At 38.4% G+C, this 72,089-nt stretch overlaps 1 protein-coding gene across 2 annotated transcripts; it reads right to left on the bottom strand.

Moving 5' to 3' along the window:
• Positions 1 to 13,190: 13,190 nt before the first annotated feature.
• Positions 13,191 to 60,413, bottom strand: FMR1NB (FMR1 neighbor). 2 transcript variants are annotated; one of them, XM_005594768.3, is made up of 6 exons: positions 60,110 to 60,413; positions 38,323 to 38,442; positions 32,414 to 32,554; positions 30,517 to 30,613; positions 14,853 to 15,001; positions 13,191 to 13,360 (listed from the first exon to the last, which is right to left on the bottom strand). In XM_005594768.3, the coding sequence occupies exons 1-5, from the start codon at positions 60,372 to 60,374 to the stop codon at positions 14,866 to 14,868; spliced, it is 759 nt and encodes a 252-aa protein (XP_005594825.1). In that variant the 5' UTR covers positions 60,375 to 60,413; the 3' UTR covers positions 13,191 to 13,360; positions 14,853 to 14,865. The 2 variants fall into 2 exon arrangements, with proteins under 2 accessions (XP_005594825.1, XP_073885249.1); XM_074029148.1 differs by lacking the exons at positions 13,191 to 13,360; positions 30,517 to 30,613 and having other exon boundaries at positions 14,870 to 15,001.
• Between the last annotated feature and the right edge of the window lie 11,676 nt (positions 60,414 to 72,089).

The raw sequence follows: 72,089 nt of genomic DNA, 5'->3' as shown, positions 1-72,089 counted from the left end.
GGTGGGAACTGAACAATGAGATCACTTGGACTCAGGAAGGGGAACATCACACACCGGGGCCTATCATGGGGTGGGGGGCGGGGGGAGGGATTGCATTGGGAGTTATACCTGATGTAAACGATGAGTTGATGGGTGCAGCACACCAACATGGCACAAGTACACATATGTAACAAACCTGCACGTTATGCACATGTACCCTACAACTTAAAGTATAATAATAATAAATTTAAAAAAAAAAAAATAAAATAAAATAAAATACCAGAAGTGAGATTGCTGTGTCAAAAGATAAAAATATTGCAAAATTTCTCTCCAAAGGAGTCACTATAATTTCACACTAGCAATGTTTGAGTGACTATTTTCATAGAGTATTGCCCATAGAATGTGTTGCCAAGCTTGTCAAAACTTCTCCATCCTCACTCTCAGCTAATGACTTTGATTCCTACTTAACTGAGAAAATTGAAGCAATAAGAAACTCCACAGACTCCTATTGCCACCACCTTTGTGCCTATGCTCTCTGCCATCTTGCTTATCACCGTAAGTGAAGCTCTACTTGCTTCTATCCAATGTCACCTATGTATTTGATCCTTCCTCTCTTACCTATTGAAGTACATGACTCCAACATTTTTACACTCTCTCTCCTATATCACTAATGTTTTACTCTCTACTGGATCATTTCCACCAACATATAAATATGCCGTTATTTCTGAGTGGGGGAATGCAGGGGGGATTTTCCTTAGGATGGAGACACCTGAACAATACGTGGTTGGGCAAGGACAGAAAAAAATAAAAATACCTTCTGCTCTTAAAGAAAAAATAAAAATTCTTCATTCATTCATGTTAATGATTTGGAAGTAAACTCACCTGATAACAGTGTTCTACACCAGGAGCTCTCAAAATTTAATGTACATCAGAATCACCTGAAGGGCTTGTTGAGCCACAGAGTTTCTGACTCGGTAGGTTTGGGATGTGGCCTCCTAGAATTTACATTTCTCATGTACTCCCAGATGATACTGCTCTTGCTGTTATGGGGATCTTGCTTTGAAAATCACTGCTCTACACCCTCTTTTTACATTTGACACATCACATCTTAATTCAACACAATCTGCATCAATTGGGCATTTGTTGATAAACTTCGAAGGTGGAAATAATCTCCTTTTTAAATTATGAAATACATTACCTTAAAAAAAGCACATTTCCCTTGACCTCACTCCTCCCACCAATTATTGTTTGATTTGTTCATTCCTGTTTGAGGCAAAAATTCTCAAAAGAGTTCCTATCTTTGCTGTCTCCAATTCCTCTAGTCTTTTTTTCTTTCTTTTTTTTTTCTTTTGAGACAGAATCTCGCTCTTTAGCCCAGGTTAGAGTGCAGTGTCATGATCAACTTCTCAAACAGCCAGGACTACAGGCACATCCCACCATACATGGCTAATTTTTTTTTTTTTTAATTTTCGTAGAGATGAGGTCTCACTATGTTGCTCAGGCTGGTCTTAAAACTCCTGGCCTCAAGCAACCCTCCTGCCTTCACCTCCCAAAGCACTGGGATTACAACTGCGAACTATTATACCCAGGCATCCTCTAGTCTTTTTAAAATCACTACAATCAGGCTTTCACTACTACAATAACCTCTATATTGATAAATCTACCTTCAAGTCTTATCTCTCACCTGACTTATCAGGGGCATTTGAGCTTGTATTACACCCTTCCCCTTTCTTCCCTTGACTTCAAAAACACCCTACACTTTGTGTTTCCCTCCTACCTCATTCAACACTCTCAGTCTCATTTACTGACTTTCCTCTCTTTCCCTACATCAATTTTGGGATTCATCCTTGGTCCTCTTCTGTAACTATCTCATTTGCTCTACTACATAGCTTTAAATATCAGCTTTCTGCTGACGATCCCCAAATTTATATCTCTAGCTCTAAATTCCTGACTCATATATCCAGCAACTATTCAATATCTGCACTTCAGTGTCTAATACTCATCTCCAATTCAACATGGCCAATTCCTGGGTCCTCAAACCAGCTTCTACTATGGTCTGCCCCATATCAGTATTGATAACAACTCCATCCTTCTCATGCTTTCTGGATTACTTCCTTTCTCATACACCTCACATCCAATCTTCAGGAGATCCTATACACATCCTACACACACTTCCTTCAACTCATTCCCCAAAATCTGACCTTCTATCTGACCTTTTTTTGTTTGGTTGGCTTTGGTTTTGAGACAGGGTCTCACTGGGTCACCCAGGCTGGAGTGCAGTGGCATGATCATGGCTCACTGTAGCCTTGACCTCCCAGGCTCAAGCAATCCTCCCACCTCAGCCTCCCAAGTAGCTGGGACTACAGACATGCATCACCACGCCTGGCTAATTTTTGTATTTTTTTGTAAAGAGGACGTTTCACCATGTTGCCCAGGCTAGTCTCAAACTCCTGAGCTCAGGCAATCCACATACTTCGACTTCTCAAAGTGTTAGGATTACAGGTGTGAGCCACCACATCTGGCCAAATCTGACCTTCTTAACACCAGCTCTTATCTGCTAACACTCTGGTGTGAGCCCCTACATTGCTGCAACAGGCTCATCACTGGTATTCTGCTTATCTTCTTGCCATCCTACAGTCTATTCCCAGCACAGCAGCCAGAGTGATTGCATTCAAACACAAGCCAGGCCCTACCCCTCCTCTGCTCAAAACCCCAAACTGGCTCCCATCTCCTGCAGAGTCAAAGCCCAAGTCCTCGCCATGGCCTGCAAGGCCCTATATGTCATCTGGTGCAATCACCTTTCTAACTACTTACCCAATACTCTTTCCCTTGCCTCTCTCAATCAGTCACAGAGGCCTCTTTGCCATTCCACAAACCTGCAGGCACATGCCCACCTTGGGGCTTTTGCTCTGGCTGTCTCCTCTGCTGGAATGCACCTCCCTTAGATGTCAGCTCTGTTAACTCCTTTATGTCCTTCAAATCTTCTCTGCTTAATGAAGTCTATTCTGACTATTCAGCAGTACAGCCTCTACCTCTCCTCAGTGCCACTCTGAACCCCTCTCCTTCTGCATTTTTACTTTTTTCTGTAATACTTAAAACATTCAAGCGCATTATATAATTTATTTATTTATTATACCTGTTGTTTCTTCCTCTGTCGTACTCTCCCTACTCCCATCACTAGAATGTAAGCTTCCTGAGAGCACTGCTGTATCACAAGCACCCAGAACAGTGCCCAGAATATAGTAAGTCCTCAACAAACATTTATTAAATAAATAGACAAATTTTCTCTTTGCTTCCAGAAAAGTCATTGCCATTGCTACTGTTTATGAAACACTGCCTTCTTGTGCTCCCAATCTGCAGCTTCCATTCAGTCCTCACTGCATTTAACACATGCTATGTTCTGAGGAGAAATGGAAAGAATGCTCTTCTTTCCATAGGACTCAGGCCTAGTCTATGGAGCCAAAGGAATAGGTATTCTACTCACCCACTCATCACCAAGATTCTTCCCTCAAGGGCCAGAAAGTAAAACAAAGTCCTCCAAGGCCCCAGTCCCTATAATGAATCTGAGGAAATGGATGCCCAGATATGTCTGAAATTTAGTTTTCACTCAGATATAAACTTCTGCTACATATAAAATGAAGTGATTTGAGTAGATGAGTTCTGGTCTTTTTTATTGTTTAACTTTTATTTAAGGTTCAAGGGTACATGTGCAGGTTTGTCATGTCATAGGTGTTTGGTATACAGATTATTTCATCACCCAGGTACTAAGCATAGTACCCAATAGTTACTTTTCCTGCTCCACTACCTCCTGTTACACTTCTCCATCAAGTAGGCCCCAGTGTCTGTTGTTCCCCCTCTTGGTGCTCATTGGTTCTCATTATTTATCTCTCACTTACAAGGGAGAACATGAGGTATTAGAAAATGTGGTGAATATACACCACGGAATACTATGCAACCATAAAACTGAATGAGATCATGTCCTTTGCAGGAACATGGATGGAGTTGCAGGCCATTATCCTTAGCAAACTAACACAGGAACAGTTCTGGTCTTTTCCAGCTCTAAATGTTCTTGTGACATTTCAGCTTAGTTTTTACAGTTAAATTATCATATTTCCAAAGTGCTAATTATTTGTAATGCTTATTCCAAGTATGATTCTCTACTTTTAAAAACCCCAAGTTAAATTACCTAAAAGCTGTTCTCGGAGCTGTTTTATCATGAACATACATCCCATAACTGTCTGTACTGGATGAAGGAGTTGATATTCTGAGTGATAATTCAACTTGTTAGGTGATTTTTTTTTTCCCCTTCAGTGAATCAACTGGTCATTTGACTGGACTGTCCAAATAAACCAGTTGTAGAATAATGTTTTGGAAGGGAATTTCTCTAAAGTCAGCAAGACACTGTGGCCTATATAAGTGAAAGTAAGCAAAGCTATATTTAGCTTTCCCTTATCTATCACATTATTTGGCAAGAGACACAGGCATCAGTCAGCCCAAGTGTCTTCTCCCAGCTTTGGTTCCCAACAAAGACAGAGTAGGCAGGACATAAGAGGGTCATGTTGGCTTTTCCTGGGAGATTCTAGCTATTTGGCTTATTTTATTGTTGTTTCTACATTTTAAAAACCTTTTTATTTTGTAATGCAAAAGTTGTCAAAATCAAAATGCAGTTACTAATGTTAGGAACACCCTAACAAATAGAGTCAGGAAAGTCCATGAAGAGAGGGTTCTCATGCTTGTATGACCAATAACAAAATAACATTCAAAATACTACAAAAAACACAACCTTACACAAGGGCCATCACAACCCAATACATAAAAGTACTTCTGCAAGACTATCTGCCCAACGACTGCCTGTCCAACCTCGGACTGGTATCACCCTTGTTATTGATCTTTGTAGCCAAAGATAATTATTTCAAAATGAATATATAATTCGCCCCATTTTTTCCCTGAAAAAGCTTTGTCTTCCTTTACTTCCCTATATATGACATGAGTATTCCCAGTACAATACTCTATTTCCAAATAAACATCTTTGTTTCTTTCTGTTATTTAGGTTAACAGAAATAACGATAGATTAAGGAGAAGTTGCAAAAATGAAAAAGAGTGATCTGGTGTATTCTTCACCCAATTTCCCCCAATAGTTACATCTTACATAACTACAGTACAATATCAAAACTTGGAAATTGGCATTGGAACAATGTGTGTATATAGTTCTATTCCATTTGATCACATATGTAGATTTATTATAACCATCACTGAAATCCAAATGCAGAAATACAGTAAGTCCTCACTTAATGTTGTTGATAGTTATTGGAAACTGTGACTTTAAGTGAAATTACATATAATGAAGCCAATTTGACCATAGGCTAACTGATATAAACAAGAGTCAAGTTTCTATGGTATATTTCTGGTCACAAAAACATCACCAAACTTTTAAATAAAGGCCTCAAACACTTCTAATATTAAACATTGAAATGAATGCAAGCTATCCCTACATTTTAAAAAGATTAATGAAAACAAGATAATTATTTACCAAATTTTTGGTGAATCAGTGGATCACAGTGGTCATAGTGATAATGGATTAAATAAAGAAATAAATGTCTGCAAAGTGAACATTGTTAGGAGCACCTCCTCCCACCACTCAGTTCAGAAACAAGCAATAACAAATATGGCAGGCTCACTGATCACTTTACCGTTTCATGTATTGTCATGTATGTGTAAGATTACTGTAGGCTTTACAAATTTTTATTTTACCATAATTTGTACTTATTCATTCATTCATTCATTTTCCGTCCTACTTATTCCAGTTTGGGGTTCTGGAGGACCAGAGCCTATCTCTGCAGCTCAGGGTGCAAGGCAATAACCTACCCTGGCCAGGACAGCATTCCATCACGGGGTACACTCACGCACACCTCCACACTCACTCAGACAACGTAGACAGGCCAATGAGCCTAACGTGCACAGCTTTTGAATGTAGGAGGAAACTGGAGTATTTAGAGAAAACCCACGCAGATATGGGAGGAACATGGAAACTCCACACAGACAGTGGTCCTGGCAGAAAATCAATTTTTTCCTCATGGATGTCATGAGGAAACATTGTTGAATGAAACAATGTTATGCGAGGATCTACTGTATTCCATCACCACAAGGATCTCCCTAGTGCTAACCAATTACAGTTACATCCATCCTCCTCCTCTCTACTTAATCTATTTTCAGCTATTTAAGGAATGTGCTGCTGAAGATGGGATTTTCCTGTTGTGACCTATACCTAAAAACTCCGAGAACAGCTGTATCATTTTCATGGCAAAGAAATCTCTGACAACTTATCAAACTTCTGTTTTCAGCCAAAGCTCACAACTACCAGTTTGCTTTACTGCCGTAAAAAAATCTGGGCCTTTCTAGGAATATTTAATATTCAAATATATTTTAATTAACTTATTCTATTCTTCCAATCTGCATCATTTTTCTTCCTGTACCCCACCATCCTTCCCTTTTTCCAGCTACTCTTCCTGTAAGATTTCTTTTCCTACCTATCCACAATAACTTCTCCCCCACAAAGACATTGAAGTCAATTATACCTGCAGAAGTTTAGCTAGCTATCACAAAAAATTCAAGGACATGAATATGTGATACATTTTTCCAACAAAATTGAAATCCCACCATATATAGAGTTTTTGTAATCTGCTTTTTTCACTCTACGTATGAGCATTTTCCCATGCCATTAAACATTTCATTATTCTTAAAGGCTAAATAAGGAGAATTCTGGCAAAAGAGCAGATTGAGCTGATATGAATATATACTTTATGCTTAAAAACATCTAGGAATGCTGGATAAAATATAATACCTAAACCATCCAACTTTAATGCATAGCCTAGCTTGAAAGGAAAGTGAATTTCCAGGGGTCATAAGGAAAGAAAGAAATCAGAGCCAGAACTAGGATGACTATCTCAGGTTTCACATGAAATGTTCCACATTCAGGAAAAATCTTCCATCCTAGGTAAGCCGGGTAATTGGCCATCTTTGCCCAATGCAATAAGGGGAAGCAGATACGCAATGGACTTGTATGTGTTTCAGGCCACATATAGGCTCTAGGGGTTGGGTCTAGCACTTTTAATTCTCTTATTAGTCCCAATTATTTGTTGATTATCTTGGATTTCCATTATGTAAATGATAGAAATTGTATGCAGATGAGTGGTTGTCTGATTTGGAATTTAGAAGTCATTTCTTTCTCTTATATAATTTCTTTGGCTAGATCTTCGAGTATTATGTTAAATAGTAGCTTTGAGAACAAGCCTCACTGCCTTGCTCTTGACCTTAAAGGGAATGCTTCTAAATTTTCTCCATTAAATATTTTTATTTTGGCTTACTTTTATAAGGTCAGGGGAGTTCCCTTCCATTTCTAGTGTACCGAGTTCTTTAAATCTGAAATCGTCGTTGATATCTATCCATTGCTGTCTTCTATACCTTTTCAGAAAATCACGTAATTTTTCTCCTTTCTTTAATGTAATTATACTCCTGCACATTCCAGCAGCGAAACATCCTTGAACTCCTAGAATAAAGTCTACTTAGTACATTGTGAGATTATAGACAGGTAGATAGATAGAAAGACAGACTTGTAAGATTTTTATACCTATGTCTGTAAGTTAAATTGGCCTCTATCACTTTTTTCTTGCACTACCTTTGGCTGGTTGTGATATCTACAGCATATTAGTTTCATAAACATGATGAGCAGCTTTTTCTGTTCTTCTACTCTGTAGAACAACGTAAATAAGATTGAGATTATTTGTTCTGAAATTTCAGTAAAATTCACCTGAAAAAATTGGGGTCTAACCCTAAGAACAAGTAGGGGAAAGTAAAGATTGCAAAGAGAAACCTTTACTCTAACCACTCCACCATACATAGGCCCTATGTTGTACATTTCCCTTCATTTACTGGCCCTGCCCAAAGATCTTTGAAAAACCTTAAATTATTGGACTTCTAGACTTTTCGTTGCTGTTTGACACCAAGTTCCATTAACTTCCCTATCACTCTTTTGGCATTGGCAGAGGAGAATGTGGGAGAGGGAGCTATATATAATAACTTGATTTGCCAAATATGACAATTTCTGTTCAATATGACTCGGTTTGCTGCTTTAAAGGAACTTTGCAAGAGGAAACACAGGCCTTTAAAAATTTTGTCAATTGCCTTCCTTTGCTCTTACAGCACATTCAGACATTCTTTGCCTTTTCGATGTCATCTCTCTTTCCTGTATGCTCAAAATTCCTTAGAACTTTGGAAAATGTTTCCCTGCTCTACCCACTACAAAGAATGTTAGGCACCTCTCCTCTCTGTTCCCATAGCAGTGATCTGTTTCTAAGTCTAAGGCACTGTTGACGAATGTCTGCCTCATTAGATTGCAAGCTTCTTAAAAAGGACTGTGGTTATTTTTACCCCCTCCCAGTATTTAACACAGTGTCTAACATAGAGTAGGAGGCTGTTAAATTGTGTTGAATGATTAACGTAATTACAGAGAATGTTATGAACTAACAGTATCTCATAACAACCCAACATATACTGTCTTGATTATTTTCAGAGAACTTTAGGAGAAGACAGGCAACTATTTTTTTTTTTTCTTATCATTTGGGCCCACATCACTCAAGTAGTGTGTACAAGCTATGAGTAGAAGGATTTAGGAATCCTGACTACCAAGCAATAGACCTACCCATTAGAGCTCTACCCTTCATACTTCCCCTTACCTGTCAAGTCATAGTTTCAATGCATTTATAACACTATCCTCAACTTTTAAATTTCAAAGAGTCATTTCTGCCTATTTATTCGGCCTTCACCTACTGTGTATCCTGCCAGTAAGTGGGCAGTGACTTTGTGGTTCTGTCCTCATGATGCAAATAGCCAGGCTTGGCTATGCAAGAGATTATAATGCATCAAATTAAAATGAGCCTCAATTAGGCAGCAAGCACATAAGCAAAATGTAGAGCTCATGAGAGCAGGAATGTTTGTCCATTTTGCCCACTGCTTTATCCCTGGTACATAGAACAGTGACTGACAAAAAATAAGGGCTCTGTAAGTATTTCTTGAATGATGAATGAACGAATGAATGAATTGCTAAGTATAGTGTTCTGATAGTACTATAAACAGTGCATTCTGCTTTATATATGCACTCCTGCAAAATTGAAGCCAATGAAATATTTAAGTAGAGTTTATTATTCACGATACACCTTGATATCCCTTGTTAGGCATTGCATCAATCCTATGAGCTAACCTATTTCTTAAGGCTGGCTTCCTGAGTATGCAACTTATGCAATCACATAGCATCTAGTTCTTAGAAGGGTCCCATGCTTGGTTTAATGCTCTGCTGTTGCTATCTTAAAATACAGCCCCATATTTTCATTTGGTCTAGGTTCCACACATCAAACAGCCAGTCCTGCTAGTCCTGAATACCTTTCCATTTGAGTTTGGCACCCTTGAAGTTATAACTCATCTACAGGTAAATTCTCTTGGCAAGTCCCCTGCCTGAGATGTGGGGCAGGCAGCAGCTAACCTGGAGTGCCCACATATTACAGCTTGGGCTGGGGCTCTAAATTCAGGCTGGCAATCCCATAGTAGTAGTATCAGTTCTCCTAACCACACCCCCAAGGGAAATTTGTGTATCATTTAGACCATAAATAGACAAAAAGCATTCCTAAATGTCATAATGAATAAAATATTCCTTTATTACACTAAAGAGCCACTTATTTTATAGAGCTTCCATTGTCCACAATGCTGATGCTAATAGCCAAGAGAGCGCTTGTCCACATGTTCCAAGTGACTGAACTTTACATGTATCCAGATTCTCTACCGAAGTCTGGTTGTCCTAGGGCTGAGGTGAAAGATCTTTGTTTTTGACCACTTGGTGATCCTTGGTTTAAAGTCCCTGTGTCTGTGGAAGTAAGGAGATTGTCTAGCACCTCTGGCTTTAAAGCAGTCACCCTAGTCAAGTTCAGGCTCTTCATCAGAGACACTTCTCATTTAGCTAGTGTCTTTTCATTTGGAATAGATATGGTCATGGCTTGAGGGAAATGACTCTGTGACCATTAATGTTTGTACATTAGTTACACACTTATTATCTACCCATCTATGACTTGCAGGGCTTGAACATCCATGTCAGACATGATTTGGTACTGCATTAGGCACTGGTGTTGGAGACAGCATTCTGAACAACCTTATTTCCTTCCCACTCTTGTGAGTCCCTTTGGCATTTAATCTTTAATAACAACAACCTTTGATTGCCTCAATTTTCATCTCTGGTCCAGCATTTTTTCTGCAGCACTAATTGTTCCACTATCACTCTAAGCTCACACTCTTTGACCACTTAGTGATAATCTTTGTCTGTGTACCCTGAAACCTAACTTCTAATCTGTTAAAGAATAGTTGCAGATAATTCTTCTCTATTGCTTTCAAAGTGTTACTTCAGACTATACTTATCTTCTTTATAGATCACAAATGTTTTCAGTAAAATTTCAATCTTAGTTCTAAAGCAGGAGTGTCCAATCTTTTGGCTTCCCTGGGCCATACTGGAAGAATTGGACCACACATAAAATACACTAACACAAAGATAGCTGATGAGCCAAAAAAAAAAAAATTGCAAAATAACTCTTGTAACGTTTTAAGAAAGTTTACAAATTTGTGTTGGGTAGCATTCAAAGCCGTCCTGGGCCACATGCAGCCCATGAGCTGCAGGTTGGACAAGCTTGTTCTAAAGTAATTGTTTTCTTATGTAGCTATTTTATTACTTATTTCTACACAACAAACTTTTTTGCTGCTCTTTTTCATTTCGTTTCTGCTGAATACAGCTCTTAAAATTTAGAGCAGCAATATCAGATTCTTGGGAAATAACTTTCAAAGCAAACACTTGTTTACTGAACTCGTGATCATTTGGTATACATGACTCCTTTCTATGATTTCAGTTTGCCTTGGAAATGCCTGTTCATCATAGCAAAAGCGAAGAACTCCACAAGTCATTTTTGTTTCTAATTCAATTATACACACAGATATTTTATTTATTGAACATCAGACACTGTCCTAGGCACTTTAGCCTATGATGGTTAATTTTATGTGTCAACTTGACTGGGCCATGGGGTGACCAGAATTTGGTCAAACATTATTCTGGGTGTGTCAGTGAAGGTGTTTTGGGATATGATTAACACTTAAATTGGTAGACTAAGTAAAGCAGATTGTGCTTCCTCACATGAGTGGGCCTCATCCAATCAGTTGAAGCCCTGAGTAGAACAAAAAGGGTGACCCTCCTTTGAGTAAGAAAGAATTCCCCCTGCCAGAATACCTTCAAACTGAGACACTGGCTCTTCCTGAGTCTCAAGCCCGCCAGCTTTTGAATGGAAACTGTACCATTGGCTCTCTTGGTTCTCAGGCCTTTGAACTCAGCCTAGAACTAAACCCAGCTCTCTTGGATCTCCAGCTTGCTGACTCAGATCTTGGGACTTGTCCACCTACATAACCACATGAGCCAATTTCTTATAATACATTTATTTGTGCATATATGATATATTCATATATATGTGTGTGTGTGTATATACACACATATATATATAAAATATACATACATACATACCCTACTGATATCTGTACAGCTTGCTCCCTTACTTCCTGAGATTCTCACTCAAATATCATATTCTCAGTAAGGCCTACTCTGGCCACCTTATGTAAAACTACAAACTTCCCTCACACTCCCTAGTACTTTTTCCTGCTTTATTTTTTTCCTCCTTAGCACATGTTATCTAACATACTATGTATTTTACTGATTGATTTTGTTTCTTTTCTGGATACTTCACTAGAATGTAAACTCTATAAGGGCAGATATTTTTGTATTTTTTTTTTTTTTACTTCTGTCTCCCCAGCACTACAGTACCTAGCACATATTGTTGAATAAATGAATAAATGACCACATTATTTTCATTTGCATCCAAGCGAGTTGCACTAAATGTGCATTTCAGTTGCACTGAAAAATTTGGACTCTTGATTAAAAAGGGTATCTGCAACAGATCTCCTTCTGTCTGGTGTCTATCAAACATCTCAACAGCTTCTTCAGAAGATAATCATACTGCTGTCTTGATAAATCTTGCAATGCACACGTTGTGGATCTTACCTTCAGCAAGCATTTTCAATTGTGGGGCTTTGTGCTTTGTTGGCTCAAATGACACCTCCTACAACAGAGCAAATATGGAGATGTGTACATTTCCCAGGCGTGGTGCCTTTATGAACCTCCATTTGACAAGAACTCTTTTATTCTCATTATATCTGCAAGCTCTGGATCTATCCAAAATTTTTGTAATAAGAGCTTTTTCTTTTCTGATCACCAAAAACCAAGACTTCTTCCCTCAAAATTGCAATCTATTCATATCATAACTGAATCCTGAGAAACTTGAGTGTCCTCCCCTTTCAGTTCTTCTCATTCTCCAAGCGACTACTAGTCTGGGCAAGGTGCCCCTGTGAAGTGCTCCCATAGACTTGATACTCTTTTTATCATAGCCCTGCCATTACTTCTTTACCTGGCTTCCTCTCCAGCTGTACTGTGAGCTCCATCAAGGCAGGGCCAAGTCTGTCTTGCTCATGACTCTATCTCCAAGCACACAGAGTGCATGGCACATAACAGGAACTCAATGAATGTTTGCCAAATGAATGAGTAACAAGCCCAGGTAAACTTGAGTCTCACATATTTCCAAAGAAAAAAGTGAATCATAGAACATGATTTTAAAAAATAAGCATAATAAATTCATATATATCACAGAACGCAATTATTTAAAAAGAAAACACAAGATAACAGTATTTAGCACTAGTGAAATTATGATTTTTTCCTTTATCCTATATTTTCTTCTTTACCAAATTTCCTATAATAATTGTATTTTACTTTTATAGTGGGAAAAGTAACACTATAAATTATAAAATAAAAAACCCTACAAATTATCTTCACCTCTTTTCCTCAAAATAAATGAAGTCCCATACACTGCAACATATGATCATTGGGGTTTTTCTCTCTGCTTGCTGACAGGTGAATAACAATATGGAACATATGTCTTATTTAGTACCAACAGAAGTATACCTTGATACAATAACCCAAGTTGGAAAAATCATGTAACTTTTTAGGATCTGAAATGCCACCAGTGTTTTAGGCATGGTTTTAAAGATTCTGTAGGAACTGTTTTTAATAAAAAGAAATCAGATTCTGGTTTGATGCACGAAAACAGAACTCAATTTTATTTCACGTTTGAAAGTAAACATGACAAAAATAAGAACCAATTTTTAACTTTCCAAAATGCTCCATGAGGTTTAGATGGCTGAGACAGTCCCCTCTGCTCTGAATGGTTTGTGTTGTCTCAAGGGGAAAATAATGCTATGGGAGAAAAGTAAAGTGGGGTTAAACAACTTGAAAAGACTAGTATTCACATATCACACTTTGTCATAAAAGGAAGTCCCTGCAACAAAATTATCAAATTCTTTATAGTGAATGTTATGATTAACTTATGTATTTTCAGTTTGCCAGTACATCATCTTCTGTTCTGTGAGGCATACATATAAAATAGATTAGAGCAAATATCATTAGAGAGATAATTTCTGAATAACAAAGTTAACTTCCATGTCTCAGTGAATGGTCCACAGAAACCAAGTTTTGTTAGCCTAGTTATAATGTTATATATGTATATATGTGTGTGTACATGTGTACATATGCACACATGTATTGCATCAAACTGATACAAGGAAATATATTCATATGAATAATAATGCAAGGCATTATTATAGTAATATATACTTATGTGTTAGCTTAAGTAAATATGTATCAAATATACATATATGATACCTTATATAAAGATTTTCTTTTTTTTCTTCTGAGATAAATTGCTTTTCCTATTCATCAAATCAACCTTCTCATTCTGAAGATTGGTGAAATGAAGCCCAGGAAAGTTAAACGACTTGCTCAAGCATACACTGTAAATAATGGCAGAACTGGGACTAAAGCCAGAGTCTCCTGACACAGAATTCAGTGGTCTGTTATTCCATTCCTTTGCCTCTCTGTAACTTAACACCTTAATTTTGGGTAGTGCTTTGCAATTTTCAAAACATTTTCACATACATTATATTGTTTAAGTTACACAAAAAATCTAAGATGACGGTATCAAGGAACTGAAAGGTTAATTTCACTGCCTATGGAAACACTACTAGTTAATGACCTGGGTCTCCTTACTCCCAGTCCCTGAGATACAGCTTTGTTTCTCACCAACCATTTTATTCTTACTTGGTCCTTCACAGTTATTTTGGGAGGAGGAGACCCAAGTCAAGGCTAGGGGTCTATAAGCCTGTACAAGTGTAACTTGTACAAAGTAGTCCCTAGTATATGATTCTGGGATCCCTCTCTCAACCTCTTCTAACACTACATCATGCAGGTTTGAAGAACAGGTAGCTGAGACTAACAGGTAAGATCCAGGATTCAATCTCAGCTCTGTCAGACTCCTAAGGCCATGCTCCTTCCACTGGATATGTGATGTGGTCACATATGAGGACTGTGGCCTTCATTATTTACCAAGGGTGTCTATCAGGGAGCCATAGAGTCAGAGTGGGCAGGTTCAACTTCTTTTCTCCCTCTGAAAAGCTGACCTGTGTATACCATATAATGTGGCACTCAAAACAATTTGGCACATTTCTTATCCATTTTCCTACCATCTCAATATCTCTAGTGATAAATATTTGTTCAGAAGCTGCCCCTCCTGTGATCCAAACATTTGTGTGCTTAAAAAAATGTTTCAGTCAAACCAAGATGATGGTAGAAATATAAAGCTAACAAGAATCAGAGATTGAGCACTTCAACTTTAAATCCTATTGTCAATTACCTTTGGTCTCTTGCTACTCTTCACCATGTTCCTCATCTCCTCTTGCTGCTCTCTGTAACATTTTAGACTTCCTCTTTCGTTTCCTTCTTTGTTTCTTCAAACCCGTTACAACTCTGCTGACCTTCCTTCGTAAATAATTGGCCCACTTGCTGTAATATAAGAAGTTCAAGTGAAACCCTATTTCTCGTTAGTGACAGAATAATAATGGGAGGTTATAAGGAAAAAAATATTTGCCCAGATAACTATACTCTCTCACTTGATATTTTTAACTCACCAGATTTAATAAATCTGACAGAAATTATTCCACTTGGCTTGCTCATATTGATCATCATAACCATCACTATTATTCTCTATACAGTCATTTTGATTATGTGACCTTTTGTAACAGAAATGCTCTCCCACTTCCCTGTGCTGACATCAATGTTACCCACTCTTTAACAGTAAGCATAGATATTATCTTGTCTAGGAAGTCTTCTCTTCCACTCCTAGTTTAGAGGGATTCCTTCCTCCTATGAACTTCAAATCTACATAGTAATGGCTCACATTATATTAGCATTGACAATTTTCAAAGCACTTTCACTTACTCCTGTTGTCATTGGGTATACAATCTCGTACCTCCTTGTATTTGTGTGGACAGTTGGTAAAGGGGCACTTGAGAGGCTACCACATGCCAAGAACTTCACTAAGTGCTTTATATACTTTCTCATTAAATCCTCCAACAACCCTAGAATGTGTGTTTCCTATTTTGCAAATGATTAAACTGGGGCTTAAAGAGGTAAGATAATTCACCCAAGGTCACAGATAACTAGTAATGGAGACGCCAGGATTTAAAGGTAGGTCTGTTTGACTCTAAAGTACAAGCTTTTTCCATTAGACCACTTTGCAGTGTTCATGAATAATGGCTAGTAGCAGGTATGATAAACTTCCTATGTGCCAAGGCCTGTATATAAGCATGTCATGTGCATGATCTCATTTAATCTTCATAACGACTTGATGAGGCAGGTATTATTTCTATCATTCCCATTTTTCATATGGGGAAACTGAGGCACCAAGCGGGAAAGTAACTTGTCGAGGTCACCAAACTACTCAGTAGTAGAAGCAGGATTCAAATCCAGATCTACCTAAATCTAAAGTACAATCTCTCTCCTACTACACTAACCTGTCTCATTCTCTCCTCAAAGCTTGTAAATTCCTTCAGACTGGAACCTTACCTTATCACTTTTTATATCCCACAGAGGAAATGGAAATGTTTGTTGATTTTTATCAAGAAATGTTTGTTGATTTTTATGCTTATAGGGCTTTTACTTTCTAAAGAACTAAACATAAGCCAAGAAGAAAAAAAATAGTAATGTTCATGGCAGAGTTAAGCAAAGAGAAAAATCCAAAGATAGAAAAAAAGAGAGAAAGATTTGCACACAATATGATGAAGAGGTAATGACAGATAAATAATCCTATCCTCAGCTCAAGCTAGGTAGCATACAGAAGAAGATACAAGGACATTGTAAGTGCTACTTAGCTGTACAGAAAAACAAGGTTCTGAGCATGTGGGTCCCAGAGATACATAAGTCTGCCTTTGAAATTATGACTTTGAAGATAATACTAACTTTTCTACCCTAAAACTGTATTACTGGGTTGACACTGAGCTCCACTAGGTTAGACAAATGTGGAACAAAGAAATTCTTTCCCAATTTATCATAAAAATGTCTCCTGGCATAAACGAAATGGTAAGTGAAGGCAAAAAATATATTTATATGATTTATCTATGGCCTGTTTATGTTGCCATGTTGTTACCTGCAGTCTAAAAAAATAATAACTGAAAGAACTACACAGTTCTCAGTCCCTTGGGGCCAGATGTGTTTGAGAATGCAGATTATTTTGGATTTTAGAAAGGTAATATGACATCATATATTGAATATTACATGACATTCCCATGGGGTCTGGGGTAGCATCTCATAATCAAACACAGTAACATTTCTGCAACAAAATATATGAATATTCACTCTAAGAATTAAATAATGACTAGAAGGAATCTCAGTCCAGATTTGTCACAAAATGAATAAAACAAAATTTTTAGGTTTGCAGAAATTTTTGAATTTCAGGATTTTAGAGAAGAAACTGAGAACTTACGCTTTTTTCTAATGCTGTGATGTCAATATATCCTATTTTATATAATTAAAATGACTATGTCTTCTTTATCCACAGATTTATTTATTTTTTTATTTTTATTTTTTTTTTGAGACGGAGTCTCACGCTGTTGCCCAGGCTGGAGTGCAGTGGCGCGATCTCGGCTCACTGCAAGCTCCACCTCCCGGGTTCCCGCCATTCTCCTGCCTCAGCCTCCTGAGTAGCTGGGACTACAGGCGCCCGCCACCGCGCCCGGCTAATTTTTTGTATTTTTAGTAGAGATGGGGTTTCACTGTGGTCTCGATCTCCTGACCTTGTGATCCGCCCGCCTCGGCCTCCCAAAGTGCTGGGATTACAGGCTTGAGCCACCGCGCCCGGCCACAACTATCAACATAAAAGCAACACGGCCTTATTATTTCAAAACCGGCCTAGGTTTCAGAGGACTTGGTTTTTGTTCAGCCTCATCACTAACTGGCTATATGACTAACATTTACTACTGAGATCCAAGGTTAGCTATTCCACCTAACATCCAGTGAAAATGCCCAAGGGAGAGAGTAGGAGTGAAATGATTTTTCAGTGTACTAGAGGTGATTTTCTTCTTTTCATATGAAGTGTTATATATCATGGCCAGCATACTCACACTGAAAAGGTCAATTTCTTGCACACTCATTCACTCACTGATATATTTGCTCATTTATTAAATAAACATTATTCTAAGTACTAGAGACATAAACATGAATAAGATATGGTACCTGTCCTTGAGGAGCTTAAAATTTAGAAGGGAAAGTAGATATACAAACAATATTACATTGAGATAAGTTCAAGTAGAGGTAATCAGAGATTGGTAGAAGGCAGACAAGAAGAAGCTTGACCCAATGTGTGCAGGAGGTTTGGAGTAAGCTTCCTAGAAGAGGTGACATCTAAGATGAGACCTGCAGCCTGAGTAGAGAGAGCCAGATAAAGAAAAGTGGAGGTGGGGAGATGCATAAGAGCATTTCAGTCAGCAGATACACTTTATGAGAATCAGAGTGGCAAGATGGCATGTTGTTTGTAAACATCAAGTAGAGTAGCATGGCTGGAAATGTTAAGTGAGCTCACTGGAAATTTCTAATGACACAGATCCACATAGTTGTGGGACATTTTTTTCTTCTAAAAATTCCCAGAAGCCTAGATCTAAGAGCAGAGAAGTGGTATGGATTCAGTTTCAATGAAACAAGGAGACCGGAAACAAGAATGGATTAAAGTACTAGACTACGGGATCCAGGCTGGATTTTAAAAAAAAGCAGATGATGTTAGGAAGATGGCAGACCAGGAGAAAAAAGAGAGTTAAAGAGGCTGGAGGCCTCAATGAGTTAAATAACAGGTCCAGCAAAAAAAAAAAAAAGCAGAGAAAAAGCTAGAGGACAAGGAACCTATGGTCAAAGGGTAGGATTTTGAACTTTAAGATTTCAGAGACTCAGAGGTTCAATTTTTAGTGAATAACAATGTTCAAGATGTGGGCATGAAATTGGGTGGCCAATGATGAGTAAAGGGGCAATTCCTCAGAATTGAGTACATCAGGGAACTCTGAGGCTAGGGGCTCAAAGAAACAAAAACATACATCACTGAAGAAATTTGTTGGGTGTTTTGGAACCTCAAGAGTTTAACATAACTGATCAGAAAGAAAGAAATGGCCTGAGGACAGAGCAAGATGGCAGAATAGAAGACTCTAACAATTATCCCCATCCTACCCCACCATAGGAACACCAAATTTAACAACTATCTACACAGAAAGAAAAAAAAAAGCACCTTCATAAGAATCAAAAATCAGGGGAGCACTCAGAGTACTTGCTTTTACCTTCATATAGCTGAAAGAAGTACTAACGAAAGTACGAAAGACTGTCTTGAATTGCCAATGCCACCTCTCCCCTACCCCCAGCAGTGGCTGCATGGCACAGAAAAAGAATCTGTGCACTTGGGAGAGAAAGAGTGCAGCAATTGTGAGACAGGACATTGAACTCAGAGCTGCCCTGTCAAAGCAGAAAGCAAAACCAGGCTGAACTCAGCTGATGCCCACTCACAGGGGGACTATTTAAACCAGACCTAGCCAGAGGGGAACCACCCATCCCAGTGGTCAGGATTGAATCTGGCAAGCCTTGCCACTGTGGGCCAAAAGTTCACTGCGGCCCTCAATAATCTTGAAAGGCAGTCTAGGCCACAAGGACTGCAATTCTTAGGTGAGTCCTAGTGCTGAATTGGGCTAAGAATCAGTGGATTTAGGAGGCACACAACCTACTGATACACTAGCCAGGGTGCCTAAGGGAATGCTGGTGCCACCCCTCCCCTAACTCCAGGCTGCAAAACTCACAGCTCCAAAAGAGACTCCTTCCATCTGTTTCAGAAGAGGAAGGGGAAGAGTGAAGATGACTTTGTCTTACATCTTGGATATCAGCTCAGCCACAGTAGGAAAGGGCACCAGTCAGAGTCAAGAGGTCCCCTTTTCATGCCCTAGCTCACAGATGACAGTTCTAGATATACCCTGAACCAGGAGAGAATCTACTGCCTTAAAGGGAAGGATCCAGTCCTGGCAGGACCTGCTGACTGAAAAGCCCTCGGGCCCTGAATAACAAGCAGTGATACCTAGGTAATATGCTGTGAGCCTTGGGTGAGACTTTGAGACTTGCTGAATGCAGGTGTGACTCAGCACATCCTCAGCTGTTGTGGCTACAGGGAGAGACTCCTGCTTGAGAAAAGCAGTGGGAAAAGTAAAGGGAACTTTGTCTTGAACCTTAATTACCAGCTTAGTCACAGAGGAGTAGAGCACCAAGTGGGCTTTTAGGGTACCCAATCCTGGGCCTTGGCTGTTAGATGGCATTTCTGGACCTGCCCTGGGCCAGAGGGGAGCCCACTGCCCTGAAGGGTGGTGAGTTCCAGGCCAGGTAACATTCACCACAAGCAGACAGAAGAGTCCTTGGGCTTTAAGAGAACATTGGCAGTACTCTCAGTGGGCCTGCAGTGGTGGTTGCCACAAGGTAGGGCTTTTCCACCTGTAGAAAGGGGAAGAAACAGTGGGAAGAACTGCATCTTGTGGTGAGTGCCAGATCACCTGCAGTACAACAGAATACTAGGTATATTTCTAAGATTTTGACTCTAGTTCTTGGCTCCTGGAAAGTACCGTTGGACATGCCTGGGGCCTGCAAGAACTCACCACCCTGAAGGAAAGGATACAAGGCTGGCTGGCTTTGCCACCTGCTGTTTACAAACAGCAGTCCCAGTGCCTTGAGCGAACATAGCCAGGTAGTGATTACAGTGAGCCTTGGACAAGACCTAGTGCTGTGCTGGCTTAAGGTCTGACCTAGTGCTGTCCCAGTGGTGGTGGCCTCAGTGGCGTTTGGGTCACCTCACCCCAAAGCTCCAGGCAGCTCAGCCCAGAAAGAGAGAGATTCCATTTGATTGGGGAAAAGGAAAGGATGAGAACTAGAGCCTCTGATGGTAATCCAGGGAATTATTCTGTTTTTTATCCAAGACCATTAAGGCAATACCTCTACAAGTCTGCAAGAGCCACAGTGTCACTGAATTTGGTATGCCTCCTAATGCAAATACAGCTTAGATAACAACACTCAAGTCCCTTAGAACACCTGGAAATCTGTCCGAAGAAAGATAGGTACAAACAAGCCCAGATAGTGAACAGTACAATGAATACCTAACTCTTCAATGCCCAGACACAGACGAACATTCACAAGCATCAAGACCATCCAGGAAAATGTGAAATCACCAAATGAACTAAATAAGGCACCAGAGACTAATCCTGGAGAAACAGAGACATAGTACCTTTCAGACAAAGAATTCAAAATAGCTGTTTTGAGGAGAAACAAAGAAATTCAACAGAACCCAGAAAAGGAATGCAGAATTACATCAGATAAATTGAACAAAGAGGTTGAAATAATTAAAAATAATCAGGCAGAAATTCTGGAGTTAAAAATGCAACTGACATACTGAAGAATGCATCAGAGTTTTTTAATAGCAGATTGATCAAGTAGAATAAACAATTAGTGACCTTGAAGATAGGCTATTTTAAAATACATTAATAGCATTTAAAATGGTCAGAGGAGACAAAAGAAAAAAGAATAAAGAAAACAATGAAACATGCCTACAACATCTAGAAAATAGTCTCAAAAGGGCAAATCTAAGAGTTAGTGGCCTTATAAAGGAGGTAGAGAAGGTGATAGAGGTAAAAGTTTGTTCAAAGTAATAATAACAGAGGATGTCCCAAATCTAGACAAAGATATCAATATACAAGTACAAGAAGGTTATAGAATACCAGGCAGATTTAACCAAAAGAAGATGACCTCAAGGCATTTAATAATCAAACTCCCAAAGGTCAAGGATGAACAACGGATCCTAAAAGCACTAAGAGATAAGAAACAAACAACACACAATGGAGCCCCAGTCAGTCTGGCAGCAGAGTTACCAGCAGAAGCCTTATGGCCAGGAGAGAGTGGCATGATACATATAAGGTGCTGAAGGAAAAATAAGACATACTACTCCTTCACCCTAGAATAGTATGTCCAACGAAAATATCCTTCAAACATGAAGAAAAATAAAGACTTTCCCAGAAAAACAAAAGCTGGGGGATTTCATCAATACCAGATATGTCCTACACAAAATGCTAAATTGAATACTTTGACGAAAAAGAAAAGGATGTTAATGACCAATAATAAATCATCTGAAGGCACAACACTCACCGGTAACAATAAGTATATAGAAAACCACAAAATATTATAACAATGTAACTTTGTTGTATAAACCACTCTTAAGTGGAAAGACTAAAAGACGAACCAATCAAAAATATTAACTGCAACAACTCTTCAAAACATAGACTACTATAAGATATAAACAGAAACAACAAAAAGTTTAGAAGTTGGGGGATGAAGCTATGATGTAAAGTTTTTATTAGTTTCCTTTTTGCTTGTTTGTTTATGCAAACAATGTTATGTTGTTATCAGCTTAAAATAATAGGTTATTAGATAGTATTTGCAAGCCTCATGGTAACGTCTAATCAAAAAACATACAATGGATTCACAGAAAATAAAAAGCAAGAAACTAAATCATATCACCAGAGAAAATCACATTCACTAGAGGAAGACAGGAAGGAAGGAAAGTAGAAGGAGAAGACCACAAGGCCACCAGAAAACAAATAACAAAATGGCAGAAGTAAGTCATTACTTACCAATAATAACACTGAATATAAATGGACTATACTCTCCAATCAAAAGACATAGAGTGGCTGAATAGATATAAAGACGAGACCCAATCATCAGTTGCCTACAGTTCACCTAAAAAGACACATATGGATTGAAAATAAAGGAATGAAAAAAATACATTCCATACCAATGGAAACCAAGACAGAGCAGGAGTAGCTATACTTACATCAGAAAAAAATATATTTCAAAACAAAACTATATGAAGAAACACAGTTCACCCATAAAGACACATATAGACTGGAAATAAAGGAATGAAAAAAGACATTCCATATCAATGAAATCATCAGTTGCCTATAAGAAACACATTTCACCTAGAAAGATACATATAGATTGAAAATAAAAGAATGAAAAAAAGACATTCCATACCAATGGGAACCAAGACAGAGCAGGAGTAGCTATACTTACATCAGAAAAAAATACATTTCAAAACAAAACTATATGAAGAGACAAAGACAGTCACCAAATAATGACAGAGGTCAACTCAGCAATGGAATATAGCAATTGTAAATATATGTGCACCCAACACTGGAGCACCTAGATACATAAAGCAAATAGTATTAGAGCTAAAGATAGAGATAGATCCCAGTACAATAATAGCTAGTGACTTCAATACCCTACTGTCATCACTGGACAGATCTTCCAGACAGAAAATGAACAAAGTAACATCAGACTTAATCTGCACTGTACACCAAATAGACCTAATAGATATTTAGAGAAAACTTCATACAATGGCTACAGAATACACCTTCTTTCCCCAGCACATGAATTATCCTCAAGGATAGACTGTGTGTTAGGTCACAAAGCAAGCCTTAAAACATTGAAAAAAATTAAAACAATAACAAGCATCTTCTCTCACCACAATGGAATAAAACTAGAAATCAATAACAAGAGGAAATTTGGAAACTATACAAATATATGGAAATTAAACAATATGTTCCTGAATAGCCATGAATCAATGAAGTGATTAAGAAGGAAATTAAAACACTTCTTGAAACAACTGATAATGGACACATGATATACCAAAACCTGGGATACAACAGAAGCAGTACTCAGAGGGAAGATTATAGCTATAAGTACCTATATTAAAAAGAGGAAAAACTTCATATAAACAGCCTAATGATACATCTTAAATAACCAGAAAAGCAAAATCAAACCAAACCCACAATTAGGAGAACAAAATAATAAAGATGAGAGCAGAAATAAATAAATTTGAAATGAAGAAAATAGGCCGGGCGCGGTGGCTCACGCCTGTAATCCCAGCATTTTGGGAGGCCGAGGCGGGCGGATCACAAGGTCAGGAGATCGAGACCACGGTGAAACCCCGTCTCTACTAAAAATACAAAACAAATTAGCCGGGCGCGGTTGTGGGCGCCTGTAGTCCCAGCTACTCGGGAGGCTGAGGCAGGAGAATGGCGTGAACCCGGGAGGCGGAGCTTGCAGTGAGCCGAGATTGCGCCACTGCACTCCAGCCTGGGCGACAGAGCGAGACTCCGTCTCAAAAAAAAAAAAAAAAAGAAATGAAGAAAATATAAAAGATTAATGAAACAAAAAGTTGTTTTTTAAGAAAGATGAATAAAACTCACAGACCTTTTGCCAGACTAAGCAAACAAGAGAGAATACCCAAATAAGTAAAATCAGAGATAAAAAAGAAGGCATTGTAACTGATACCATAGAAATTCAAAGGTCAATAGTGGCTACTCTGAACAACTATATGCCAATAAATTGGAAAATCTAGAAGAAATGGAAAAATGTCTAGACACATACAACCTAACAAAATTGAACCAGGAAGAAATCCAAAACCTGAGCAGACCAATAACAAGTAATGAGAGCAAAGCTATAACAAAACTCTCCCAGTAAAGAAAAGCCCAGGACCCATGGGCTGGGCACGTTGGCTTCTGTGTGTAATCCCAGCACTTTAGGAGGCCAAGGCAGGTGGATTCCTTGAGCTTAGGAGTTTGAGACCAGCCTGGGCAACATGGTGAAACTTTGTCTCTACCAAATATACAAAAATTAGTTGGGTGTGGTGGCACACGCCTGTGGTCCTGGGTACTCAGGAGACTGAGGTGGGAGGATTGCTGGACCCCAGGAAGTCGAAGCTGCAGTGAGCTATGATTGTGCCACTGCACTCCAGCCTGGGTTACAGAGCGAGAACTTGTCTTTAAAAAAAAAAAAAAAAAAAAAAATCCCAGGTTTACTTCCATAGAAGCCATCTACATGCTAAGTTTTTACCTGTACCTCTTTTATGGACAACGATTTTTTACCTTAGATACTTGTATATGTCCCTTATTAGATAAACTATGTGTTCCCTGGGAGCACAGAGCATAATCTGATTTGCTTGTTTGTCCTTCACAGCACCTAACACAAGGCCTGGAACACAGATATTATTGAAAGCATTAGAAGTTCTTGAATGATATAATGAAATGAAATAGAGATATTTCAGGAAGATGAGTCTGGCAAGACATTGCAGGATGGATTAGAGGGGGAGTAGCTTAGGAGTCCAGGTGTATGTCCAAACTGGTTTGGCAGGTATCCTTAATTCCTCTTCACCTAAGGCCAATGCCATACATTCCTATTTAAGTACCAAGAAACTTCTCTGGAACCCACCTCCTAGCCATCCTCCAAGCCCCACCTGCAGCCCCATCTCAGATAGTGTCTCTCTTCTAAGAATCTCTTGGATTAGATATATAAGTATGACCTCTCAGCTCTGAAACCTGCCTTTGCTCTTTAGATGCTACCCTTAGTCCCCTTTTGCCCCTCTCCTGAAGCCACTTGCCTAGAACGGGAAAAAGCACTCAAGGCTGGGACTAAATTACAACAATAAAATGGGAGAAGGGACAAATTCCAGACTCTTTCCAAAGAAGAACAAAACAACAACAACAAAAAAAAATTACAAGAAGAGTAAGTGAAAAAATTATATATTGAGGATAAATGAGAAGAAATAGTCACCAATGACTCTAAGGTTCCAGCTTGGGAAACTAAAGAAATCACTGACAGGAATGGAGAAGTGTCAAGGGGAGATGCTTTAGGAGAAAAAGAAAATGAGTTCACTTTTTCACATGTTGCATTTGAGGTGCTGATAAAACATCTAATTCACGAGCATGACTGGAAATATGGAACAGACAGAGGTGAGGATTTTAGGATTTGGATTTAAGAGTAATTTACCCAGAGACTCTTGGAATACTATGATCAGAAAATACCGTAGAAATTATCTAACTCAAGTCTCTACTATAATTTTGTTAGAAAATCAATACTCAAAGAATTTAAACACATCCATGAAACATGGCAAAAGCAGAATTGGAACACAGATCTTTTAAAATGTCTTCCTCCTATATATTTCTAACATTCTCTGATAAATGAGAGTAAGGCTTTGGGAAATAACCACATTTGGGAGAACAAAGAAAAGCAGACTGAGATGGATCAAAATTTTAAGAGGAACAATGAAATCCAAGAGGGGAAAATTTCAAGAAGGGAGCAGTCAACAGTGTACTCTGTGACAAAAACATCTAATTGAATGGGAATTGAGAAAAGGTCACTTCATTTTGCAATGAAGTTATTAGTTACTTGGCAACAGAATGTTCCTTTTAATAGTACCTACTATGCCAGAGTTCTCTAAAATGCTGTCCTTGGAGTCCTTGCAATGGGAACACCTCAGACATATGATCCGCATATAATGAGGTTTTCTTATTATTTCAGTAATTAAATTACTCTGAACAGCGTCCAAGAAGAACCAGCTTTATACAAATTTCAAACCTATAGTGACTCATGTTAGAACAGAGTTACAGTTTGCTCACATTCTCATCTGACATATTTTATCAAAGTTCTTAGAGGCTAGTCATACTTTTCAAAATTTATAGATTTTATTTCCTTCCTCTGAATCCAGATGTATATAATCCTAGGAACTTCAAACTTTCCAGTAGTTCACTAATTACTGCATAAAGTTTTTCAAAATAACATTATTAATTATATTGTACAGTATAATGAGACATGCAAACATGGGAAATTGAAAATGTAAATGCCTATTTTTTAAATTCAATGGGTGATGATTTTAAGGCAGTTTTTGACACATTTATTCCCAGTTCTTTACCTCTCATTGTAAGAAAATAAGTGGCACTAAGACTATTGGCATAATGAAAACCAAATTATAATACAGGGAATCATGCAGCAGGATTTGTCTAAATGTAGAAATTTTCAGTAACAGCCATCTGGCAAGTAGCAACATTGAAAGTGTATGGGGGATGTGCTTTTTACATCATCTGTGTATCAGATGATCTGCAATCTTTAAAAAAAATAGACATTTTATTAGTTGAAAGAAAATACAGTTTTGTCATTTTCAGACTAAGTTCTGAATTCTGTCTTAATTCAAAGTTACAAATTCAATCTGATAGGAAGAAAAAGAACATGAAAATGCACTTCATCTGAATGTAACAGGTATGGTATTATAATGTTTAAATTTTCCACCTTACCAAAGCTACAGACACACTCAAGTATCATATCACTACATAATCCACAGATGTTTAAATGGCATATACACACAGATTTAAACTTCATCTAAAAGCAGATAAAGATTAGAAACCGAATTAGAAACTGCACTTGAGACTACTGTCACTGGCTACAGTAATAGCTGTTATAAAAACAATTCAGCCACCTCCCTTTTTCTCCTCCCCTTAGAATCCCTCTTCCCTGCTTCCTTTTGTTGCTATCCACTTGATCTTTTCCTTCCTTCTCCTCTAAGCGAAGGCTTAAGCCTACTAGTGGCACTTATACCTAATGAAGCTTCTGATCCCTATTAATTAGGATAAAAATAGATCTTACATAACCTTGAGGACGCAATAAATTTCAAAACACATCTTATATGTTAGTTTAATATAGTTATTAGTAAATTCTTAGAAAGTTTTTCACTAAGGCTCTCTGCTTCCTTTTGTATGTGCACCCAGTTCAAGCCCACTTGAGTCCTCTGTATACCGGGTTCATATCACACTAGAACTCAAGTCAACTAGAAATAAACTACAGATTCATTTATAGATCATTCCAGTGGAAAAATTAAGCTGTATCTGCTCAGAAGTGAAATCAGTTAAGGTGTCTATAGAGAGAAGACCACCATCTGAATGTAATTAATTCTGTGAAAAGGACCCCCTCCATCTACTCCAAATCTGTCCCCCTTCAAAATCAACCTCAAACGGCACCTCTACCATGAAGCCTGACCTGCCCTCTCCCACTTAACCTATTCTCCACTGCTTCAAAACTTTTGTAAGTTATTGCTACCATCCATTTTAGTCCTTAATTATTTTCATCTTATATTGTAATTTAAATGTGTCAAACTTGGGATTTGTTTTAAGGTGGATTTAAGCTCCTTAAAATTAGGGCCTATGTCTTAAAAATTCTGTATCCTCCATTATACCTGGCACATGCAAACATTGAATGAATATGGTCAATAGTGGAAAAAATGACTTAGGTGCCAGAAACTGAAGTACATATGGCTCTGGTGCATAATTACCCTTTTCACCTACACTGCTTTTACTTCTCCCACCAACTCAAATTGCTTCACATTTTTTTTTGTTTTTGTTTTTGAGATGGAGTCTCACTCTGTCGCCCAGGCTGGAGTGCAGTGGCATGATCTTGGCTCACTGTAACCTCCGCCTCCCGGGTTCAAGCGATTCTCCTGCCTCAGCCTCCTGAGTAGCTGGGATTACAGGTATGTGTCACCATGGCTGGCTAATTTTTATATTTTTAGTAGAGACGGGGTTTCAACATGTTGTTCAGGCTGGTCTCGAACTCCTGACCTCGTGATCTGCCTGCCTCGGTCTCCCAAAGTACTTCTCATTTTTTAAGCTCTCCAACTTTTGCCAGTTGTTGGCTCCTTAGGTGATCCTTAAAAAAAGGCACTGTCCAAATTGCAGAGGTTGGGGAATACCAAAACATTGTTTGTTTTGGCTTGCAACTGAAGGACAAGAGAAGAGCTACGACAGTTCTTTCTTAAAGGAATGCTCAGTTATTTAATGTTTAGACAGGATTTAGCAGGAGGAGGAGCTTAAGGGTGTCTTCCAATGATGAAAGAACAAAAAAAGGTCTTCCAAAAGAGGCCCAAATCACATTACTGCAGATAGTCATAATAGGTTTCGGTACCTCTGATTTAGACAAACAACTGTGTTTGGCTTCTTTCTTTTCCTTTTTAAGCCATCACATATTGATTTTACTGCTGTGTCTATTTCTCTTTTATGGGTTATTTTAGTTACTCTAATATTTTACCTATCTCTTTATTCTTTGAAATGGAGAACAGAAAGTGAGTTAAGGAAATCATTCTAAGGAGATATCTTGCCCTGCAAAAGCAGACTTTGGCCTGCACTTGGCTCCTTGTTTGGTATCAGGGATGGGATTTCCCCATTCTTACACAATTATTCCCCTTGCCTCTAAAATCAGCCTACCATAATAGGCTTAAAGTGCCCATCCACTCTCAATCATTGTTCCTGGAAATTCAGCTAAGCAGCAAGATGAATCTGCTGCCTGCTCCAAGGGTCATGATAGTCAGCTCAAGATGACAGAAGGAGCATACTGCTCTTGCACAAAATAGTAAAATAAATAAACATAGTAAACCAAAACGTATAGTATCCAATATATACACTTACTCACATTGTTCAAGTTTCTCAAGCAGTCTGTATTATGCAGAAAGAAGGAAATATATTAGCATCCAGAGAATAATCCTTTGGATTTCACTTTAGAGAAAAAAAAATCCAGAGAACCTGAACACCCCCATAAAATTCCTTTGCAGAGGCATAACACAGGGACCATAATGAAGTTATCATACCAAACTTATTATCCTAGAAAGTCTCTAAATTTCATGGTATATTCCTAGCCACCAATTTCTAGCAAATGTTACTTTATTGTTTATTCATGGTTTGTTTTTTTTAATAAAAAATCAACCTTTGAAGAGAAGAAGGAAGGGTCAAAAATTCCACTCCTACTGCCAATCACCTTGACGATCTTTATCCAAAGTAAGGTAGTGTGTACAGTCGAATTCTTCTTGCAAAATCTAAACCATATTCTGGTAACTCAACTACTACTTCCCCATTAACTTCAATAAAAACATCAAAGATGCTTAACCTTCAACAGGCACCTTCTCTTTATCAGAGAATTTAAGGAGGTACTTATTCTCAGGGTAGTGACAACACTGACCTTGCACCGCACAAACCTTAGCGTGGGTGCTTCCCTTAACTTTGTGCTCTAAGTGCCTCACTCACCTCACTCTAGTCCTGACTGTGCTCTATATCTGTATACCCACTCTGTCCCCATAGGTGGGGAGCTATATATATATATATATTAATATATATATTCTTAAAAAAAAAACTGGGAAGCATCATGCTGGTAGTCCATTGGCATTTTGTATAAGATGCTACGAAGAAATCTGTTTACCAATTGGCTTGAAGACAGATCAAGGCTTTATGACCCAACGGTAGATGATCATTAAAGAGCAATGGCAGATGACTCAATGGAAGCTAACACTTCCAGGAACTGTTCTGATTTACAGTTAATAGCCACCCCCACTGCACACACACCAAGCTTGCTGCTTTATTTTTCTTTCGAACTGTGGATTTGTTTGATGAGGGAATGTACAGATACTATGCAGGAAGAAAATCTATGGAAAAATAAAATAATGCACATTTTATTTTTGAGATGGATTTTCACTCTTGTTGCTGAGACTGGAGTGCAGTGGCGTGTTCTTGGCTCACTACAACCTCTGCCTCCCAGGTTCAAGCAATTATCCTGCCTAAGCCTCCCAAGTAGCTGGGATTACAGGTGTGCACCACCATGCTCGGCTAATTTTTTAAATAGAGATGGAGTTTCGCCATGTTGGCCAGGCTGGTCTCGAACTCCTGACCTCAAGTGATCCACCCGCCTCGGCCTCCCAGGTTCAAGCAATTCTCCTGCCTAAGTCTCCCAAGTAGCTGGGATTACAGGCATGTGCCACTATGCCCGGCTAATTTTGTATTTTTTAAAATAGAGATGGGGTTTTGCCATGTTGGTTAGGCTGGTCTCGAACTCCTGACGTCAAGTGATCCACCTGCCTCAGCCTCCCAAAGTGCTGGGATTACAGGCATGAGCCACCACGCCTGGCTGATAACATGTATTTTAAAAACATATTATGGCAACTCTAGTTTTAGGTTTTTCCCAAGTTACCATATTTTCAACATAAAGAACCCAAACATAATCCCTATATTTCTGAAGTATATTAATAAATATGTCTATACACAAATACTCATGTATACTTAGCAACCAGCAAATAAAAGTTTACGTTTGCCTACCTCCTCCAGAAAAGAGAGCAGCAATAAATGGGCAGATATCCCAGGACGATCAGGCTGATTGCACCAAGCCCAAACATTCGCATCATCTGTTTAGGCTCTGTTGGTTTAATTATATCCTGTTACTTTCACGACTTAAGCAAGAGAAGTAAATCCAAGTTCTTTCATAAAGTCTTTATAAAGTAACTATCAGTTAATAAAGTGAAATGAGGAGGTATTCTTATGTGACAGGTAAATATCCTTGCTACTTTATAAAGAACAGGAGTTCATGAAATGTTCTTGAAACACACTGAAGGCTACACTTTCAATATGTATCCCATAATGAAGCCTTAATAAAATGATCCTACTCTTTTTTGTACAATCATTGATTATTATGATGCATATAATATATTTCTTCCTCTGGCCCTAAATAGGTTTTTTCTCTTGACCATATGTTGTACATCCTAGAGCACTTGGGGAGCACATTAATCTATGAACCATTAACTTGGTAAATAAGTAGCTTCTTAATCTATGGTCACACCACCCTGAATATGCCCCATCTCATCTGATCTTGTGAGCTAAGCACGGTCTAGCCTGGTTAGTACTTGGATGGGAAACTGTCTGGGAATAACCAGGTGCTGCAGGTTTACTTCCAAATTACAAAATATTAAATTAAACAAGGAATCAAGAATGCGCAGGTGAAATAAGCATATTTTAGTCTTATATTCATTGGAAAATGCATTCTAATGTGATTGGGGAATTGTAAGTCATGGTTAAATTTTTTCCTCTGCAAGAACCAAATGTTGCTTCATACATAATATAAAGACCGAACTGATAAATGAATTACAAATAACATGTGACAGTGTTAAAATTGTAAGATTATATTCATGATCAGCTTTTAGTTTCCAGTATTAACACTACATGTTCAACAAAAAGCCATAAATTGAATAGGGACTATATTAACTTAAGATATTATTTTGCATGCATCCTTTTTGTAGTATTTGTTAGTATTTCATCATATCAAATCCATGCATCATGAGAGCAACTGGAAATACATCCCCACTATCCAAATGAAGGTAACAAAAACAGATGGTGTAGTTCTCAAAACTTTGTAAAGAAAAAAGTATTCAGAAGAACCTAATTCACAAACTATAGAACGAGACTAGGTGTGGTGGCTCACACCTATAAATTCCAGCACTTTGGGAGGTCGAGGCGGGAGAACTGCTGGAGCCCAAGAGTTTGAGACCAGCCTAGGAAGCCTAGGGAGATCCTGTCTCTACCAAAAAATTAAAAATTAGTCGGGTATGCTGGCGCACGCCTGTAGTCCCAACGACTTAGGAAGCTGAGGCAGGTGGATCACTTGAGCCCTGGATGTTGAGGCTGCAGTCAGCTGTGACCACGTCACCACTGCACTCCAGCCTGGGTGACAGAGTGAGACACTATCTCAAAAAATACCCAATAAAGAAAAACTAATAAGTAGACCTTAAAAGAAACATCTAAGTCCACTGCTACATACTGAGATGTCGAAGACAAGACAAATGGGAAGAATTCTACCTAGAAGGAAAAGCTGGGCAAGGAAAAGCAAGCTTAGGCATGCCCAACCGGTATCTTCTCTCAGCCACTGAGGGTTCCATACAGCCTGGAAACTTTAGGACAACACACAGAGAGTGACAAAAGCAAAAAAAAAAAAAAAAAAAAAATGAGACTAATTTTTGAATTACCAAAGTCACCATCTAAAGGCTAAGCAGAAACTGCTCCTGACTAGAGTCGTGACCACCTCAGGACTTTCTAAGGAGCATTGCCCTAGAATTGGGAGTCCCATTTAAGTATTAAGCTGGGAAATCCAAATGTGAACTTATGCCATTGTGATCTGCTTATTTAATATTAAAAAATAGAAATAAATGAAAGAGGAAGAACTTACCATCTCTTAATGGAGCAAAACATTTGAAGCTCATGGTCCCCAATGATGAAAAACAACATTTGTAGCTCAAACATTCACTCTCATTAAGATCTTCCAGCTCATTACAAGGCTTTACCACCTCATTTTCGCTCATAATGCAAGCTTTTAGAAACAGAAATTTAAGAAACAGAATTCAGCATGGTTAATTAGCACTTTCCCTAATTTAATAATTATTGCAAGACAAAGAAGAAAAGCAAGCATTGAATGGCATATACAGCTAGTGATGGGTGCTAAAAGAAAATAAGACCAGCTAAAAGTTACCACTAAGTTATTTAATATCACATTTTCAAATCTAGGTGAACTGCAGAAAATTACAAGTTGTTAAAAAATCATTGGTAAGATAGTTTAAAAGGACAATAAATGATGAGTGCTGGTGATGCAAATATAACACAGAAGAATTAAATAACAACAGGTCAAATGCTTTTAAAACTAACCCCTTGTTAAAATGATCCCACATATATCCTCTGACTTAACGTTACTAAGCTACAGAAACTCACTGAATGCATCAATGAGAATGAATGTAAGTAAAAATTACATAGTTTGCTGCTAGTGACTAAAGTGATACACTGGTATTGACCTACTTTGTGTGAACACTTACTATATTGGCACTACAATACATTTTAGGATTCTTTGTTTCACCCTTAAATTATGACTCTATAATTTTAAACAGGCAATGATTTATGGCATTAACACCAAGATTCACATGCAACTGCAATAAATTCATACATACCTGAATCTAAAAGACTTGCAAGCTCAAATAGTTTATTTTCTATAATATCCTGCTTTATAAGAGAAACAAATACAAACTAAAAAGCACGATATCAGATTTTCATTCAAAAAGAAAAACCTCCACAGTATGTCTATGTGTTAAGGCCAGAATAGATTCGGTTCAATCTCTTATACTATCAACGATTACAAACTTAAAAGTAGTAACTGATATTTTATAATCACTAAAGCACTTCAACATCAGCAAAGAACAATATAATTGTTTTATGCAAATTTTAATCTCAGTATACTTTACTACATTCCTCTTTTTTAAAGATTGGCAATTGCTGAAGCCAAGGTAAAAATAATAATATCTACCATTCTTTAGGCACCTGTTTGGGCCAGGAACCTTGCTTTACACACTTTATTACTAATCTTTGCAACAAACTCCCAAACTGAGTTTTACAACCTCTGTTTTAAAAATAATAAAGGATCAAAGTAACTTATGCAAGATAAAAAATGTAATGCACTACCAAGTGGCCTAGATACTCATTTTCCAAACATTTTAGACAGGAGAGTTTATCCTACTTATTGTTCTATATTCTAAGTAATCTGCTCTTCAATTCTGCTAGGCCCAGAGTGGCTCCTCTCCCCTAGGTTGGATCGCATCAAGTGTTCAGCTTGGGTGTCAAATACCCAGAAAACGGTGAAAATAGGACTACTCAACGATGGGATGGACTTCCTTGCATGCTGAGTTTCTCACCATGGGTACTGTTCAAACACCACTTTCCAGAAATGCTAAAGAGATGGTTACTGTTAGGGTTAAATCATAGACGAGACTAGACTATATGATCTCTAAGATCAGCTGATAATTTATACTTTAAGTGCATCTGATGGATTTTATGCTAGATATTAAAATTAACATGGGCCAGGCCTGATGGCTCACACCTATAATCCCAGTACTTTGGGAGCCCGAGGCGGGTGGATCACAAGGTCAAGAGATCAAGACCATCCTGGCCAACATGGCGAAAACCTGTCTCTAATAAAAATAAAAAAATTAGCTAGGTGTGGTGGCGCTTGCCTGTAGTCCCAGCTACTCTGGAGGCTGAGGTAGGAGAATTGCTTGAACCTGGGAAGAAGAGGTTGCAGTGAGCTGAGATCATGCCGCTGCACTCCAGCCTGGCAACAGAGCCAGACTGCCTCAAAAAAAGAAAAACAAATTAACTTTCAGACTCAAATTACTAAGAGGCATTGCTAATTTTAAAGAATCAAAAAGGTAGAACAATTTTTTGTCAGGTTTAGGTATATAATTTTGTCCAAAAGGAGAAAGATCAGGTGATCTCTCAAGCTTTCCTGCCAGTGTGTGTCAAGGTTATCATTTTAATCTGCAAGAGATAAATATTTTATGAATAATAGCCTAATGACAAAACAATGAACATTGTTTTCATGCTTAAGTGGTAAGAACGTTTATTTTCAATTAAGTGGGGGAGGAAATAAATTGGTTAAAAATATTTCACGCTTTATGAAACTGTAGTTATTGTCTTCAAAGAAGACAGTATGTACATTTTATAAATATTTAATCATTGTTTGAATCAACCTAGGTCAGACGTTTCTATTAAAATGGAACAACTTTATTTTGTTGGATAAAATTGTTACTTCATATAATTGATTTTGACTCACTTTCCTGCACCAGGTTGGAGAAATATTTGGGAAATGCACATATCTTTTTCGGACCATTTTTACAGGTGGTTTCAGTGTCTGTACAATGTAGTTATTAAAAGTAAGTATATGACCGTTTGCATCTGTTGTTTTCATAAGCTTTAAAGCTTAACTCATCATTAGTTGTTGTTTGCGACTAATTTTGGCACTCAAATCATTCTTTCAGCCTATACAACATAACACCTCAGATTTCTTTTTTATTTACTCAGTTTGACCATGGCAGTATTTTGAGTTTATTTAAGGAACTTCTTTATTTTGCTATTCTCATTGGTAGATGCCTATTTTATTTTATTTTATTTATTTATTTATTTTATTATTATTATACTTTAAGTTCTAGGGTACATGTGCATAACGTGCAGGTTTGTTACATATGTATACTTGTGCCATGTTGCTGTGCTGCACCCATCAACTCGTCAGCACCCATCAACTTGTCGTTTACATCAGGTATAACTCCCAATGCAATCCCTCCCCCCTCCCCATGATAGGCCCCGGTGTGTGATGTTCCCCTTCCTGAGTCCAAGTGATCTCATTGTTCAGTTCCCACCTATGAGTGAGAACATGTGGTGTTTGGTTTTCTGTTCTTGTGATAGTTTGCTAAGAATGATGGTTTCCAGCTGCATCCATGTCCCTACAAAGGACATGAACTCATCCTTTTTTATGGCTGCATAGTATTCCATGGTGTATATGTGCCACATTTTCTTAATCCAGTCTGTCACTGATGGACATCTGGGTTGATTCCAAGTCTTTGCTATTGTGAATAGTGCCACAATAAACATACGTGTGCATGTGTCTTTATAGCAGCATGATTTATAATCCTTCGGGTATATACCCAGTAATGGGATGGCTGGGTCATATGGTACATCTAGTTCTAGATCCTTGAGGAATCGCCATACTGTTTTCCATAATGGTTGAACTAGTTTACAATCCCAGCAACAGTGTAAAAGTGTTCCTATTTCTCCACATCCTCTCCAGCACCTGTTGTTTCCTGACTTTTGAATGATCGCCATTCTCACTGGTGTGAGATGGTATCTCATTGTAGTTTGATTTGCATTTCTCTGATGGCCAGTGATGAGCATTTTTTCATGTGTCTGTTGGCTGTAGGAATGTCTTCTTTTGAGAAATGTCTGTTCATATCCTTTGCCCACTTTTTGATGGGGCTGTTTGTTTTTTTCTTGTAAATTTGTTTGAGCTCTTTGTAGGTTCTGGATATTAGCCCTTTGTCAGATGAGTAGATTGCAAAAATTTTCTCCCATTCTGTAGGTTGCCTGTTCACTCTGATGGTAGTTTCTTTTGCTGTGCAGAAGCTCTTTAGTTTAATGAGATCCCATTTGTCAATTTTGGCTTTAGCTGCCGTTGCCTTTGGTGTTTTAGACATGAAGTCTTTGCCCATGCCTATGTCCTGAATGGTACTACCTAGGTTTTCCTCTAGGGTTTTTATGGTATTAGGTCTAACATTTAAGTCTCTAATCCATCTTGAATTAATTTTTGTATAAGGAGTAAGGAAAGGATCCAGTTTCAGCTTTCTACTTATGGCTAGCCAATTTTCCCAGCACCATTTATTAAATAGGGAATCCTTTCCCCATTTCTTGTTCTCTCAGGTTTGTCAAAGATCAGATGGCTGTAGATGTGTGGTATTATTTCTGAGGACTCTGTTCTGTTCCATTGGTCTATATGTCTGTTTTGGTACCAGTACAATGCTGTTTTGGTTACCATAGCCTTGTAGTATAGTTTGAAGTCAGGTAGCGTGATGCCTCCAGCTTTGTTCTTTTGACTTAGGATTGTCTTGGAGATGCGGGCTCTTTTTTGGTTCCATATGAACTTTAAAGCAGTTTTTTCCAATTCTGTGAAGAAACTCATTGGTAGCTTGATGGGGATGGCATTGAATCTATAAATAACCTTGGGCAGTATGGCCATTTTCACGATATTGATTCTTCCTATCCATGAGCATGGTATGTTCTTCCATTTGTTTGTGTCCTCTTTTATTTCACTGAGCAGTGGTTTGTAGTTCTCCTTGAAGAGGTCCTTTACATCCCTTGTAAGTTGGATTCCTAGGTATTTTATTCTCTTTGAAGCAATTGTGAATGGAAGTTCATTCATGATTTGGCTCTGTTTGTCTGTTACTGGTGTATACGAATGCTTGTGATTTTTGCAGATTAATTTTGTATCCTGAGACTTTGCTGAAGTTGCTTATCAGCTTAAGGAGATTTTGGGCTGAGACAATGGGATTTTCTAAATATACAATCATGTCATCTGCAAAGAGGGACAATTTGACTTCTTCTTTTCCTAACTGAATACCCTTGATTTCTTTCTCTTGCCTGATTGCCCTAGCCAGAACTTCCAACACTATGTTGAATAGGAGTGGTGAGAGAGGGCATCCCTGTCTTGTGCCAGTTTTCAAAGGGAATTTTTCCAGTTTTTGCCCATTCAGTATGATATTGGCTGTGGGTTTGTCATAAATAGCTGTTATTATTTTGAGGTACGTTCCATCAATACCGAATTTATTGAGCGTTTTTAGCATGAAGGGCTGTTGAATTTTGTCAAAAGCCTTTTCTGCATCTATTGAGATAATCATGTGGTTCTTGTCTTTGGTTCTGTTTATATGCTGGATTATGTTTATTGATTTGCGAATGTTGAACCAGCCTTGGTAGATGCCTATTTTAAACTTAATGAAACAAGTACAAAGAAACACAAAGAGATTTTTTCAAGTTCACTAAAGAATTCAGTAGTAAGGCCTGGAAATGAAAAACAGATATAATTTTGTGCTTATAGAGTATATCAAATTTTGTTAGAATAAATTCTGCATGATTTTTCATAACAGCTTTATCTTTGTACTTCACATATTCCAATTTATACGAAGCTTCTCCTTGAAAGGGCACCACATGCTATACAAAATGAAACATGTTTATTTGTGGTTAATAATTCTCAGGGGTCATAATGTGCTTGATAAACACATTATATACAGAATCACAAAAAGACGGTGGGACTTGAAGCCTGGGATTTCTATCATTAAAACAGATGGGGAAACATCTGGCATATTCCATAACATCAGTCACACAGTACCCTCTCACTAATGCCACAGAAGACATCAATTTCACAATACTGGGTCAGTGACTAAATTTCAGGCAATGTCATTCAGGTAAATTGTGAAAGATTTCGATATTTGCAAAGGAAAAGTATTTTATAAACAGTAATATACATTTATGAAATGCCTTACAAATATTATCTCAGTTCGTCCTCATAATTCTTAGTGGTAAATATCTTCATTTCAAAGATGAGGGCACTGAGGTTCAGAGAGATTGTCTTGTCTAAGCCAAAGAGCAGAGTCAGGATTCAAACTCAGCTCTGTCCCACTCCAGTGGCAATACACCACACTGCTTCCTAAACATTTAACTACTCTTTTCAAAACAAGAACATTAGAGGGGGAAAGAAATCAAACAAGAACTTACTTGTTGGAAAGAAAAAATTCAGCAGAGCTTCCGATGCGTAATCTTCTTCCAGAGATTGGCCATTAGTGTTTTCACTGTTTTGCAGGATATACCCACTTGGAAGCACAAAATATGAGGGCCCTGAAGAAGAAGTAAAATTATTAATCCTAACATATAAAGTATATATCACTTTCAATGACCCTTTAATAGTAATTACCTTTGCTTAATTATAGAAAGTCAAATAGCTAACAGATATACTTTCATCTCCTAACAACTTATTATTAATAATCAGAATGCAATTTTGTTGTGAAACTGAAAAAGTGTTAAATTTGCAAATGCTTAAGCTATAGGCTGACACATCCCATTGTTGTAAACTGATTTACAATAGTAAACTTGCCTCTGAGAAACAGTATTAAGAGGCCTAATCAATTGATGAGCTGAAAACAGTATGTATTCCAACTAAATCAGATCCCATCACAGAAAACCTTAGAAAATATGTTGGCTTACATATATATTGATAAAAATCAAGGCCTTACATACAGTAAAACCTTCCTTATCCTTCTTTCTCACTATTTTAAGGAACTGGTTTTCAGTCTTATTTACACAATTCCCTCCTACATAAGAGAAGAGGATAACACAGATTTGTCCATAGCATTAAATATTTCCCAAAACTATCTTTAATAATGTCACAGAATTCTATTATATGGCTCTATTATAATTGAGTTAGCAATTTCTCCATAAGAAGACATTCAGGTTGTTTAAAATTTATTGATGTTATAAAGAATACTGCAATGATTATCATTACATTATCATTAGCTTGCAATGATTATCGTTGAAGCTTTATATATTTGCAAATATTCATGAAAAATTACTTCAGATAAATTCTTAAGGCATGGTGCTTGAATATGTCCAAATTACCCTCCAGCATAGTTACCCCAAAATACACTTCTACCAGTAGTACAGGCAAGTGCTAGTTTTCTCAAACCTCTCTGTTTTTTATTATTTGCCAATTTGATGGCCAAAATGAAACAAAATATCCTTTGTTTTAATTTGCAACTTTCATAATCAGTGAGCTTACATCTTTCGCATTGTGTTGCACAGTAGAGAACTTAACTATTAATCTGCCACATATTTAAAATATTTTTTTCAAGGTAATTGGTTATCCTTACATTTTTTATGGTGTTTGGGAAGCTCAGAAACTTAAAATTTTATATATAATTAAATCTATCAATCTCTTCCTTTATTATTTTTACCTCTATAAAGGCATTCTATACTCTAATACTAACAACATTTTCATGGTTGTACTTTTTAAATTTAAATATTTAATACACCTGGAGTATATTTTTTGCAGTGTGTTATGGAGTAGGGATACAATTTTTCCAGCAGTCCTAAGGCCCTTTATTAAATCCATCCTTTTCTATTATACTTATGATAACGTCATCATATTCTAAATCCTTACATAATCATAGATCTGCTTCTTGACTTTCTATTCTGTTCCACAAATCTATCTATTCATGTGCCAATACTAATGTTATTGTTTATTTTATCTTTTCTTATTATTTTTTTTTTTGAAACAGAGTCTCGCTCTGTTGCCCAAGATGGAGTGCAATGGTGCAACCTCAGCTCACTGCAACCTCCGCCTCCCTAGTTCAAGTGATTCTTGTGCCTCGGTCTCCCAAGTAGCTGCGATTACAGGCATGCGCCAACATGCTCAACTAATTTTTGTATTTTTAGTAGAGACAGGATTTCACCATGTTTCCCAGGCTGGTATCAAACTCCTGATCCCAGGTGATCCACCTATCTTGGCCTCCATAAGCCACAGCACCTGGCCTATCTTATGTCATTATGTTTTAATAACTGATCTGGTAATCTTTTGATTGTCTCTATTATCAAATTTTATTTTCAGCTCTGAGAATTTTTTAGATGAACCTTAAAATCATTTTGTCAAGCCAAAAACAATTTCTAAATTTTATGGTAATTATGTTCACTTATTTATCATTCATTCAAAAATCATTTATTGTGTGTCCCGTGTGCTAGGCATGAATTCAATTAAATGTGGACTCATTTGGAGAGAACTGATAATGTTACAAAATTTTTTCACCTAAGTAGTTTTGTTTCTCCATTCAAGTCTCTTTTTATGTCCCTGAATAAGGTTTATCATTGTATTCAGATAGGCTCTGCACTTTTCTTAGTACATTTATTCCCAGGCATCATATATATTTTGTTGTTTTGTGAATATAATCCATTTCACCACATTTTCTAGTGGATTGATGGTATGTAAGAGAGCTATTGATTTTTATACATGTATTTTACTACCTTAGTTAACTCTCATTAGTTCTCATTGTTCTTCAGTGTCATTCCAGATAGACAATCATATTATCACTAAATATAGATGACTTTTTCTCCTTTCTGTACAATATTAACAGCTGAATTATTTTTCTTCTTTCACTGCATTGCCTAGAAATGTTTAAACTATGTTGATTAACAACCATAACAATGGACGTTCTTGAATCTTTCCTGACTTTAATGGGAATATGCTAGTATTTCATAATTAAGTATCATGTTGGCTGCTGGTGTAAGATAGATACCCTTTATTAAATTAAGGATGTATTTCTCTAGTTGTAGTTTTCTACAAATTTTCTGTTATTATTTTGTTTCATTTTGAATCAGGGATAGAACTGGGGTTCTATCAAATCCTTTTAATATTTACTGCCATGATGATCTTTCCCCCTGCCTATTAATTATTGAATACTATTAATATATTTGCCAATATTAAAATATTCTTGCATTCCTGAGCAAAGTCCACAAGTGCTAATGTTTTATATAGGATTCATGATTCAACATTCCTACATTCCTAAGTGAAGTGTGTCTTTAGTTTTCTTTTGTGTGCTACATTTGTAAATTTTGGCATGAGAGTTATACCTGCTTCTTAAAATAACCTAGGAAGCTTCCTGTTGTTTTTTCTAGACTAAAACAGATGAAACAATGTAGGAATGATTTGATCCATTAAAGGTTTGGGAAAACTCATCCAGAAAAAGTCTGAGTCTTTATTTTTTGGAGAAGGGTAGTTCTTTATCTTTTACTTCATGGTCACAGTTAATTTTGTTATTTTTATTTTGCTAGGAAATCATCTATTTACAAAGCAATTATTAGTATGGAATTTATCCATTTCTTCTAGATTTTCTAGTTTATTTGCATAGAGGTGTTTACAGTATTCTCTGATGGCAGTTTGTATTTCTCTGGGGTCGGTGGTGATACCTCCTTTATCATTTTTTATTACATCTATTTGATTCTTCTCTCTTTTCTTCTTTATTAGTCTTGCTAGCGGTCTATCAATTTTGTTGATCGTCTCAAAAAAACAGCTCCTGGATTCACTGATTTTTTGAAGGTTTTTTTGTGTTTCTATTTCCTTCAGTTCTGCTCTGATCTTAGTTATTTCTTGCCTTCTGCTAGCTTTTGAATGTGTTTGCTCTTGCTTCTCTAGTTCTTTGGATTTGTCAATTTTAGATCTGCCCTGCTTTCTCTTGTGGGCATTTAGTGCTATCAATTTCCCACTACACACTGCTTTAAATGTGTCCCAGAGATTCTGGTATGTTGTATCTTTGTTCTCATTGGTTTCAAATAACATCTTGATTTCTGCCTTCATTTCGTTATGTACCCAGTAGTCATTCAGGAGCAGGTTGTTCAGTTTCCATGTAGTTCAGCGATTTTGACTGAGTTTCTTAGTCCTGAGTTCTAGTTTGATTGCACTGTGATCTGAGAGACAGTTTGTTATAATTTCTGTTCTTTTACATTTGCTGAGGAGTGCTTTACTTCCAACTATGTGGTCAATTTTGGAATAAGTGTGATGTGGTGCTGAGAAGAATGTATATTCTGTTGATTTGGGGTGGAGAGTTCTGTAGATGTCTATTAGGTCTTCTTGGTGCAGAGTTGAGTTCAATTCCTAGATATCCTTGTTAACTTTTTGTCTCGTTGATCTGTCTAATGGACAGCGGGGTGTTAAAGTCTCCCATTATTATTGTATGGGAGTCTAAGTCTCTTTGTAAGTCTCTAAGGACTTGCTCTATGAATCTGGGTGCTCCTGTATTGGGTGCATATATATTTAGGATAGTTAGCTCTTCTTGTTGAATTGATCCCTTTACCATTATGTAATGGCCTTCTTTGTCTCTTTTGGTCTTTGTTGGTTTAAAGTCTGTTTTATCAGAGACTAGGATTGCAACCCCTGCCTATTTTTGTTTTCCATTTGCTTGGTAGATCTTCCTCCATCTTTTTATTTTGAGCCCATGTGTGTCTCTGCATGTGAGATGGGTCTCCTGAATATAGCAAACTGATGGGTCTTGACTCTTTATCCAATTTGCCAGTCTGTGTCTTTTAATTGGACCATTTAGTCCATTTACATTTAAGGTTAATATTGTTATGTATGAACTTGATCCTGTCATTGTGATATTAGCTGGGTATTTTGCTCGTTAGTTGATGCAGTTTCTTCCTAGCATCAATGGTCTTTACATTTTGGCATGTTTTTGCAATGGCTGGTACCGGTTGTTCCTTTCCATGTTTAGTGCTTCCTTCGGGATCTCTTGTAGGGCAGGCCTGGTGGTGACAAAATCTCTAAGCATTTGCTTGTCTGTAAAGGATTTTATTTCTCCTTCACTTATGAAACTTAGTTTGGCTGGATATGAAATTCTGGGTTGAATATTCTTATCTTTAAGAATGTTGAATATTGGCCCCCACTCTCTTCTGGCTTGTAGAGTTTCTGCCGAGAGATCTACTGTTAGTCTGATGGGCTTCCTTTTGTGGGTAACCCGACCTTTCTCTCTGGCTGCCCTTAAGACTACTCACTGTAATATTTAAAACTCCTTTATATCAATGATAATATCATCTTTCTCATTTTAATGAGAGCAACTTCCATACACACACATTTGAATGTGTACTCTCACAATGAACTCTATTATAACTGTTAAATCAAGCTAAATTATATTATACAAATGCTTTGTATGTTTATTTTTTTTGTCAAGGACTAAAAGATAAATATTAAAGTACCTCACCATGACTGTGGTTTTGATGATTTCTACTTAAATTTCTAAAACTATTTGTTTCATATACTCCGACAATGCATATTCAATCATGACAATTTTATCTTCACTATATATTATACCTTGGCAATATTAAAAATAATCCATTTTTTCCTGCTTGTTTTCTACTAATGCTTACTCATTACTGAACACCTACTATATTCTATGCTTTGAGGATATATCAGTGAACAAGTCAGACAAGATACCTGCCTTCATGGAGCTTACTACAATGCAGTGGAGAAGACAGACAAAAAGTAAGTCAACTAACAAATTAAATAATTACAAATTGTAATCAGTGCTATGAAGAAAGTGGATACTGATACAGAATAAAGGAGAGGGCTACTTTAAATGGGAGCCAGTCTCTCTGAGTAGATGATAATTAAGTGGGGAAAAAAAAAAAGGCTAGAAGTAGCTGGCTGAACAAAGGGCCTGGGAGAGTGCTTCCAGCACAAGGACAAGAAATGAGATTAATATTGTTAGGCACACTTTGCCAGATCAGAGAACCCTGTCCCACATGACATGAGAAGGGAGCTACAGATGGAAGAGACCTTGACAAGACCTTTGTTCCATATTTCTGTTTGTTTGCTCAGTGTCCCCCTTCGTCAATTTGCTGTCCTTGTTGCCACTTGATTCAGCACACCATCCGAAGTAAGTGTTGGCTGACAGTAGCACACCGAGGCCCGAGTCTCCATTCTAAGTTATATTCAGCAAGTTATGCGTTCTCTGGAGTTCCTGTAGAATATTAATCCCTCAACTTAGAGTCCCCAACTCAGAGTGCCCTAGCCCCCAGTCCCTGCTGGACAGGCTTGCCGTTGGCTTCACATGAAACACAAGTTGCTGTGATTTCTCTCCGTCATGTTTTTATCTTTCAGAGAACCCTCCAAGTTTCTGGCATATAGATGACAGATGGAACCATTCTAGGTTCTCCAGGTTTTCACCCTTTATAGCTCTTTCGGTCATTACAATGGGCATTTGAAATGAAAGTGACAATTAAACATCTTAACTCAGATAAGCAACATCAGTGGCAGTCTCAACCATAAGTCTAGAATATATTATACCCTGCCCTCCACCTCTGATTTCTTCCATACTCTGAAAGACAATTATTTTTAAACTAACTTGAGCAGTATGTCTCAAAGCATAGTCTATCACTAGTAGTACATAAGAATTTTAGGTAGAATATAGATGAATATTTATGAATATATTAATGTTTGCTATGAGTTTATTTGAAAGTGTAGAAGAAAAAAATATGAGTAAAATATCAAACCTACCATGACATCAAACACGACTGACATGACTTGTCATATGGCAAATCTTTATAAACTTTGTTTTTTTTAATACTTGGAGTTCTGGGATACATGTGCAGAATGTGCAGGTTTGTTACATAGATATACACGGGCCATGGTGGTTTGCTGCACCCATCAACCCATCATCTACATTAGGTAATTCTCCTAATGCTATCCCTCCTCTAGCCCCTGACCTCCTGACATCACACGCTTTCGTGTGTGATGTTCCTCTCTCTGTGTCCATATGTTCTCATTGTTCAACTCCTACTTATGAGTGAGAACATGCAGTGTTTAGTTTTCTGTTCCTGTGTTAGTTTACTGAGAATGATGGTTTCCAGCCTCATCCATGTCCCTGAAAAGGACATGAACTCATTTTTTTTATGGCTGCATAGTATTCCATGGTGTATATATGCCACATTTTCTTTATCCAGTCTATCATTGATGTGCATTTGGGTTGGTTCCAAGTCTTTGCTATTGTAAATAGTGCTGCAATAAACATACATGTGCATGTGTCCTTACAGTAGAATGATTTATAATCCTTTGGGTATATACCCAGTAATGAGATTGCTGGGTCAAATGGTATTGCTGGTTCTAGATCCTTGAGGAATTGCCACACTGTCTTCCACAATGGTTGAACTAGTTTACAGTCCCACCAACAGTGTAAAAGCGTTCTTATTTCTCCACATCCTCTCCAGCATCTGTTGTTTCCATACATTTTAATGATTGCCATTCTAACTGGCGTGAGATGGTATCTCATTGTGGTTTTTATTTGCATTTCTCTAATGACCAGTGATGATGAGCTTTTATTCATATGTTTGTTGGCCACATACATGTCTCCTTTTGAGAAGTGTCTGTTCATATCCTTTGCCCACTTTTTGATGGTTTTTTTTTTCCTTGTAAATTTGTTTAAGTTCTTTGTAGATTCTGGATAGTAACCTTTTGTCAGATGGATAGATTGCAAAAATTTTCTCCCATTCTGTAGGTTGCCTGTTCACTCTGATGAGAGTTTCTTTTGCTGAGCAGAAGCTCTTTAGTGTAATTAGATCCCATTTGTCAATTTTGGCTTTTGTTGCCATTGCTTTTGGTGTTTTAGTCATGAAGTCTCTGCTCATGCCTATGTCCTGAATGGAACTGTCTAGGTTTTCTTCTAGGGTTTGTATGGTTTTAGGTCTTACATTTAAGTCTTTAATCCATCTTGAGTTAATTTTTGTATAGGGTGTAAAGAAAGTGTCCAGTTTCTGTTTCCTGCATATGGCTACCCAGTTTTTCCAGCACTATTTATTAAATAGGAATCCTTTCTCCATTGCTTGTTTTTGACAGGTTTGTCAAAGATCAGATGGTTGTAGATGTGTGGCATTACTTCTGAGGCCTCTGCTCTGTTCCATTGGTCTATATGTCTGTTTTGGTACCAGTACCACGTTGTTTTGGTTACTGGAGCCTTGTAGTATAGTTTGAAGTCAGGTAGTGTGATGCCTCCAGCTTTATTCTTTTTGCTTAGGCTTTATAAACTTTCATCCCTGTTCTTTCTTCCCTGGGACGATTGTCTCCTTTTCCTCTTTAACTCTCTCCAAAGTCTCCCATCAGCCAGCACACAAGCCTTTTTCTCAGGTCTTCCTCTCTACCCAAACAGCCTCCGGCCTTTTTCCCCTCCTCCATTTTTTTTCATATGAAGAATAATTTCATCCTCTTGGCCTCTAATTTGCATCTTTACACTCATTAGCATGTTCAGCAAATAAAAGATTAGGAGTCAGCCTTTTAAATTGGTAGTAGAAAATAGTAAAGAACCAATTACGTTTCCTTGTCACAAAGAATTTTTATTTTTAAATTTCCCTGTTACAAATGAAAGACTAAAAATCTAACTACATTTCAACAGAAAAGAAACACCAGACTCAGTGCAGACAGAGAGTTTCATCTATATGTGACTTGTGCAGTCAAACAGGGCCCCACACTTGGGGAGCTCCATGCTTGGTTTAATGTTTTGCTATCACCATTTTGAAATCCATAAATTTTGAATGAGAGATCTTGTATTTTCATTTTACAAATTATGTTGCCCCTCCCGCCCCACCCGCCCACTCTGGTGTGAGGTCTAATAGATGAGAAACTGAATGACAGGGTGGGGAGACAGAAAGAGCAGTGGCTAACTGTATCAGTATCTAAAGGATTTTACTGGGGCTTCAAGTTCAGGGTCTACCTATGCCACTGTCTTTCTGGGTGTTGGCCTCAAACAGACCTGAGTTTGCATCCTGGCTCTGCCACATACTAGCTGGTGAACTTGAGCATGTCAGTAAACTTCTCGTTGCCTCAGTTTACTCATCTGCAAAATGGTGATATTTATTTTGAAGTGTTATAAGGATTAAATGATGTCACATGTGAAGTGTTTAATACAATGCAAAACAAATAGTTTGTTACGTGACTTTCATTGTTTATTTTTATTGCTTACAATTTTAAATTTAATATCATTACTTTGTTTTAAGGATATTTATTTTTATTAATAATGTTATTAATAGCAAATATGGTCAACTTTCCATTTATAACTATGGTACAGTTCCCTTTTTAAATAAATATATTAATGTAAAAAAGTAACGTAGCCTAAAGGGAATTATGAATGACTGGTATCATCAAGATAACCAAGCATTCTGACTGAAAGGAGAAATGCCCACTTAGTGAAATTTCTTCATTTTTTCGACAAGATAACTGAAGCCTAAAGAGGTAAAATGACTCATCAAAGGTCCACAGCAAGTTAGTGTGAACAATCAGGGCAACCTAGATCTCCTAATTCCTAGCTTAGGGCTCCTAGCTTGAAAGGAGTTAACAGAAGAAATGCTTACCTAGTGAAATTTCTTCATTTTTTCAACAAGATAGCTACAGCCTGAAGAAGTAAAATGACTCATCAAAGGTCACACAGCAAGTTAATGTGAACAATCAGGGCAACCTAGATCTCCTGATTCCTAGCTTAGGGCTCCTCCAACTACACCACATGTACACGGGGTTAAAGCAAAAGTTAGCCTTGTGCTCAATTAGGTACATGGCAGGCAGCCAGACTTTCTATGTGTAATGCCTCATTCACTCCGCAAGGATATTAGATAAATAAGGTATTCTAATAAAATGATACAGAAACTAGTTACTGGGATTTGTCCATGGAGCTAAGGCAATTTGAAAATATTACTTACTGGTCCATCTTTATTTCTCGTTTTTTAAATTTCCCTAAAAAGGATGAGCAGTTAGGACTGACTGAATAGGTTACAGATAATTGGTGGGATCAAACTCCCAGTCCCCAATTTGCTTCTCTCCTCATCCTGTATGCCACTGGTCTGTATGTCTTTTGCATAAATATAACCGGAAAGGCAATGTGGCTTGGGAATGCAAATGACAATACAAACTGGAGGGATATCCCAGAGTTACCTCAGGTAACTCAACTTCGATTCCTCTCAGTAGCATTAAATGTAAGAGAACTCACTGGGGTCTGTCTAGAAACGAAAAAGGGAATTTTAATGTCAGAACCATATGTTTTGCTTTCGCCATAATTCTACAGGACCATGGACAATTATTTTACCTTCTGATGTATATTAGTTTTCTAGGGCTGTTGTAACAACATACCATAAACTGGGTGACTTAAAACAGAAATTTATTGTTTCACACCTCTGGAGGCTAGAAGTCCAAAATCAAGGTGTTAGTAGGGCTGTTTCCTTCTGAGGATTGTGAGGAAAGTCCTCTCCTTGGCTTGCAGATTGAAATAGTCTTTCCTGTATAGGTGTCTGTCTCTGTGTCCAAGTTTCCCCTTTTTTATAAGGACACCATTCATAGTGAATTAAAATACACTCCAGATGACCTCATTTTAACTTGATTATCTCTATGAAGACCTTATCTCCAAATAAGATCACAAATAAGGTATTGGGGTTAAAATTGCAACTGTTTTTGGTGAGGGGACACGATTCACCCCATAACACAGTGCATTTTGTTATGTTAATTAAGTGAAATAATTTTAAATGCAAATTAAATTTAATTCATACAGTCACATATTACCTCCTGAGAATCTGGGAAATCTAACAATATAAAGAATGAATCATGGATTATTTTAGGAGAAAACATGTTAGACCTATAATGGAAAAAGTACTCCTGGAAATAAAGAAATCACACTGAATTAGACAGTATTCTTTTTTGTTGTGGGAGTTCTACTCAAAATAGAAATAGAAAATGAAGAACTCACTGACTAAGAAAAAATATACAATTTATAGTTTTGTTTTTCAGCTTACTTTTTTAGAGGATAAGAAGACTTTTAGTATTGTACTATTACAAATTCAGTAATTCAGAATTACTTTGGTGTTTTAGATAAATAGTAGAAATAAACCTGAATAATTTGTGGTAATACTATGATTTGTAAATGATCATTAAAAATATCTTAACATTTTTTCAAAGAACAGAAATCATATTTTCTAACTTATTTCAAATAATTGATAAGACACAGCATATATTTTATTTAACTTCGAATTTCATTCCTCACAAAAACCTATAAACCCATGTAGTTGTGACATAGTGTATAGAAGTCTCCATTCTTTTTAGTTGTGATGCCATTGCCCAATCTTTACCTCCCTCTTTGACTGTGGGTGGACCTTGGTTGAGAATATGGAAAACCTCTAGGGAGAGCATGGAGAAAGAAGCCATTGAGATTAGATGTGGGGATGCTGAAGTCTTTGGGCTTGGGTCTGGAGCTCAAAGGCAGGAGACTGTGGGAAATCTAAGGCCTTTGTGCAGATGAGAACATGAAATACATTTGTGAGGGGGTTGGGAGAAAAGGCATGCTATTGTGGGTAATACAGAGAAAGCTGTTTTGAGAAAACCATCTGAGACTTAGGAAGGTTATGGAAGGAAAGAAGGGTGTAGGAAAAGGAAAAGCAGTTCAGGTTGGGAGAATCTGGAGGAGGAGGGAAAGACTTTGAGAGAGGCACATGAGGCAGAAAGATCATTAAGTAGAAGGAAGAAAAGGAGGCTTTTGGGGAAGAATTGGAAAGTGCCTTTGGATGGTAAAGGAAGGAAAACCTGAGTGAGGAGAAGAACTTTTGGAGAGCTGAAAGTAGGCTTCTGAAGGGGAGTGAGTAAAGGCCCGGAGGAGGGTAAATAAAGAGATAGGGGAAGGAATTTGAGGGAGAGAGGCAAGGCCTTAGTGAAGGTAGCTTAGAGAGGGAGAGGATGATATAAGGTAAAAGAAGGGAAGTAAGGGACTGAAGACTTTAAGAGAGAGGAGAAAAGGGCTCTGTGAGATAAGGAATGAAAAGCTTTTGAGAGAAGGCCTGTGAAGTGGGCAAAGGAAAGTCATTGTGGGGAGGTGAGAAATGAAAGGACCTTGACTGAAGGACAAGAAAAACTTTTGGAATGGTGATGAAGGAGGGAAGGCATTTGTGAGGGTAAAAAAGGGAAGGCCTTAGTGATAAGTGAAGGAGGGACGTTTTTTGGGAAAGGAGATGAGGAAGTTAGGGTTTTGTGAGGGGACTTGAGGGAAGAAGGCCTTTGAGCAGGGAGGGAAGTCAACTGTGAGGGTAAAGAAAGCAGGAAAGGCAACCATAAAAGAAGGTAAGGTCTTTGTGATGGGAGGCGAAAGGGGTTAGAATTTTGTTAGGGGAGAGCATGGAAAGAAGATTTTGGTAGAGGAGAAGAAGGAGGGTATACCTTTGTGAGGAGAGATAAGGGAGGTTAGAACTATATAAGCAAAGGTGAGACAGGGAATGTACTGGTGAGAGAAGAAAGGACTATGAAGAGGAGATGAAGGGGGTTATAATTTCATGAGGGAGGTGAGAGAAGAAAGGCCCTTGTGAGAAGAGATGAGGGAGGAAGGTCTTTGTGAAGGAAGACAAGGAATTTTAGTGGAGAGTTGAGGAATTAAAGGCCTTCATGACTGAGGTGAGAAAAGGAAGCACTTTGTCAGAAGAATTGTGATAAGAAGCCTTTAGAGGGAGATAAAGGAAGGCATTTGTGAGTGAACATGCAGGAGGGTAGGACTCTGTGATGGAAGGTGAGTAAAGAAAGGCTTTCGTGAGGGGAAATGAGCAAGGAAAGACTTTTGTGAAGGGAAGTGACTGAGGAAATTTGTGTAGTGAAGTACGGGAGGTTAGCAAGTGAGGTTAGGGGTAGAAAAGTTTTAAGAGAGGAGATGATGGAGGTTAGTACTTTGAGTGGTGCGGTGAAGAAGGTTAGTCCCATGTGATGGAGATACTGAAAAGAAGACCTTGGGAGAGATGAGGGAGGAAAGCCATCTATGAGAGAAAGTCATTTCTGAAAAGAGGGAACGAAAAGGTAGTACTTTGTGAAGGGAGGTTAAGGAGGGAAGACTTTTCAAAGAATACTTATAAAAAGTAAAGAGATTGCAACACTAAACGAAATCTCCCTTGCAATAGAGAAATTATAGTTAACAATAATTTGTTTTATATTTCAAAGTAGCTAGAAGAAAAGAATTGGAATGTTCCCAACACAAAGATAAATTTTTGAGGTAACGGATATCTCAATTACCTGGATTTGATCACTACACATTGTGTATACATATTAAAATATCACGTGTACTCCAAAAATACATACAACTATGATATATCAATATAAAAATGCAAAAACAGGGGCATCTGCTGGCAAGATGGTTGAAAAGGAACAGCTCTGGTCTGCAGCTCCCAGCAAGACCAATGCAGAAGGTGGGGGATTTCTGCATTTCCAATTGAGGTACACTGTTCATCTCATTGGGACTGGTTAGGCAGTGGGTGAAGCCCATGGAGGGTGAGTAGAAGCAGAGTGGGGTGTTGCCTTACCTGGGAAGTGCAAGGAGCGGAGGCCTCCCTTTTCCAGCCAAGTGAAGTTATGATGGACTGTGCTATCTGGCCCAGATACTATGCTTTTCCTATGGTTTTTGCAGTCCGCAGACCAGGAGATTCCCTCATGTGCCTACACCACCAGGGTCCTGGGTTTCAAGCACAAAACTGGCAGCTGTTCAGACAGACATGGAGCTAGCTGCAGGAGTTTTGTTTTTTTTTTTTTCCTTAGCCCAGTGGCACTTGGAACCCCAGTGAGACAGAACCTTTCACTCCCCTGGAAAGGGGACTAAAGCCAGGGAGCCAAGCCAGTGGGTCCAACTCCCACAGAACCCAGCAAGCTAAGAAAGACTGACTTGAAATTCTCCCTGCCAGCACAGCAGTCTGAAATCAACCTGGGACGATTGAGCTTGGTGTGGGGAGGGGCATCCACCATTACTGAGGCTTGAGTAGGCAGCTTTCCCCTGACTGTGCTAAGGACTGGGTGGAACTCAAAATAGTGCGGCAAAGCAGCTGTGGCCAGACAGCCTCTCTAGATTGCTCTTCACTGAGCAGGGCATCTCTGCAAGAAAGGCAGCAACCCCAGTCAGGGGCTTATAGATACAACTCCCATCTCGCTGGGACAGAGCACCCGAGGAAAGGGGCAGCTGTTGGCGCAGCTTCAGCAGACTTAAACGTTCCTACCTGCCGCCTCTGAAGAGAGCAGTGGACCCTGACAAGGAGGATTCTACAAGCACAGCACTCGAGCTCTGCTAAGGGACAGACTGCATCCTCAAGTGGGTCCCTGATCCCTGTGGCTCCTGACTGGGAGAGGCCTCCCAACAGGGGTTGAGAGGTGCCTCACACAGGAGAGAGCTCTGGCTGGCATCAGGCTGGTGCCCCTCTGAGACAAAGCTTCCAGAGGAAGGAGCAGAAAGCAATCTTTGCTGTTCTGCAGCCTCCACAGGTGATACCCAGGAAAACAGGGTCTGGGGTGAACCTCCAGCAAACTACAGCAGACCTGCAGCAGTGGGGCCTGACTATTAGAAGAAAAACTAACAAACCGGAAGCAGTAACATCAACATCAGCAAAAAGAACACCCACACAGAAATCCCATCCAAAGGTCTTCAGTCTCAAAGATCAAAGGTAGATAAATCAACAAAGATGAGAAAAAAAACAGTGCAAAAATGCTGAAAATTCCAAAAACCAGAATGCCTCTTCACCTCCAAATGATCACAACTCCTCTCTGGCAAGGGCACAAAACTGGACAGAGAATGAGTTTGATGAATTGACAGAAGTAGGCTTCAGAAGGTGGGTAATAACAAACTCCTCTGAGCTAAAGGAGCATGTTCTAACCTAATGTAAAGAAGCTAAGAACCTTGACAAAAGGTTACAGGAACTGCTAACTAGAATAAAGAGTTTAGAGAAGAACGTACATGAACTGATGGAGCTCAAAAACACAACACGAGAACTTCGTGAAGCATACACAAGTATCAATAGCCAAATCAATCAAGAAGAAGAAAGGATATCAGAGATTGAAGATCAACTTAATGAAATATGGCATGAAGACAAGATTAGAGAAAAAAGATTGAAAAGGAATGAACAAAGCCTCCAAGAAATATGGGACTATGTGAAAAGACAAAACCTACGTTTGATTGGGATCCTTGAAAGTGACAGGGAGAATGGAACAAAGTTGGAAAACACTTGAGGATATTATCCAGGAGAACTTTCCCCAACCTAGCAAGACAGGCCAACATTCAAATTCAGAAAATAGAGAGGACACCACAAAGATACTCCTCGAGAAGAGCAACCCCAAGACACATAATCATCAGATTCACCAAGGTTAAAATGAAGGAAAAAATGTAAAAAAATGTTAAGGGCAGCGAGACAGAAAGGTCAGGTTACCTACAAAGGGAAGCCCATCAGACTAACAGCAGGTCTCTCTGCAGAAACCCTAGAAGCAGAATAGAGTGGGGGCCAATATTTAACATTCTTAAAGAAAAAAATTTTCAACCCAGAATTTCATATCCAGCCAAACTAAGCTTCATAAGCGAAGGAGAAATAAAATACTTACAGACATGCAAATGCTAAGGGATTTTTGTCACCACCAGGCCTGCCTTACAAGAGTACCTGAAGGAAGCACTAACTATGGAAAAGAAAAACCAGTACCAGCCACTGCAAAAACACGCCAAAATATAAAGACCAATTAAACTATGAAGAAACTGCATCAACTAATGTGCAAAATAAACAGCTAGCATCATGATGACAGGATCACATTCACACATAACAATATTAACCTTAAATGTAAATGGGCTAAATGTCCCAATTAAAATACACAGACTGGCAAATTGGACGGAGCCAAGATCCACTGATGTCCTGTATTCAGGAGACCCATCTCACATGCAAAGACATACACAGTCTCAAAATAAAGGGATGGAGAAATTTTACCAAGCAAATGGAAAGCAAAAAATAAATAAATAAATAAATAAAAAATAAAAAAGCAGGGGTTGGAATCCTAGTCTCTGATAAAACAAATATAAACAAAAAAGACAAAGAAGGGCATTACATAATGGTAAAGGGGATCAATCAATGCAAAAAGAAGAGCTAACTTTCCTAAATACATATGCACCCAATACAGGAGCACCCAGATTCATAAAACAAATTCTTAGAGACCTACAAAAAGACAGATTCTCACACAATAATAGTGGGAGACTTTAATAACCCACTGTCAATATTAGACAGAACAATGAGACAGAACATTAACAAGGATATTCAAGACTTGAACTCAGCTCTGGACCAAGCAGACCTAACAGACATCTATAGAAGACTCTACCCCAAATCAACAGAATATACATTCTTCTCAGCACCACAAAATAATAAGAGCTATTTATGACAAACCCATAGCCAACATCATACTGAATGGACAATAGCTGGAAGCATTCCCTTTGAAAACCGGCACAAGGGCACAAGGATGCCCTTTCTCGCCACTCCTATTCAACATAGTATTGGAAGTTCTGGCCAAAGCAATCATGCCAGAGAAAGAAATAAAGGGTATTCAAATAGGAAGAGAGGAAGTCAAATTGTCTCTGTTTGCAGACCACATGATTGTATATATTTAGAAAACCCCATCATCTCAGCCCCAAAACTCCTTAAGCTGATAAACAACTTCAGCAAAGTCTCAGGATACAAAATCAATGAGCAAAAATAACATGCATTCCTATACACCAATAATAAACAAGCAGAGAGCCAAATCATGAGTGAACTCCAATTCACAATTGCTGCAAAGAAAATAAAATATTTAGGAATACAACTTACAAGGAACATGAAGGACCTCTTCAAGGAGAACTACAAACCATTGCTCAAGGAAATAAGAGATGACACAAACAAATGGAAAAAGAAATTCCATGCTCATGGATAGGAAGAATCAGTATCATGAAAATGGCCATACTGCCCAAAGTAGTTTATAGATTCAATGGTACTCCCATCAAGATACCATTGGCTTTCTTCACAGAACTAGAAAATACTACTTTAAATTTCATGTGGAACCAAAAAAGAGCCTGTGTAGCCAAGACAATCCTAAGCAAAAAGAACAAAGCTGGAGGCATCACACTACCTGACTTCAAACTATACTACAAGACTACAGTAACCAAAACAGCATAGTACTGGTACCAAAACAGATATATAGACCAATGGAACAGAGCAGAGGCCTCAGAAATAACACCCAACATCTACAACCATCTGATCATTGACAAACAAGCAATGGGGAAAGGATTCTCTATTTAATAAATGGTGTTGGGAAAACTGGCTAGCCATATGCAGGAAACAGAAACTGGACCCCTTCCTTACACCTTATACAAAAGTTAACTCAAGATGGATTAAAGACTTAAAACCATCAAAACCCTAGAAGAACACGTAGGCAATACTATTCAGGACATAGGCATGGGCAAAGACTTCATGATGAAAACACCAAAAGCAATGGCAACAAAAGCCAAAGTTGAGAAATGGGATCTAATTAAAGTAAAGAGCTTCTGCTCAGCAAAAGAAACTATCATCAGAGTGAAGAGGCAACCCACAGAATGGGATAAAATTTTTGCAATCTATCCATCTGACAAAGGTCTAATAACCAGAATCTACAAGGAGGTTAAACAAATTTATAAGAAATAAATAAACAACCCCACTAAATGTGGGTGAAGGACATGAACAGACACTTCTCAAAAGAAGACATTTATGAGGCCAACAAATATATGAAAAAAAAGCTCAACATCACTGGTCACTAGAGAATGCAAATAAAAACCACAATGAGATACCATCTCACGCCAGTTAGAATGGCAATCATTACAAAGTATGGAAACAACAGATGCTGGTGAGGACGTGAAGAAACAGAAACACTTTTACACTGTTGGTGGGAGTATAAATTAGTCCAACCATGTGGAAGACAGTGTGGCAATTCCTCAAGGATCTAGAACCAGAAATACCATTTGACCCAGCAATCTCATTACTGGGTATATACCCAAAGGTTTATAAGTCATTCTACTATGAAGACACATGCACATGTATGCTTATTGCAGCACTATTTACAATAGCAAAGACTTGGAACCAACCCAAATGCCCATCAATGATAGACTGGATAAAGAAAATGTGGCACATAGACACCATGGAATACTATGCAACCATAAAAAAGAATGAGTTCATGTCCTTTTCAGAGACATGGATGAGGTTGGGAATGATCATCCTCAGCAAACTAACACAGGGACAGAAAACTAAACACTGCATGTCCTCACTCTTAAGTGGGAGTTGAACAATGAGAAGACATGGACACAGGGAGGGGAGCATCACACACCAGTGCCTGTCGGGGGGTGGGGGGAAAGGGGAGGGAGAGCGTTCTGACAAATACCGCTTAAAACCTAGTTGACAGGTTGATAGTTGCAGCAAACCACCATGGCACATGTATGTCTATGTAACAAACCTGCACGTTCTGCACATGTATCCCAGAACTTTTTTAAAGTAAAAAATAAAAAAATAAAACAATAAAAATAAAATGTTTCAACAAAAAAAAGGTCTAGGAACAGATGGCTTCACTGGTAATTTCTACCAAATTTTTAAAGAAGAATTAACATCAATCTTTCTCAAAATCTTCAGCAACAATACTTCTTAACTCATTCTAGGAGTTCAGTAGTAACCTGATCCCAAGGGCAGAAAAAGACACCACAAGAAAACTGCAGACCAATATCGCTTATGAATATAGATACAAAATTATCCTGCAAAATACTAGCAAACCAAATGCAACAGCATATTACAAGGATTATACGCAACGACTGTAAAGTGGAGTTCATCCCACTAATCTAAAGATGGTTCAACGTAAGAAAATCAGTCAACATAATACACAAAGGGAAACAATTTCATATCTCAATTGATACAAAAAACGCATCTGACAAAATCTAAAACCCTGTCATAATAAAATCACTCAGCAATCGAGGAACAGAATGAATCTTACTTAACACGATGAAGAGCTGATGAACAGCTAACATTATAACCAATGTTGAAAAACCGAAAGCTTCCTCTAAAACATGGATGCCTGCTTTCATCACTGCTATTCAATATTGTGCTGGAAGTTTTAGCAAGAGCAATTAAGCAATAAGAAGAAATAAATGGCACGAAAATCGGAAAGTAAAAAGTAAAACTCTCTCTATTTACAGATAACATGATTCTATATCTAGAATATCCAAAAAGTCCACAAAAAACTTACTAGAGCTAATAAATGAATTTCGTAACTTTACAGGTACGAGACAAACAGGTAAAAATCAGCCGTGTTTCTATACACCACCAATGTACAAGTTGAAAAGAAAAAGGAAACCATTCCATTTGCAATAGCATACAAAAGAATAAAATATCTAAAAATAAATGTAACCAAGGAAGTTAAAGACTTGTAAACTGAAAATTACAAAACATTACCGAAATAAATTAAAGAAGGCATTAATAAATGTAAAGACATTTTGTGGTCACAGATTGGAATACTTAATATTGTTAAGATGGCAGTACTTCCAAAGTGATCTACAGATTCAATGCCAACTCTATCAACATTCCAATGGCCTTTTCGCAGAAATGGAAAAGCTGACTCTCAAATTTATATAGAGTTGTTAGTGGCCATGAATACACAAAACAATATGGATAAAGAAGTACGAAAATGATGGACTCACACATTCCAATTTCTAAACTTGCTATAAAGCTACAGTAATCAAAAGAATGTGGTACCAGCATAGAGATAGATACATAGACCAGAATAAAATTGAGAGTCCAGAACTAAATCTATAAATCCATAATCAACTGATTTTTGAGAAAGCTGCCAAGAGCACTCAATTGAGGAACAAATCGTCTCTTCAACAAGTGGTGCTGGGACAAGTGGTTATCCACATGCAAAAGAATGAAGTTGGACCCTTAACATACACCATATGCAAAAATCAACTCAAAATGGATCAACAATCTGAATATAAGAGTTAAAATCATAAAACTCTTAAAAGTAAACATGGGAGTAATCGTCATGACCTTGGATTTGACAATGGATTATTAGATATGACTCCAAAACACAAGCAACCAAAGACAAAATAGATAAACTGAGCTTTCTCAAAATTAAAAACATTTTTACATCAAAGGACATTATCAAGAAAGTGAAAAGACTACCCACAGAATGGGAGGAAACATTTGCAAATCAGGTATCTGATAAGGATTCAGTATCCAGAATATATAAAGAATTATTAAAGCTCAACAGCAAAACCACAAACAATCCAATTAAAAATGGTCAAATGATTTGAAAAGACATTTCTCCAAAGATGTACAAAAGGCCAGCAGGCATATAAAAACATGTTCAAAGTCATTAGGCATTAGGAAAATATAAATCAAAACCATAATGAGATACTATTTCACTCCCACTATGATGGCTATAATTTATAACAAGCGGGACAGATAACATATATTGGTGAAATTGAAGCCTTCAAACATTGTTAATGGAGATGTAAAACGGTTCAACCACTTTGTAAAACAGTGTGGGACTTCCTCAAAAAGATCAACGGAGTTCCCATACGATCCAGCAATTCTACTCCTAGAGAACTCAAAACACGTCTACACAAGAACTTGTACACAAATGCTCATAGCAGTATTGTTCATAATAGGCCCAAAGTGGAAACAACCCAAATTCGGTAAATTTCAAAAACTAGATAAAAATATAGTATACCCCTACAATGGAATACGAATCAGCCATAAAAAGGAAGGAAGTAGCCTTATGGATTGGGGAATTGGAAGTAACTGGTTCATGGGTGTGGGTTTTAATTTGGGGTGGTTAAAATATTTTAGAACTACATGAGGTGATGGTTGCACAACATTTAAATGAATTAAATTCCTTTAATTTTCACTATAAAGTAGTTAATTTTATGTTATGTGAATTTCACCTCAATTTTATTATTATTATTATTATTATTATTATTATTATTATTATTTTGAGACGGAGTCTTGCTCTGTCACCCAGGCTGGAGTGCAGTGGTGTGATCTCGGCTCACTGCAAGCTCCGCCTCCCGGGTCCATGCCTTTCTCCTGCCTCAGCCTCCGGAGTAGCTGGGACTACAGGCGCCTGCCACCACACCCGGCTAATTTTTTTGTATTTTTAGTACGGACGGGGTTTCACAGTGTTAACCAGGATGGTCTCAATCTCCTGACCTTGTGATCCGCCCCCCTCGGCCTCCCAACGTGCTGGGATTACAGGCATGAGCCATGGCACCTGGCCTTTTTCTTTTTTTTTGAGACTGAGTCTCTGTCACCAAGGCTGGAGTGCAGTGGTGCAATCTCAGCTCACTGCAACCTCGGCCTCCCAGGTTCAAGCAATTCTCCTGTCTCAGCCTCCCAAGTAGCTGCAACTACAGGTGCATGCCACCACGACCAGGTAATTTTTTTGCATTTTAGTAGAGACGGGGCTTCACCTTGTTGCCCAGGCTGGTCTTGAATTCCTGAGCTCAGGCAATCCGCCCGCCTCGGCCTCCCAAAATGTTGGGATTACAGGCGCGAGTCACTGCGCCCGGCCCTATTTTTTTTTTTTTAGAGGGAGTCTAGCTCTCTCACCAGGCTGGAGTGCAGTGGCACCATGTCGGCTCATTGCAACCTCCGCCTCCCGAATTCAAGCGATTCTCCTGCCTCAGCCTCCCGAGTAGCTGGGATTACAGGCGTGTGCCACCATGCCCGGCTAATTTTTTTATTTTTAGTAGAGATGGCGGTTTCACCATGTTGGCCAGGCTGCTCTTGGACTCCCGACCTCAAGTGATCCGCCTGCCTCGGCCTCCTGAAGTGCTGGGATTACAGGTGTGAGCCACCTAGCCTGGTCCTCAACTTTTAAAAAGCGGTGACAAAGAAGGTTAGTATTTTGTGGTGGGAAGTGTGAGGAAGGAAAGGCTTTTGTCAGGGGAAGTCGGGGAGGGAAAGTCTTTTAGAAGTGAGTTTAGGCGGGAAAGACTTCCTGCGGCCAGGTGAGAGAGGGCAGGACTTTGTAAGGACTGCTGAAGATGGGGCCATAAAGGCCTTGGGGAGGAGAGAGGACAGGAAGGGGCAGGAAGGCCTACAGTTGGTGCCGGTGCATCGCCACACCCCGCCCCCTCTCCCTACCGCTCCCCCAGCATTTCCCCGCCTGGCCTGAGCCAGCACTCACCAGAGCACAGGTAGTAGCACACCAACAGCAGGATCCAGATGGAGAGTATGAGCATCCCGCAGGGTTTGCTGACCCACATCTTTAGAGATTCCCGCCATCCTGGCTGAGGCCTGTCAGCCATGGTGGCCTCGTACCCGGGATGGCTGCTCTCGGGATTCGACCCAGTTGCCGCCACCTCATAAGTTGCCAGCTGTAAGTGAGCCACACGCATGGCATGGCGACTTGACCTATTCCTCCCCTTCGCTTGCCTCCTATCTGAAGGCATGGCTCCGGGTGCCGCCTCGCTGAGACGCCGCCTCACTGCCCAACTGTCCGTGACCCAGAAGCTTCTGGGGCAGTCCCTGACCCAGAAGCTTCCGGGGCAGTCCGTGACCCAAAAGCTTCCGGGGCAGTCCGTGACTCAGAAGCCAATGGGGCAGTGACCCTCGCGTGGCATGTGCCAACTCTCGCGGGGCTGAAACTGATTCCTTCATGATGACGTCTTCTGCTTCATTCCACAGGCCCAGACCCTTACAACCACGTGGCCAGTGGTTGGTGCACCCTCACACTCCCACTGAAAGCCTGGCACGTAGGTGCTTGCTAAATGCTTGTGGAACAAGTGAACGGGGCTTCAGGCCTGGACCAGTGGCATGACTGCTTGTCATAGATCAACAAAAAGGAATAACTCGGATTCTGACTCCATTCTTCCTCATTCCTAGAGTGCACATTGTAGTGTCCGGTCACTACAGTTCGTCATTACAGCGCTCACGACAGCAGCTGCTAGCCAAATGTGGCTATTTAAGTGCAAGTTTCAATTACTTAAAATTAAATGAAATTAAGAAAAGAGTTCCTCAATCACAATAGTCACATTAACAAGTGCTCAATAGCCGCATGTGGCTCATGGCTGCCATCCTGGACACTGGCAATATGATTTTTTTTTTATTTCTTTTTTTTTTTTTTTTTTTTTTTTTTTTGAGACATAGTCTTGCTGTCTCCTAGGCTGGAGTACAGTGGGGCGATCTCAGCTCACTGCAAGCTCCACCTTCCTGGTTCACGCCATTCTCCTCCCTCAACTTCTCAAATACCTGGGATTACAGGAGTGCGCCACCATGCCTGGTCAATTTTTGTATTTTTAGTAGAGATAAGGTTTCACCATGTTGGCCAGGCTGGTCTCAAACTCCTAACCTCTGGTCATCTGCCCACCTCAGCCTCCCAAAGTGCTGGGATTACAGGCATTAGTCACCGCGCCCGGCTGGAGGGTTTTCATCATGGCAAAAAGTTGTTTTGGGCAGTGCTGGATGTGAAGAGTGACTAGTGAATATCATATTCAATAGATTATTACACTTTAGTAGAAGCTTTGAGTGTTAGACAAAATGCTGTGTGCCTTATGAAACCTTAAAACTGAGTTACAAATAAGTAAAACAATACAACAACATGAGAACAAATAATGTGTGAGGAACACTGAAAAGTTACTAAAATCATTTACGCTTTATTGCCAAAATTACTACCCATGAACTGGGTGGCTCTAAGTAAATGCCTTCCTCCAACTAGGCCTTGGTGCCTCATGTGTAAAATGGAAGGGTTGGACATTGTTTCTAGACCCCCTTTTGGCTCTAAAATCTGACCCTTGGGCAAACTCCCGTTACCTTCCTTGGTTTGGGCACACCTGCAAAAGGACTGTGTAGGTATTGCTTCCATAACTGTTAGCTTACCACATTCTAGTTTACAAAGGATATGAAAACCACCCCAACTGCATTTCCATCCTTATTCGTAATTATACGCACTTTCCGTTTCTACTAATTTTATTCTATTGTTATTTCCAGTGTTCCTAAGCCTCCCACAGAGGAAGGGAGAAGCAAGGCTTCCTATTCCAATAATTCTTGAAACTTGGCACACTCCATCCATCCCTGCCCCATGCCCAAGAGCCATTCATAATGCCGTTTAGTTTATCAAAGAGTCTAACAGGAAAAGAACCCACTTTCCTTCTATATTTTTTTAAATCCTTTTTTTTGGCTTCAGCTTTTCCAAAACTAATTTGATGAGAGGATTGTTATCACACAAAACATTTATTAATAGCTTCTGAAACTACTGCTTGTAACTGCGAGGAACCGTGAAGTATCTGAGATTTTACTCTTCTTTCAAGTAGCAAGGTAACTAGTTGCAGTTTTATAGATGCTGGCAGAAGATGCAAGACAACTGAGTCAGAGACAAAGGACAAAAGCTCTCCTGAGACATGCAGAAACTCAACAAATCCATGGAAAATTGCCTCCCAACAGCAGCCTTGTTCATATCATAGCACAGGTGGAAAATTATCATATGACCAGACACCGCATAGCCACCCTGAGGTCTCAGATCAAGCTAGAGCACGCAATTGGGAACTCAGCTCTTTGCCATCTCACAGGTTGAGCTCTCTTTGCCTTAGTTTCCCCCTTTTACCAATTATGGGCTGTGGATAGCGCGATTGTGAAGATACCATTCAGCTCTGGCATGCTATGACTCATACTTGACTGTAGCATTTGAGGTTGCTGCAAACCCGTGAGGCATGGCAGTTCTACTACAATGCAATCCACGTTATACCATTAGAAACCCAAATTACTAACAGGAACTCAAAGGATAAAATCCCTAAGATTACATCTCAGCACTTCCTGGCTTACACAACACTAATTCGAGATTGAGGCCACACACACACACACGAACACACGCAAAGCCATGTGAAGTGTCCATTTTACAGATTATCAGATGTAAATTTAAAGTCCTGCACTGGCTTTCCTCTTTTGTCCTATACCCTCAAGGGAGCTAAATTGGATACTAAACAACCTAGACCTAATTAGAGATAAAAATGTGTTGCATGGGGCATGAATACAAGAATTGCTTCATGAGGTAGTGCATATCACTGCTCAGAATGTAACTACTGTTCTTGTGGAAAACAGAATTGACACTATTTTTTTTCAAATATCACCACAGACAGACATGAAAAGATACCTGACTTCAGGTAATCATGGTTAAATAAGTTACAAATAGCTCATAAGTTACAAATAACTCATAAGTTAAATCAATGATGAGATATTTCACACTTATATTAGCAAAACTCAATAAATATCCACAGGAATATATCGAAATAGGACTTTGGTCATTGTAGGTGGGGTTACAAATGGGTACAACCACTTTGGTGATTTTTTTTTTGGTTTTTTTTTTTTTTTTTTTTTTTTTTGAGAGACACAGTCTCGCTCTGTTGCCCAGGCTGGAGTGCAGTGCACGATCTCACCTCACTGAAACATCTGCCCCTGGGTACAAGCGATTCTCCTGCCTCAGCATCCCAAGTAGCTGGGACTACAGGCACATGCCACTACGCCAGGCTAACTTTGTATTTTTTAGTAGAGAAGGAGTTTCACTATATGTTGGCCAGGCTGGTCTCAAACTCCTGACCTCAGGTAATCTGCCTGTCTCGGCCTCCCAAAGTGCTGGTATTACAGGCATGAGCCACTGTGCCTGGCCCACTTTGGTGAGTTTTTGACAACAAATTGTAAAGTTAAATATTCACATATTCTGTGACCTAGGAATTCCACTTTTAGGTATCTACCCTTTCACTCATGTGTACAAGCGGACATGTACAACGATGTTCATTGTTATAGTGGAAATAACATAAGTGATGTCCCAGTAGGGTAATAAAAGCAAACTAGTTCATTCCTACAGTGTATAACATTTAACGATAATCAGGATAAATTGCCTAATTTTTTTTTTTTTTTTTTTTTTTTTTTTTTTGCTGGTTTGCCTACCAGCATACGGTGGCAGTCCCAGCTTCTAATTGAGGGGAATCATTGTTGTGTTCCCTGAAAGAAATATTGAATAATAATCTTCTAATTCTAAAATAGCCGAAACCAAAGTTGTGAGAATAGGAAGCAAAACACAAAACTTTTTGTAAGTGGATCATGAGGTATCAATCTTGCCATCATCCCTTGGTTCTCAGCCCCATGTGTTCTGGTTATGGAGGAAACAACACCATATGTTGATCACTAGTCCTGGTTCAGAATGTACAGCACATTCCTGCAAGATGGTACCCCAAACTCACAGGGTGTTTTTGCTAGGCGGTGTCATAAGTAGATCTATAAGAGGTGATTTCATTGTTTTATTGGCTGATTTCTTCTAGGTGAGTTGGCATGAACAGGCTTCAGTTCATTGCTGTACTTAGATCAGGGTGATGTGAGTTCCTTTGATAGGAGCAATGTTTTGTGAGATAAAATAGTGCTGTGTAAGGTATTCAGTAAATCTACAGATGGTAGGGCTAGCCGAGGTATGGTAAACAGGAAAACAAATCCAATTTGGAGTTACAATCTATTTAAGGTAAGAAAAAAGTCACTGTCCAGTTTGTAATAAAAGGAGTCCAAAGCAATCAAACTATCTCAGGATGGCTGGTTGGTACCCATAGGATATTATACCGTATCAGGGACCCAGGGCTAATGGCTGCTACTGGTAAATTTGACATCCAAGCAGTAGTAATAGTAAGTTTTGGTGAGAAGAAATTCATATTATTGAGTCCATGCATATTTTCATCTTTGTCCCCAAGGCCACTTTGTATATGAGCTCATCAATCAAGTACTGGAGTGGTAGAGAGTCTGACTGATATCCACTGAATGGGCATTAAGCCCATCTGACTATTTAGCACCTCTCCTACGAAGATTACCTTGTGATAAATATTCATATGCAAGACATACATTATAGATCAATTCACATACTTCTTTCTCAAATTTCCTTGCTCCAAACTTGCAATCCTCCAAACTTGCTCCTTCCAAGACCATCCAGCCGCAACATTAGTCTCTGCCATGATTCAGCATAGATCCTTGCCACAGCCTTTTGTTTCTTCCTGGCAAATAAGACAAGTTCCAGACGAAGGGGACAACCAAATACACGACTCAAAGTTCTGCCCAGTAGGTTCCCTTCCCCGCCATCCTACAGATCACCTGTGGGTGGGGCCGTAATGACACAGCAATCTACTTACTACTAAGAGAGAACCATTCTGTTCTCTTTCTCTGATCCTTGTTGTTTCTGGATGAGCTGAAGCCACCTTGCTGCCAGTACAAGGATGAAGTCAATATGGAAGATGGCAGAAGAGAAGGGCAGGAAGAACCTGAATACCTAATGATATCATTGAGCTACCCCAAAACTTGACCCATTGTGGAACTTCCAGTTTGTGAGATAGTATATTTCCTAATAGTTTTAATCACTTTGAGTTAGTGTTTCTGTTTCTGAGAGCCAAACGCTTTCTAACTAATATAGTTGTCCAATCCATCTCTCTTGTGCACGACTTGATCGCCTAGTCAAAATTCAATGCTCTCAGGAGAAAATACCCCAAATTTGAATAACACATGGGCATAGCTATATATACAGAGAGATGCATGAAAGTGTTGAGTGAATGGATGGATAAAGGAATAAATGTTTTTAAAAGCCATCGCTCTAAGCAAAATCCTTTGTTCCTTGCCTACTATCTGTATCAGTCAGGGTTTAGTTGCAGATAACTAGAATAGTTAGTTAGAATACATAACTAGATAGTTTAAGCAAAGAGGGATTTTCATATAGGGAATTTGTTGATTACAAAATTGTAGGAAGGACTGGAGGAGGAGGGTCAGCTGGGCTTCCAGGAAAAATTTGTAGAACAACACAGTAGGAAACCAGTGACATATCAAGGCCAGGGCAATGGGAGCATTGCCTTGGTTGCAAGCAATGAGGAAGTGCACTGTCTCTAGAGAAGGAAGAAGAAGAAGAAAACCAATTATAATTTGGTCTGCTTTGTTATTATCACCATGTCAACAATTCTAAATCATGTCAGTGGGAACACGCTCTTCTCTGAATACAAAATCATCTGTTGAGCTATATTCCAAAAAAATTGCTGAGACTACTGTTGAGTTGCAATAATAGATAAGTGTACTTCAAATCAGCACTTTTAAATTACATCTCTTTTCATCAACATTGTATTTGAAAGGGAAGTTAATTTGGAGAACCTCCAGTTATACATGCAATCCCCATGCTTCCTGGACCCAACTATACATTTCTGTTTTGAGAGCAAGTTCATCACAGTTTAAAATCAATTCAAGCTTCCTTCAGGTACAGTTACTTCGTGTTTCTAACACTTGTGATGCTAAACATTCCTGTGTTTAAACAATAGCACAGTTATTGTAAATATGAAAACAAAAAACCTGGGTTTCTTCAGTTCTGTCATTCTATAATACCACTTGGAGTTTTTATTTGTGTTTAAAATTTACGGTGAAATAGTGTGACGACTGTGAGGTATAGTGCAAATGCTATTATACTGTAATTTTATTGCTATTATTCATTAGGGCAACAGAACAATATGTGGATGTTTGTTCCCCTTTTAGTTAAAAATTATAATGTAATTAAATATTAACCAGTTGCTTTCTTAAGACTTAATATTGTTTGCTTCTTTGTATATTCTTACATCTTTTTGTTGAGGTAAAATATACATATAAAATTTGCCACCTTTACATCTTTAAGTGTACAGTTTAGTGGTAATAAATGTATTTATATTCTTTTTTTTTCCTTTCATCTCCCTCTCCCCTCAACCTTCCTGACTTCTGGTAACTGTTCTAGTCTGTCTTCGTGAGATTCACTTTTATAATTTCCACACGAGTAAGAACATGTGATATGTGTTGCTTTTTACTTGGTTTATTTCACTTAACATAATGACTTCCAATTCCATTCATGTTGTTGCAAATGACCAGATTTCATCCTATTTTATGACTGAATAATATTCTTTCCTGTATATATGCCACATTTTCTTTATCCATTCATCCTTTGTTAGGGAATTAGGTTGATTCCATATTTTGGCTGTTGTGAATACTGCTGCAATAAATATGGGAGTGCAGGTATCCCTTCAGTATATTGATTTCCTTTTTTTTTTTTTTTTTTTTTTTTTGGATACATGCCAAGTAGTAGAATGGCTGGATCACATGGTATTCTATGTTTAGTTTTTTTGAGGAATCTCCATACTGTTAGTGGCTATATTAATTTACATTCCTACCAATAGTGTGTGAGGGATTCACCTTTCCTCACATCCTCACCAATATCTGTTAGTGCCTGTCTTTTTGACACAGGCCATTTTAAATGTGATGAGATGATAGTTCACTGTGGGTTTTATTTGCATTTCTCTAATGATTTGCATTTCTCTAATCATTGGTAATGTTGAACATTTTTTCGTATACCTGTTGGCCATTTTTGTGTATTATTTTGAGAAATGTCTATATAGATCTTTTGCCTTTTTTTTTTTTTTTTTTAGACGGAGTTTCATTCTTGTTTCCCAGGCTGGAGTGCAATGGCGCAATCTCGGCTCACCGCAACCTCCGCTTCCCAGGTTCAAGTGATTCTCTGGCCTCAGCCTCCCGAGTAGCTGGGATTACAGGCATGTGCCACCACCCCAACTAATTTTGTATTTTTGGTAGAGACGGGGTTTCTCCATGTTGGTCAATCTGGTCTCAAACTCCTGACCTCAGGTGATCCGCCCGCCTCGACCTTCCAAAGTGCTGGGATTACAAGCGTGAGCCACTGCGCCTGGCTCTTTTGCCCATTTTAAAATCAGATTATTTGGGGCTTTTTTGCTATTGAGTATTTTGAACTCCTTATGTATTCTGGTTTTCAATCCCTTATTGGATGGAGAGTTTGCAAATATTTTCTTCCATCTGTGGCTTGTCTCTTTAATTTGTTGATTGGTTTTCTTTACTGTGCAGAAGCTTTTTAACCTGATGTAATCCCATTTGTCTACATTTACTTTTGTTGCCTGTGCTCTTGAGGTCTTACACAAAAAAGTCTTTGCCCACACCAATGTCATGGAACATTTCCCCAATGTTTCCTTCCAGTAGTTTCATAGTTCGAGGTCTTAGATTCAAGTCTGTAATCCACTGTGATTTTATTTTTGTGTAGGGTGAGGGATAGGGGTATAGATTCATTTTTCTGCATATGGTTATCCAGCCTGTCTAGCACCACTTATTGAAAAGACTGTCCTTTCCCCACTGGATGTCCTTCATGCTTTTGTTGAAGATGAGTTGGCCATAAATGGATGGATTTATATCTGGGTTCTCTATTTTTTTTATTTGTGTTATTGTACTTTAAGTTATAGGGTGCATGTGCACAACATGCAGGTTTGTTAAATATGTATACATGTGCCATGTTGGTTTGCTGTACCCATTAACTCATCATTTACATTAGGTATTTCTCCTAATGCTATTCCTCCCCCATCCCCCCACCTCACAACAGGCCCCAGTGTATGATGTTCCCCATGCTGTGCCCAAGTGTTCTCATTGTTCAATTCCCACCTATGAGTGAGAACATGTGGTCTTTGGTTTTCTGTCCTTGCAATAGTTTGCTCTGAATGATGATTTCCACCTTCATCCATGTCCCTGCAAAGGACATGAACTCATTCCTTTTTATGGCTGCATAGTATTCCATGGTGTATATATGCCACATTTCCTTTATCCAGTCTATCATTGATGGACATTTGGGTTGGTTCCAAGTCTTTGCTGTTGTGAATAGTGCCTCAGTAAATATACATGTGCATGTGTCTTTATAGTAGCAGGATTTATAATCCTTTGGGTATGTACCCAGTAATGAGATGGCTGGATCAAATGGTATTTCTAGTTCTAGATTCTTGAGGAATCGCCACACTGTCTTCCACAATGGTTGAACTAGTTTACAATATCAACCACAGTGTAAAAGCATTCCTGTTTCTCCACATCCTCTCCAGCACCTGTTGTTTGCTGCCTTTTTAATGATCATCATTCTAACTGGTGTGAGACGGTATCTCATTGTGGTTTTGATTTGCATTTCTCTGATGACCAGTGATGATGAGCATTTTTTCGTGTGTCTGTTGGCTGCATAAATGTCTTCTTTTGAAAAGTGTCTGTTCATATCCTTTGCCCACTTTTTCATGGGGTTGTTTGATTTTTTCTTGTAAATTTGTTTAAGTTCTTTGTAGATTGTGGATATTAGCCCGTTGACAGATGGGTAGATTGCAAAACTTTTCTCCCATTCTGTAGGTTGCCTGTTCACTCTGATGGTAGTTTCTTTTGCTGGGCAGAAGGTCTTTAGTTTAATTAGATCCCTTTTGTCTATTTTGGCTTTTGCTGCCGTTGCTTTTGGTGTTTTAGACATGAAGTCCTTGCCCATGCCTATGTCCTGAATGGTATTGCCTACATTTTCTTCTACAGTTTTTATGGTTTTAGGTCTAACATTTAAGTCTTTAATCCATCTTGAATTAATTTTTGTATAAGGTGTAAGGAAGGGATCCAGTTTCAGCTTTCTACATATGGCTAGCCAGTTTTCCCAGCACTATTTATTAAATAAGGAATCCTTTCCCCATTTCTTGTTTTTGTCAGGTTTGTCAAAGATCAGATGGCTGTAGATGTGTGGTGTTATTTCTGAGGCCTCTGTTCTGTTCCATTGGTCTATATGTCTGTTTTGGTAACAGTACCATGCTGTTTTGATTGCTGTAGCCTTGTAGTATAGTTTGAAGTCAGGTAGCGTGATGCCTCCAGCTTTGTTCTTTTGACTTAGGATTGTCTTGGCAATGCAGGCTCTTTTTTTTTTTTTTTTTTTTTTTGGTTCCATATGAACTTTAAAGTAATTTTTTCCAATTCTGTGAAGAAAGTCATTGGTAGCTTGATAGGCATGGCATTGAATCTATAAATTACCTTAGGCAGTATGGCCATTTTCACAATATTGATGCTTCCTATCCGTGAGCATGGAATGTTCTTCCATTTGTTTGTGTCTTCTTTTATTTCATTGAGCAGTGGTTTGTAGTTCTCCTTGAAGAGGTCCTTCACATCCCTTGTAAGTTGGATTCCTAGGATATTTTATTCTCTCTGTATCAATTGTGAAGGTGAGTTCACTCATGATTTGGCTCTCCGTTTGTCTGTTATTGGTGTATAAGAATGCTTGTGATTTTTACTCATTGATTTTGTATCCTGAGACTTTTTTGAAGTTGCTTATCCACTTAAGGAGATTTTGGACTGAGAAGATGGGGTTTTCTAAATATACAATCATGTCATTTGCAAACAGGGACAATTTGACTTCCTCTTTTCCTAATTGAATACCCTTTATTTCTTTCTCTTGCCTGATTGCCCTGGCCAGAACTTCCAACAATATTTTGAATAAGAGTAGTGAGAGAGGGCATCCCTGTCTTGTGCCAGTTTTCAAAGGGAATGCTTCCAGTTTTTGCCCATTCAGTATGATATTGCCTCTGGGTTTGTCATAAATACCTCTTATTAATTTGATATACATTCCATCAATACCTAGTTTATTGAGAATTTTTAGCATGATGGGCTGTTGAATTTTATCGAAGGCCTTTTCTGTATCTATTGACATAATCATGTGGTTTTTGTCTTTGGTTCTATTTATGTGATGGATTACATTTATTGATTTGCGTATATTGAACCAGCCTTGCATCTCAGGGATGAAGCCAACTTGATCTTGGTGGATAAGCTTTTTGATGTACTACTGGATTTGGTTTGCCAGTATTTTATTGAGGATATTCGCATCCATGTTCATCAGGGATATTCATCTAAAATTCTCTTTTTTTGTTGTTGTGGCTCTGCCAGGCTTTAGTATCAGGATGATGCTGGCCTCATAAAATGAGTTAGGGAAGATTCCCTCTTTTTCTATTGATTGGAATAGTTTCAGAAGGAATGGTACCAGCTCCTCTTTGTACCTCTGGTGGAATTCGGCTGTGAATCCGTCTGGTCCTGGACTTTTTTGGTTGGTAGGCTATGAATTATTGCTTCAATTTCAGAGCCTGTTATTGGTCTATTCAGCAATTGGTCTATTCAACTTCTTCCTGGTTTAGTCTTAGGAGGGTGCATGTGTCTAGGAATTTATCCATTTCTTCTAGATTTTCTAGTTTATTTTCATAGAGGTGTTTATGGTATTCTCTGATGGTAGTTTGTATTTCTGTGGGATGGGTGGTGATATCCCCTTTATCATTTTTTATTGCATCTATTTGATTCTTCTCTCTTTTCTTTTTTTTTTAGTCTTGCTAGCAGTCTATCAATTTTGTTGATCTTTTCAAAAAACCAGCTCCTGGATTCATTGATTTTTTGAAGTGGTTTTTGTGTCTCTGTCTCCTTCAGTTCTGCTCTTATCTTAGTTATTTCTTGCCTTCTGTTACCTTTTGAATGTGTTTGCTCTTGCTTCTCTAATTCTTTTAATTGTGATGTTAGGGTGTCAATTTTAGATCTTTCCTGCTTTCTCTTGTGGGCATTTAGTGCTATAAATTTCCCTCTACACACTGTTTTAAATGTGTCCCAGAGATTCTGGTAGCTTGTGTCTTCATTCTCATTGGTTTCAAAGATCATCTTTATTTCTGCCTTCATTTTGCTGTTTACACAGTAGTCATTCAGGAGCAGGTTGATCAGTTTCCATGTAGTTGTGCAGTTTTGAGTGAATTTCTTAATCCTGAGCTCTAATTTGATTGCACTGTGGTCTGAGAGTCAGTTTGTTATGATTTATTTTCTTTCATATTTGCTGAGGAGTGCTTTACTTCCAACTATATGGTCAGTTTTGCAATAAGTGTAATGTGGTACTGAGAGGAATGTATATTCTGTTGATTTGGGGTGGAGAGTTCTTTAGATGTCTATTAGGTCTGCTTGGTGCAGAGCTGAGTTCAAGTCCTGGATATCCTTGTTAACCTTCTGTCTTGATCTGTCTAATATTGATAGTGGAGTTTTAAAGTCTCCCATTATTATTGTGTGGGAGTCTAAGTCTCTGTGTAGGTCTCTAAGGACTTGCTTTATGAACCTGGGTGCTCCCATATTGGGTGCATATATATTTAGGATAGTTAGCTCTTCTTGTTGAATTGATCCCTTTACCATTATGTAATGGCCTTCTTTGTCTCTTTTGATCATTGTTGGATTAAAGTCTGTTTTATCAGAGAATAGGATTGCAATCCCTGCTTTATTTTGCTTTCCATTTGCTTGCTAGATCTTCCTCCATCCTTCTATTT

The sequence above is a fragment of the Macaca fascicularis genome, chromosome X (assembly GCF_037993035.2).
Source record: "Macaca fascicularis isolate 582-1 chromosome X, T2T-MFA8v1.1".
Lineage (NCBI taxonomy): Eukaryota > Metazoa > Chordata > Mammalia > Primates > Cercopithecidae > Macaca > Macaca fascicularis.
Note: the sequence above shows the minus strand (reverse complement) of the source record. Positions and strands in the feature narration are given on the sequence as shown.

Excerpts from the sequence above, each read along its gene's own strand:
- FMR1NB (XM_005594768.3), bottom strand. The coding sequence starts at position 60,374 with ATGCCTTCAGATAGGAGGCAAGCGAAGGGGAGGAATAGGTCAAGTCGC. Across the intron at positions 38,443-60,109 it reads GTGCTACTACCTGTGCTCTG|GGCCCTCATATTTTGTGCTT; the intron begins GTGAGTGCTGGC and ends CTTCTTCTTCAG. Across the intron at positions 30,614-32,413 it reads TTTTGCTCCATTAAGAGATG|AGCCTAAACAGATGATGCGA; the intron begins GTAAGTTCTTCC and ends TTAAACCAACAG.